The sequence below is a fragment of the Patagioenas fasciata genome, chromosome 2, assembly GCF_037038585.1.
Source record: "Patagioenas fasciata isolate bPatFas1 chromosome 2, bPatFas1.hap1, whole genome shotgun sequence".
Taxonomy (NCBI): domain Eukaryota; kingdom Metazoa; phylum Chordata; class Aves; order Columbiformes; family Columbidae; genus Patagioenas; species Patagioenas fasciata.
The window spans coordinates 72,358,812-72,430,900 of record NC_092521.1 but is presented as its reverse complement, the minus strand read 5'-3'; the positions used below and the strand labels follow the sequence as shown (position 1 = coordinate 72,430,900).

Genomic DNA, 72,089 nt, shown 5'->3' with positions numbered 1-72,089 from the left:
TGTGTGCAGAGTATCTGATGTGTGTTACACTGCAGGAGCAGGAGAAGGACAGGAGCTGCAGCAGTAGCTACAGGAGAGCGGTGAGCCTGTGCAAGAAAGTAATACGTGAGACTGATGTGGGACACTAGGAACTGCCTTGGGGCATTGAAAGACAAGAAAGACAAGAATGAAATGGGGCAGGCGGTAAAGTGTGTGTGTGTGGGGTGGATAGCGGAGAGGTACAGCGGGGCATGTAAAGAGGTACTCTCAACTGGGCAAACATTTAATTTAATTTTTTAATAAATTAGCCAAATACATGAGTTTTAGCAATTACATGTTATTTTAAAAAGTACCTGCAAAAAAGATATTTTATAACCAGCAGCCAGGGTCCCACTCATGAATTCTACACTGTTTTCCAGGGATATGGCCAGCTCTGCCATCCAGCAACAGTGGCCGTGCTTGCTCAGTGACATGCTCCCACTCCTATATGAAGTGGCTGAGACTGCGAGAATATGCCTAACTAGGACGGGTGCATTGGCTCCCTGCAGGACCACCTCCACCCTGCATCATGCAGGATAAGAAAATGGCTCTGGGGCATCAGCAGTAGTTAGGTATAATCCCGCAGTCCTGACCACTTGCTAAAGTTCATGGATCTGGCTAATTTATCAAATGAAAAGTGGCTGCCCAGTTGGGAATACCCCTTTAAGGGGCGATGCCTTGAGCAAATGGGGTAAGAATGAAAGTGCTTGCGGGATTTGTAATGGTGAAATAAAGTGAATGTCTCCACTGGGGGTATGGCGAGGTGGAATAAGGAGAGTGCTTCTCATTGTGGGTGATAAAAGGAGAATAGCAGTAGGCATGTCCACTCCCAAAGAAACATTTTCCTTAATTCAACCATGGAAGAATGAGGAGAACATTCATGCTGGGGAATAGCATTAAGGATAATGTTGCCGTCCAAGAAATTGGCGATGGGGGAATAAAGAGAATGATATTGGGATAGATGGAGAGGGAGAATTGATGGAGAATGACTGCTGTTTATGGGGAAGCGGGTTTGAAGGAAAGATAAGCCTGTGTGAGAGGGCCTGACTATTATTTAACCTGGTCCTAAAGGACATCTTGGTCTTTCTCTTAGGTTGTGCACCATACCATTTTCAGTGGAACAATTTGAATCCCCAAATGTCCAGTAAGAGAGAGATTGATCCAAAAGGAAGACAAGTTAATGAGAGGTGGGAAAGCAAATACATGTTTATGTTTCAGGGAGAAAAAACAGAATGTCTTTTGTGTTATGAGACAGTGTCGTCGATAAAGGTACAATGTATGTCAGCATTTTAAGACCAAACACAGAACTAAGTCTGCTAAATTTAGCCTCCAAGAAAAACGACAAGTGACAAGAATTAAAAGGCAAACTGCAATCACAGAAGAATATGTTCATCCAAGCTATAGCCAAAAATGATGCAGCAGTGAAAGTTAGCTTTATTGTGGCTAAAGAAATTGCTCGAGCTTCCGAGTGTTTTTCAGAGAGTGCATTTTTGAACCAGTGCATGCTAAAAGCTGTGTGAGCAGGTGTGCCCTGATCAAATACAGACTTTTAAAAATGTCAGTTTGTCAAGAAACACCATCACAAACCATGTTAAAGAACTAGCAGGAAACCTGACAACACAGCTGGCTGAAGAGGCACGCAGTTACCTGCCTTTTTCATTAGCTGTTGATGACAGCACGGACAATACGGATACAGCACATCTATCTATTTTTATGAGAGGTGTGAAGGCAGACTTCTCTGTCACTGAGAAGTGGATGCAATTGCCATGCATAGGACGACAACGGGGAAGGACATTTTCGATGTGGTGGAGAAGTCCATAAGGAATCATAAATTACCCTGGCAAAAGCTGGTGGCGCTAACTACCAATGGTGCACCTGCAATGTGTGGATTAAAAACAGTCTTGGTTGGACTAATGAAGGAGAAAATGCAAAAAAGTAACTGTGACACCTCTGATAATGTATCATTGCATTATCCATCAAGAAGCTATATGTGGAAAGGTTCTGGAATTGGATAATATTATGACCACATTCATGAAAACAGTGAACTTCATTTGGGCGCATAGCTTGAATCATCACCAGTTCCAAGTGTTTTTACAGGAAATGGACTCAGAGCATGAAGATGTGCCATACCATACAGAAGTAAGGTGGCTGAGCAGGAACGCAGTCCTGAAACATTTTTTTGAGCTTAGAGAAGAAATTGCACTTTGCATGCAAAGTAAAGGAAAAATGTCGCCTGAGCTGTCAGATCCAAATTGGCTGTGTGATTTTGCTATGTTATGTGGCATAACCAAGCATCTTATCCAACTGAATCAGAAGCTCCAGGGATGCAAACAAGTCATCACGTAAATGTCCGACATGATCACAGCTTCCCAGTATAAACTTCACTTATGGATGTCCCAAGTGGACAAGGACAATCTTGCCCACTTTCCTGTTTGTCAGAGCATGTCAGCCTCAGTTCCCTGTGTTTTTTCACAAATTTACTTGGCTACCAAATTGAGCTGGTTAGTTGATGAATTTGATTTGTGCTTCTCAGACTTTAGAAGACAGCACTCAAACTTCGCCATCTTTGCCAATCCTTTCACTGCTGACATCAACAGTGCACCCCATAACCTTCAGATGGAGTTAAGTGGATTCAAAGTGATAGTGGCCTGAGAGCAAAGTTCAAGGATGTTAAAATTGAGGACTTTTACCACCTACTACTGCCCCCTGCTTTGATGCCACAGTTCCGATTTCATGCTGCCTATATTCTGTCAATGTTTGGAAGCATCTATCTGTGCAAACACATTTTCAATAATGAATCTAAACAAGAGTAAGCACAGATCAAGCATCACCAATGACAACCTCAGTGCTGTTTTACGAATTGCTACAGCAGAAGACCAGAAACCAGACACAGACACACTGACCTCAGAAAAACAGTGTCAGACATCCAGACAGAAAACAAAATAGGTAAGCCTAAAACCTGAATTTTAATACATTTGAATTGCTGTGCTTGTATTTTGCTTTGTGTTTGTTGTTATTTTCAAAACATAATCAATGGATGAGGATGGCATGTGACATACAGGCGTCTCAGGTTATTTAACAATTGTAATATTGTATAAATGTAACTAATCCTTAACATCTCGTTTAACTGTTAAGGAATAGTTACATTTATACAGTCCTAAACTTACATTCAGCCCTTTGAAGGTAACCATGAGGCTGATGTGGCCCCTGGTGAAAATGAGTTTGACACCCCTCCCCTAGGAGCTTCAACCTGCTTTTCTCTACAGACACTTACGATATATAAGGTTACCTGTTTTCAGAATCACTGCCTCAATTGCACACACTGACTGAGGGAACTATCCTTCAATAAAAGAAGGGAAATTTTCCTACTGATAGGAAACAGTTTAAGAAATCTGAATTAAATTCTACTTGTTTAGATAACTGAGGTTCCCTGCTTTTTCCTGGAAGTAGAAGTGTTTCTTTCTGGAATGTTGTTTCCTTCTCACCCCCTCCCCTGCAAAAAAACCTGTTTTGAAATTTCTACATAACTTATAGAAAACCATTGCTATGCAAGCTGTAAAGCAGATACCCAATGAAGTATACAGAACATCTTCATGCTGCAAATGGTACTGTGAGGGTACGATTGCTCTGGTGTGTCTAGCCAAGGTCCAGCAGTCTTTCACAGAAATCAGGGGGACTTTTTCAGCTGTCTAGAATTTTTATAGATTTTATTAATGCTTTCCTGAGTCCTAGTTGATGGTAAACTTGAGGAGAATAATTTTGGGCTCAAAAAACACCCACACTTGTCTACCTGTGAAATCTTGTTGCATCACAGCAATAGCCTTCAAACCAAGTATACGTTTCCGTCTTACAGATGACAGTACTTTGTACTTTTCCTGCAAAAAAGTCATGCTTCAAGTTTCACATAATCCACCATTAAGGAATCAGAACTAGCTGAAGAAAGTAGTGCTTTGAGTAGTCACAAGTGGAAGAAATATCTACATTCAGATATTGTTAACATTGATATAACATATTTAGCTTTTTATAATTCTAATTCCTTTCCATGCTTTTCCAATTTGAGAGCCTAATCTGATCTGTAGTATTGTTATACTTGGACATAAATAACAGCATGAGAATTATTAATGAATTGGACATGACTTTTTGCCACATTAGCTGTATTTCGGTGTTTCACATAGTTACTTTTGGCCTTTGGTGTGCTATGATGTGCAAATCACATCCACTTAAGCCTGTGGCAAAATTTGCGTAAAATTACTACTATTTGTAGTGGAAGTGAAGCTAGTGATCTTCTTTTCTCATATCTGGGGCAGAAAGGTATTTTTCTAGACAGATCTGAAAAGCAGATGAGAGTTTACTTTTGAAGTAGGGCTACCACAATCTACCATGGTAGGAGACTTGTGAGGGAAGGGAAATTAAAAGAACCATGGAGAATGCAGCATTTTTAATACATTGCAACAAATAAACATGCTCCTGATCATGTCTATTTTGTGTCACAGCATTTGTAACCCCTGCAGTTATGAAACTGTTGTGAAAACAAAGGATGAAACACTCATTTGCATGGGTTTTTTTTGGTGGTTTTTGTTTGTTTGTTTTTCACACAAAGGGTTCATGGATACAATCTTAGCTGAGAAATGGTCAGCTTTTAAATGACTCTTGAAGGATGGCTACAAATCCAGAGACTCACCAGGAGAAAGGACGCTCACATCCACAGAGAATTCTTGCCTACTGATGAGACCAGTTGCAGACAGAATGCCACTCCATGGAAGCAAACTTGTCACTTTTTTTCCCTGTAGCAAACAGAAGATACTGAAAAAAGCATAGCTGTATCAAGGGGATTTGTGTAGAGATGTGAACTGACTGCTCAAAAGAAAGTAAAAAAAAAAAGCTTGTTACTTGTTTTAGCATTTAAGGAATCAGTGACTTTTTGAATTTCCCACTGTGATGTTATAAACCTACTGTCTCTAATGCTGCCAAAGCTTATTGAAACCCCTGGTAGGTAACTCCACAGTACTCCACGCATCATGAAATTCAATTACATTTAAGAAAATTAGGGTTGAGTTTAATTACTTCTGTGCACTTAGGATGAGCACATGTTCTGTTTAAGGACGAGGCTTGCAGAGGTCCTGACTTTCAGATCAAATCACTTCACTCCTACATTGTGCATCTCCTTTTGAAAATAATTTAAATGCTGAAGACTCATTGCATTTCTGGAAATAAAGAAATAAATATCACAATGTTCCGGTGAAGCTGCAGAAAAAGAAATAATTATTCTTTTGTACATGCAAGAAAGAATTCTACTAGACTGACGTATTTCTGTTTTGTTTATACAAAATCCCAGAGAAGAGAAAACAAAAACAAAACATGAAACCCATACATCCAACATGTATACAGTTTTCTTCCCTTTTCCTATTTCATATAAGATAACCAAATCAGTTTTATAAAATAACCCAAAAAAACATAACAATAATTGTTACTTCGTTTATATGTAGGCATATCTTTTTCTTTCAATAAATCTATTTAACTCTCTTCTCCCAGAGGAAGGAGCACAACACTAAACAGATCAGTTCTCATGCCCAATCACAGTTCAGGCACCATGTTTCCCGTTAAATATCTTGTTATGCTTGTTGCTAGCTATTGAAATACAGAGTACTCATGTTGAATGTGTACTATAAAATCCTACTATCCCTTCAAATGTAATATTATGATGACTATTCATTATCTATTGGTTCCCAAAGAGAATAATGAAGATCTACATACCTTTTAGTAATATTCATCCCCTAGCTTCCTCAGGGTGTTTTCTTTAAGACACACAGTTTTTTGAAAATTCATGTTTTCCTAGCATTACATTATTCCATTTGAAATATTAACATAGGTTAAGATCCAATGCTCTATTCAGAGGCCTCCTAAGAACAAGGGTATTAGACTGACCAGTGATGTACCTCAGTGGCTTGTAAAACCGGCCATATGTAGAGTTTTGTTGGACCTGTCAGTTATTCCTTAAAGGCACACAAGAGTGAAAAGACAAGTCGCACCAACTGCTCTGAATGATACGCCTCTTCCTTTTAAAGGAATTTGCAAATATGAAAGCATGATATCTCAGGCTACTGTTCTTGCAGGGCCAGCTAAAAAAGGAACTGCCTTTTTAAATTCAAAGTTAGGCTGAAAAAATTCCCAGTCATGAAGAACTGTTGATGATAAATTATTTTCTGCCTAAAATTAAGAAGAAGAAATAATTTAACTTAATGCTGCAGAAGTAACATAATTAAAGTCAGGAAAACATACTCTTCTTTCTGCATTGGTGCAAAACAGGGTCTAACTACTACTGGAGTAAGACAATGAAAAAGAAAAGGGGGACAGTGAGGAAGGAGAGAGGAGGCAGGAGGGAACAACAAAGTAATAACATATCTTAATTGTACAGTGTGGATACTTTCTGCCTTTTGAGAAGTGAGGCATTACATATTGTGTTTATAAACCAAGTTTATAAACCAGTTGTAAGACAGTCTTCGTACAGTTTTTATTGTTTTCATTTGAGAAGCATACAGTAAAAAAACAAAGAAATGAAAAAAAAAAAGTCAGCTCTGCCAGTGATTTTTCGTCTAGCACCTGGTATTGTCATGGCTTAAACTGATCACAGTAATGAAAAGTCACAGAGGATGCTGTGTTTATTTTAAACACAGTAATCTCAATATCCCAGTATAGACTGGAAGGGAAGGGGGGGAGGAAGAATAGGTTAAAATAAAAAAATAAAACAACAAAAAACTAACAGAAAAAAAGAAGACAGGAAAAGAAAGACTAAAGAGGACATTTTAACACTTCCTTTATCATCAAAGGAATAAAGCTTCTGTTGTCTACCTATACACTGATGATAAGTGATACCATTCCAAATCTCTTCACAATGCTGAACAAAGCATTACACTAGAGACGAGCTTCACAATCCTAATAAACTGCATTTTAGACATTCTTTTCCCAACTTAGTGGCCCTAAAGATAATGGAACTCTAATTTAATACCATTTGGGAAAAGAAGTATCAGCACTGAAATGGAAAAGCGAAAGCTCTTTTTGGTTCTAATCTTCCATGCTTCTCTCTAGCGAAGAAGGTGAACATGTAGGAAACACTGTCCCCATGAAGAACAGGTGTTGGCATGACCACAAAGATACAGAGTACATGAGGTTAAAACTTACGGGGGGAGCTGTTATTGGTGATATTGCAGTGACACTATGTAATTAAAAAAAAAAAAAAAAAAAAGATAGTCATTCAATTACCAGGGACAGCTTTCAAGTATCTTCATTTCCAGAGTCATTTGGCTACATTCAATCTTTGATATTTGCAGTTGCAAGGAAAATAGCACATCAACAGGTCTAAAACTGCATTTATTTGTTTGCATAAACTTACAGACCCTTTGAGATCAGGATGCTGTTTCCAAGCAAACTTAACAAGACACACCCTACTTTAGTTCCTTATAACAGCCCAACCTAGGGCATTAATTCTCTAGCACAGAATTTTCCATGACATTTCATCATATGCCTAATAAAACAACATGAGGTCAGGCTGGCTACAGAGGTAATACAGGTTATTTGAGGAAAGATATTCCACCTTCAACCACACCCCAGCAGTGGCCCACTCTCTCTCCCCTGTCAGTCCATCTCTCCCCTTCTGTGAGTGTGACAACCAGGAAAAAAGAACAATTTACCTTGTTTCTTTCCACAGATGCAACACATGCAGCCTTAACTCTTCTAAAAGGTCATATTCCCCAGATGTCACTCTCCCTAACCAGTAGTATCTGTTTGTTGCAAAACCATTGTTCCTTCTCACCAGAGGAGTCCAAATAAGTCTTCCACACACTCACCCCTTTCCCTCCTTGTCTGAGCTCCCTTGTCACCTTTTCTGTAGATTGAACTGTGCAATCATTCAAGGTCTTTAACATTTTCATAATCAGAGTTTTGGGGAAGTCTGCCCCACCTTGAAAAAACAGTGGATCAGTTCGCAAGCCTATCCGATTTTCCTATATTTCATTGTTTAAAAGAGCAACCTTAGGACTGGAGTTACAAAAGGTACTAAAACATGCTAATCTAAAAAGGATTACTCATTTGCCTTCATATCAAAGCAAATTTCAGTTTTTTTTCTTCTTTCTTTTTAATCTCATATTTTACAGAAAGCTATGTCTTAACTCCTGACTTTTCAGTGCAAAAGCTTGATTCCAGAACATGAAGTTATTTTCTTAGTAGGAATGTAAATATTTTTTCATTAAATTGTTTAGTGTTATCACAAGGAAGGAAAACACGGAGACTTAAAGATTTAAATATATTAGTACATCAAAGAACCCTGAATTACCACTAATCATTTTGTAAGATTTCGGTTTTTTGTTTTTTGCACACAATGTTGGAAAACTTTGAAACTGTCAATTAGTGAATTATCTATTAAAGCATCTATAATTTAAAGCACAGAAAGTGAAATGCATGTACCCTCATATGTGGCTGACTTGTATAGCACACCTAATTGGATGAATCAACAACTGCAGGGAAGTGTGCAGGTAATATTAAATAACTATCATATGACAAAATATGTCTTGGAACTGACTCTCCTTGATCAAGCTGAGCCCCAAGCTGAGCAGACTGTGTTTTTCCAAGCCTTCTCCAGACCCATTTCCTGACAGCACCTCTACACTTATAAGCATGATGTGTGTCAGTAAGCCAAAGGGGACTTAACAGTTGTGGTTCAGCCTGTATAATGATGTCACCTTATATGTTCTCTATCTCTCATTGACACTTTCTTTTTGTAATGTAAATGCTAGTAGCTGCACTTCATCTTACTGAATGTGAGTTATTACAGATTTATGGAGAACTGCAAAACTATCTAGCAAATTCCTGTAATGAGGACACACAATGATCTCTTCCTGTGCCCTGTAAAATCCTCTCAACTGGACTTCATATCTTAGAATATGTTATTGTGACTCAACTGAAAAGTACATTTAAGTAATACATTCAGCACACAGATAGCATTTCATTATACTGAGCAATACTAAAAGGCTTTAAAAGCTGTTTCATAGCAATGAAATAGTCCTAATAGGAGCCAATGAAAAGCTTATTTTAGAAGATAGATATTGAAAGATCTCTGTGCCGAAAGCTCTATGCCATTTGGGGCATATAATTCTAGCACTTTGTAAATAAAATATTTATAACATATAAGTCTAATTTTGAGTTTATTAATTCAATTATTCCATAAACATGTTTTATATTTGATATCCTTGCAGAAATTTTACCTTTAGAAAAGTTTAGATGTATTTAAAACACATTTATTGATACCAAAATTGCAAAATAAAATTTGTAATTGTCACTGGAGATATGTGTACATGCCCCTGATGTCAGACTGAAATGTATTTAAGGCCTTGAATGTACAGGAAAAAATGCAATAATAAGCTTAGATTCAGTTGAGGAGAGGTTTTTCAATTTATTGGATCAGTGGTATATATTGGGAATTTTTTATTATATTAGGAATTCTTTGGAAAGGAATAAAAAGAAAAAATACAATTCTGATGAGTAAATACATTATGAGCCCACATCAGTAATTCACTCTGTGGTTCTCATCCCTCCTGCTATTTGGAAAAGAACAAATTAACCAAATCAAGAAAGAGAAAGGGAGGATATTTAGTTATATGAAACAACATTTATTAATATGTAATAGACTGAGATTTTTAGCTTGGAAAATAAAAAAGACCACAGATATGATAGAGGTCTGCAAAAACATGAACTGTATGCAGGAAGTAAAGATGGAACAACTATCATACAAAGATATAATATTTAACCTTCCTTCCAGCACAAGCACTTGTGAGAAGCCAATAAAATTATCAAGCAAAGGACTACTTTTGTAATAATAACACGCTTATGGTAGAACTCACTGCACGAGCAGACTTTGGACGCTGGAAGTGTAAATGGGATTAAAAGGGATTAGAAACTGGATGAAAAACAGTCTATTAAACTTTCTGGCCTGCATGTAATCTCTGGCTCATGAATTCCCTAAATCACTGGCTGTCAAAAACTGGAAATATATAACCAGAGAAAGGATTAATCTACATGTGCCTGGTGTCTTCTACTCTTTCCCTAAACAGATGATACTGGCTTCTACCAGAGATGGCTTGCAGAGCTAGTTGAACTTTAGTTCTCATCTAGTATGGCAGGTCTTGTATATCTCAGTCTCATAGCCCTAAATAGTGACATATGAATTCATTCTACTAATTTAATCTACTTTTGATCTTAAATGAGAGCATTAAAATAGCTTGTGTTCCCACATAATAAAAATTCTAGTTCTCACAGAGTTAAGCCTAGAATCTCACAGATTTAAGCCTAGAATCACACAGAATTAAATCTAGTTAGGGTTATGGTTTAGTGCTTAGGGACATGGTTTGGTGGTAGAGTTGAGTTATGGTTGGTCTTGATGATCTTGAGGGTCTCTTCCAACTAAAGTGATTCTATGATTCTGTGATTCAAGCTTTGACTTTCCAGGAATACCAGGACAATGCTCAAAGTCAGTGCTTGTATGGATGTGCAAGTTAACCAAAATTCAAATCTTGAATTATGAAAACCACAAGCAAACAAACAAAAAAGCTCGTGCCACTTGATGCCACTTGGTTCTTCACAAGTGAAAGTTCAGCACCCAACCTGAGATCTGGGCCCAACTGTGGAGAAAGAAGTTGCTTGCAGATGGCACAAAATTGCCTCAGTTGAATCCAAGTTCTGTAACCTTTTTTTTGTGTGTGATTTTTTGTTTGTTTGTTTGTTTCTTCCCATGAGAACATGGTGTTTTAAAATACACTTCATAGCATCTACTTTTAAGAGACTATTCTGTAATATGCTGCTAAAACAACCAACCAACCAACCAACCAACCAACCAACCAACCAACCAACCAACCAGCCAACAACAACAAAAAACACAAGCAAACAAACAAACAAACAAAAACAACAACAAAAAGAGGAAAGAGAAACAGAATGTTACTATTAAAATACTACCAGCCAATCTGGTCAACTTTGTTATAATGTGTACTAAACCACAAGGCGAGCTACAGATTTGAGGTGTTTTATCTCAACTTGAAGGCATGACTGTGTAGTCTTGACTAAAGCCATTTACTTCTTGCTATCTGGTTTAAATCAGGCTGTAATCTTCTGAGGCAAGTTTAACTTGTAAAAGTCAACTTTGAAGTCTTATAAATTCCCACATTTTATTAATTTAACACTGGTTTATTTTAACCTTAGAGTTGGTCAGTAACATTCAGACAAAATATTCCCCCATAAGAATAAATATATTCATCAAGAGTAAAATTGCTTTCTAACTTATTATGATTGAGTATGACAACTTTCTGATAAACTGTGTGGGTGTCAACATTATCAGTGTTCTCTCAGCAGTAATTACCAACCAGCAGGTGGGTTGTGAGGCATTCAGGATACCTGCATTGGCAGTCTTCAAGGCTGAAGCTTTGGAGCTTGCAAGAGGACTCTTCAACACTTAACCAGCAGGGCTGGGCTGGATGAAGTTTCCATGAGACTTAAGGCTCCCATTATAGGCCAAGTGATGGTCTTGAGTGAAGCCAGGGACTGTTTCCTGCAACACTGTTTTCCTTTTTTCCTTCTATCTTTGAATATTTTTTCCCCAAATTATTTGTGACTCTTCAGTTTTACCTTCAGGTGTGTGAGCTGCACTTGCATTGACCATTAACAAAAAGGCTGAACTTCAGTACTTTGTCAGTTTTACACTTTCTACCTAATGTTTAACTTTCTGCAAAGTTTTTCCCCAAAAGGAGTACTGAAGATTGATTGCTCTATCCAAAGTACTATGCAGTTGTGCTCTAGCAGGGAACAAGAGCTGTTGTTATGTGTTGGTGGTTGAGATGCTGGAACTCATGCAGGTAGTCGGCAAAGACCAATATTTCTGAAGGACACTGTTTAATGAGAGTGATGATGTGTTCCTTACAATGGGCTTCAAAGACTTTTCCTATGCATTTGTGAAAAGTGGGCTCTCAAAAAAAAAGACACATATTCAACATCAACTTAAAGCTCCTGCATTTCGGTACACAAGTGATTAAAAAATAATAAAAGATAAATAAAATACACATATGGAGGCTGACAAGTGCTAAGAGGCATCAAAATAACAGCCTCTCATGAATATACTAGTAAAGTGATTATTTCTTGTTCTCAAGAACATTTGTGCTGATGAACATCCTTCTATACACTAGATAACTACATTTGTTCGCTTGTTTAAACATGCATTTATGGCACCTGTTTTCAACGTTTCTTGGCTTTTTTTTTTTTTTCTAAAAGGGAAGCATAAGGGCCTGACAACTTTCAAATGAACTAAAGTTTAGAATTAAGCTGCTAAAAATGAATATATGACATGGTTACATAAAAAATATGAGGACAAGCTGTTGGTCTTTATCACACAACACAGTTCACACACAATCAGTTCCCAAGATGCTGAAAGAAGTGAAAATTTCAGCCAGCTGTCAGGCTATTAAAATGATTCTGACAGAATCAGAGATCAGGACAGCCACGTAAGCAGAAGTCCAAGTGTTTGCCTACTCCCAGATGCCTGTAAACTTTAACTGCAGTTTCACAGAATCACAGAATGTTAGGCATTGGAGGGGACCTCAAAAGATCATCTAGTCCAATCCCCCTACCGGAGCAGGAACACCTGATGAGGCTACACAGGAATGTGTCCAGGTGAGTTTTGAATGTCTCCAGAGAAGGACACTCTCCAACCTCTCTGGACAGCCTGTTCCAGTGTTCTGTCACCCTCACTGAGAAGAAGTTTCTTCTCATATTTAACTGGAACCTCTTGTGTTCCAGTTTGCACCCATTACCCCTTATCCTACCATTGGTTGTCATCGAGAAAAGTCTGTCTCCATCTTCATGACACTCAACTTTTATATATTTGTAAACATGAATGAGATCACCCCTAAGTCTCCTCTTCTCCAAGCCAAAGAAACCCAGCTCCCTCAGCCTTTCCTCATAAGGGATATGTTCCACTCCCTTAATCATCTTTGTTGCTCTGTGCTGGACTCTCTCAAGCAGTTCCCTGCGTGACTTTGAGTCAAGCTAAGAGTCAGAAAACATTTGTCTAGTCTCTGTAGGCTGGCAGCAGGACGAGACAATGACTGTTTAGTATGGTGTAAACACTGAGTGTTGCTGAACATAAAACAGGAAATAGATGTTTCTGCACTTCCTAAGGAGGGAGACTGAAGATGATACTGCAGATCATGATCTAAAGGTGTGATGGGAAATAACAAAGAGGTTGTAAAATCCTAAGGAATTTTCATTATTTTATTCAGCCCCATTGCTAAATATCATTATTTGCCAAGTTTAAAAACATCACATACTATACTCTGTGTTCATATTAAAGTGACCTTGGAGCTGGACGTGTTCAAATCATCAGCACATCCTTACTGGATGGATTTCTTTAATATTTAGATATGTCTTAAGGAAAAGGATCAGGGAAAGATCATAACAAGAAATTTACTGAATCCATTATGTTTAATTTGCCTCAGAAATATTAACAAGCAGAAATCTTGCTGCCCTGATACTTGCAAAATGGTATCTTTTTTTTTTTTTTCTTTTTTTAAGAAACATGAGACTTGAAAAAACACAAAATATGCTCTGTTAGTGTTGGTCCAGTCTCAAACAAAATACATTCAGCGTTCAAAGTCACATTTGGTTATATTATGGCTTTAAAAATCCTCCTTTTCCTAATGTTTTCTATTTTCCCCATAGCTCCCAGTCTTTACGTATTGCATTACACACTGTATCATGACTGTATTATCCACCAGTTGAACACAAGCTTTTTTTCTTATCTCTTTTGTGTCAGAGAACTCTTGAAAAACATTGTAAATTAATGGTGCTATAACAGTAAGAAAGAGAGTGTGACAGTTATCAGCAGCTCAGGGAGCCAGTCTCTGTCTTTTTAAAAGCATGTTTCTACCTTGTATAGTAATGAACATTTCAGTGCTTGCTGAATCTGGAAGTTAATGTCAAAATTGAAAATATTAACATAGTTTTCTAAGCAGAAAGAAGAGATATAGTAATCAGTTAATTTCCCAAGATCAGGACATACTGACTTTGATTATAGGATCATCGAATCATAGAATGGTTTGGGTTGAAAGGGACCTTAAAGGTCACTTAGTCCAACGCCCCTGCTATGGGCAGGGACACCTTCCACTAGACCAGGTTTTTCAAAGCCCCATCCAACCTGGACTTGAGCACTTCCAGGGATGGGGCATCCACAGCTTCTCTGGGCAGCCTGTTTCAGTGTCTCACCACCCTCATGGTGAAGAATCTATTCCTTATATCTAATCTAAATCTACCCTTTTGCAGTTGAAAGACATTACCCCTTGTATGGTATGTTGATTCTCTAGATTTTATAAATCTTTAAACTCTGAAGGGTAAATCACAACAAATTTTTGAGTCTGTGATAAGCAGAACTTGTCTGGTAAAGCTTGTTTCAGTAAAACTTTTGCTTTAAAATATCTGGAGCTGTTCAGATGTAAGGCATCAATTCAACATATGGTAGATATTAAATAGGATGTCCACTAAGTAACTTAACTGTTCAAAAATTTACTTGTTCACAGAATTTACAATAGGATCTGTTGATTTTAAGGTCATCAGATTAATGGCACCCTGCAAAAAGGGGGGAAATCAACAGCTTTTGGGAGAAGTAATATGAAAATCTCTTTGCATTTGAGTGTCCAAGCCACAAGTGTCATTGCACAGAGAGCACCAGTGGCAGTGATCCTACAAACAGCTGTTGTTGCAGCAAGAGCCTGGGTGATCACCTCTCAAATTCAAAATCTCTATCTGAACTCCTTGATATTAAATAGTTCTTCAGTGCCATGAATAAAGTGAAAAGAAAAGTGCTTGAGTGGAGGATGAAATGTCTTCAGGAACATAGAAGAGTAAGCACATTCCTAAACTCAGCTCCTGCTGTGGTTGAAAATCTTCATCTTTACCTCTTGGTATAAAGAGAGACAGTAATTTATTTATCAAAAAAAAGTTTAATTACATTGTGGTTTCGCAATATTGTGCCCAAAACCAGCTCAGCAAAGGCAAACAATGCCTCCAAGTGAGATTTAGCCTCTTCAGCCAGATCTCACTCTGCTCTTGGATATTCCAAACCTACCACAGTGGTTTATAGCCTAGCAGGGAATGAAGTTAATATGTGATTGGTCTCAGTTTCAAGGTTTATTCTCCAGGGCATCAACCTACCTAACTGTGTAAAAAAATAGATAACAGGTTTATTTACTCTGTCAAATAAAAAATTTTGAATCACTGAGCATCCAATGTCATCACTATATCAGATGTTCAGATTTCAATTATTAAAAAAAAAAAAAAAAAAAAAGCTGATCTATTAATTCTTGACACTGCCTCACTGAGAAACTACAAAGGTCAATTGCTTAACTGACTAGGAGTCTCTCAAACACGATGATCATAGTTACCCAAGTAGGACCTAATTATGAAAGCTCTCCTCAGTAAAAAGTCTTGCCAAGAGAATATGTGACTATTCCCCAAACAAGCATATAGAGTTTAGCTTTAAGACGGTATTTACCACAACATACTTATAAGTACTATGTGCTGTGCAGCATGGTATAAATATTATGTGCTAGGAAGCACATATTATGTGTGGTTTTCAGACAAGCCACTTTCTGATCTGTGGAAATTGGAAGAAACATTTATTATGATAATGGCTGTTTGTGTCTGTCAGTCTGAAGAAACAAGCAGCAAATGTCTAGCTCTTGTTTTTGTTACTCTTAAAGATCTTCATGGTATTGTTGGATTACTTCCGTAGTCTCTTCGGATTTGCAGAGAGAGTTAATGTGGTCGTTTGCAGTGAAAATTATTCATATTCAACTATTGCTCCTTACAGGTTTCTTATCTACTCTCCAGACAAAAAACTGAAGGGATGTTCATGTGACTGAATTATGTCAGAACACACCGAACACTGATAAGGGTAGGCAGAAGTCAAGCTAACACACAGATCTATCATAAACATAGAGTACACAAGCTGCATGTGTATTCTGATCACTATCAGGGAACTGCACACAACAGAGTCCAGCTACCCCAGAAGGACTGCTGCATGTCTGGGAACTCCACGCAGATGAATGACAGTGAGTCTTGCTAATGGTAGTTTATTGCTTCTTTAGTGCTGTGCATCACTCCAGTAGCTCTGGACCTGGTGTCTGAGCCTCACAGGGAAGAAAAACATCGAAGAAAGACAATATTTTTGTTAAATTCTACTGTTCTCTATTCTCTTGCCTTCTTGAACTCTCTTCAACCAGTATGTTTGGAAGCCTGGCTTCTTCTACCAGTAATCATTATGGGATTAAACTAATTTGGGGCATTATTCTTCTGTTTCCTTTTATTCCCTCCCTGAATGCATCATGTTGGGAACATAGTGTCCCAGAACAAACAGAGGAATACCTCCATAATCAAAGTAAGATGTAAAATATCCATAAATTGTCCTGTACAGATCACCTTGCAACTTTTGAGCTGAACTTTATATAGATAATGTTTTGCTTGTATCTTTTCAGCATGTCCTAAAGTATATCAAGGAAATCCTGAATCAATCAGGCATAAAGATTACCCTCTCATAGAGAGTCCCAGTCATCTCAGCTCTTACAGTATTTATTTTTACTTCGCTTTGTTTAGTGTCCCTAGGGTAGAGGAACCTTTTGCTTTAAGAACAATGCCCCTGTGGACAAATTCAACAGATTTTACAGGAACACAGGATACATGCAGTGTAAAACAGTGAGGCAGACAAAAATAGACTCTAAATTGGGACTAATTTCTGATCATTGTACATCCTTCTGGCATAAAGAAGGAATATTTTATGTCATATTCTGCCCTCTCTGAAATATGCAACTTTCCTGTGAACTCAGATGAAAACAGTATGGGATTGGTACTTGGAAATCAGACCATGCTGGCTTGAAGAAGATTTTAAGTAAATGCTTAGCCTTGGGCCTACAGCTGAAATCTCTCTGGATCCAGCTATGTGTTCAAATGCTTTGCTGAATCAGGTTCACTATGAAATGCACTTTCTCCTGCTCTGTCAGAGAAGTCTGAGAGAAGGTATTCTAGACGAAAAGCAGTTCAGCGGAACACTAATTGTTTAAACTTGATAGTATTTCTTTCAGGATTCTCAATATCAAAATCCTGGGATTTTTAAAAACTTGTGCAGAAATGAAGGTATTTTCTCTTTGAAACACAGAGTATAGAGTAACTTTTGACTTTTCTTAGTATTTTGGAAAATTATTTTAAAGTTATTTAAACTTTTATTTCTACAATAGTACATAGGGAACAGTGTTCAATTGCCAGTCAGATTGACCACTAAACTGCTTGTTGAACAGGAAATAGGTTTGTCATGTTGCTTTGCCTTCTTTTTGATTGAGAAATAGTCAGTTATATATGTGGGAAGGAATACATTTTGTCCTTATAATTTTAGTTTCCCTAAAGAGTCTCAAAGTCTTGAGTCAATCTGGTGCAGTTCCAAACCAAATGCTCAAACTCCAAGAGATTTTTTTGTCAGTTTCTATTTTTTTCTTCTTTAACATGTAGTAGTCTGCAGATCTTAAGAGCTAGCACTGAAACTCAGTTTTTTAAAGATTGAAAAAATGAGGTTTGAGGTTTGTAATAGGAGCTCTTTAAAAGAATACTGCAAGAGTCCACTGCAATACTCATTCAGGAGGAGATTGCAATGGCCAAGGGGACAATTCCTCATCCTGACACATGTTCCTGGCCTGATCTCTGACGTGCTTCATTATCCCACACACGAATGGTTGTCCAGGTTCTGGGCTGACCCTGCTGTCCTCTCTTTATGTCCATCATTGCTGTTTGAAATAAACCATCCATCTTGGTTACAGGAGGCCATCACTCTGTGACAGACCTTTCTTCAAAGGAAGTTGTGGTCATTTTCATGTCCATAAAGTATCATGTAAAATGTGCCATTAAGACTGAGGAAATACCTCTATTTTCTCTGTCCACATCGTCTTTTGTATTTCTGCGCATTTGCATGACTGAGGAATTAGCCTGTTTCTAACCTGTATCCTCCCCATGCCACTGGCTTTTGATACACATCAAATAAATTATCTCAGTAGTATCACAGCACTGATTTTGCCAGAAACAGACCCTAGGCTCTTACCTTTCTGTCCCTTTCCCCAGCCCCACGGGTAGTCTGACAGCAGCAAGTGGAGACAATATGCCTGTTTAAGCTCCTTTTGAAAACTTGAGAAAGCAAAGTGTTTATAACTTTCTTCACTCAGCTGAGTTCAGACACTTGCTGTAAAATTAATAGCTGGTGTCAGAGCTAAAAATAACTGCTCTTTTTTTAAATGGGCATGTCCCATTTTGACATTATTCATTTCTACAGTGTATTACATTTTGTCTGAGAGATAACAACCTTTATTAAGATACAATGACAGTAAGGTGGTGTCATTTTTTACACTATTTTTTTCTCTTGGATCTCCCTCCCACCATACAGAGGTTTTGTTATTCTTTAGCCAACATATATATATAAAAGTATACACACAAATATACACACATATTTATATGAAGTTACAATAATAAATGCAGTTTTCATACTTTCAAACAATGTCCCCAATAAATTAAAAAAAAAAAAAAAAAAGAAAAAGGAAAGTGTCACGAAATCCTCTAGCTTCACCCTCAGCAGTAACTTAAAATTAATGTGATTTCACAGCCTCCATGGGAGCATGTGAGAGGTAAGGCACTTGATCCTCTGCTTGCATAAGCTTAGCTGTGGGGACATGTAGTAGAATTAAACTGAGCAAACAGTGCTCCCAGCTGAGAGAAAATGTGACGGGAGGAGATGGGAGAATATAAAATGGAAGGTGTTCTGGCTTTTTTTCTTTGTTGCCACTTATATCGAGGAAGATAAGTAAAGTGTGAAGAAAAGGGTCATAACAAACAGAACCAGTCCTGAAAGGTACTCAGCATCTTAACTTCTCTGAAATCAGTATGAGATGGGTATAACTTCAGTTTAACAGAACTGGTAGTTATCGCCTCCACATCAGAGCAGGTGGAAGCTTTGGCAATCACAGTTCATTTCTGGTCTGTTGCTGTGGTAGTGGGAGTCTGGTCTGGCCACCATGACCTATTCCACTGTAAGCCATTTGGGGGGATATCCCTACTAGCAGGATCTATCCCAGAAGTTACAACTGAACCACACTTTCTTTACTAGTATTTTGTTTCCACAAACATTGCAGTGGATCAGTGCCATCTAATTCACACATACTTATTTTTCTTCCTAGACTGATAATTATATATTGATATAACCATCTTTGTATTAGTTTTCTCTCACCAATACTCTATAAAACTACAGAGGAAACAGTGCCCTAGATCACAAATATGCATAGAAATAATAGAACTACAAAAGAGTTGGGGGAAAAAAAAAAAATATTATAAATGTTGATACAAATATTCTCATCTTCATGACTGCAATAACATCCATTCTAGATGACCTTCCTTTCTCTTTTCAGATTTAATTAGATGGTTCACTGACTTGCAAATATGCATGTCTAAATGTTGCATTTTGATTTTTACCTATCTTCTTTTGTATTAAATGATAACTAAATAACCAATGAGAATACCAAAAAAAAGTTTAAAAATAACAAATATTTAGATAATGATAGAACTGTATAAAAAATAAACATGGAACTACTGAGGTTTTTTCATTTTATATTTGGTGAATAAATATTTTATTTACCTGAATTACTGTAAATGCTCTTAACCATAGATTTATCCAGTTTAAAAAAAAAAAAAAAAAAAGATAACCTGTCAACATACTACGTATTTCTATTCTATTTTAGTGCTTCAATTGACTGTCCTGCAGTATATTAACAGTACTAAGTTATTAACTAAGTGATCTAACTAAGATTTGTCATAAGTGATCCTCTCTTATTCTCTGCATTTCTTTCTTCAAGGTTTTGTTTGTTTGTTTTCATAAATGGATGCATATGGGTATAGCCTCTAAAACACAAATAAGCAGATGCTAAATGTTTAGAGAAAAATAAACAACAGTGTGCTTTGGATAATACCTAAAATTTTTGATGCTTTCCTCTTCTTGTATTTGCTCAGCATGTCATTATTCAAAATAGCCCCTAGAGGACTTATTTGAAGAAGCTCCTTTTCATGATCATAAACTGTATCCCTCTTGGACTCAGTATTAACCTATAATCAGCTAGATACTCTTCATCCAGGAATCAATCATGCCTGAGCAATCAATCATTTTGTCAGTAATACGCAGAAGAGGTCATCCCTACACTCTTCACACCAGAATCCATGTGATATCACTAGTGTTTTGAATCAACAAAGGTCTTCACAGGGCTGGTGTGAGAACAGATACTTTTGAGAATTCTTAAGCAAAGGACCTAGTGGCAGAGAAATAACTTCCCATCATTACTTGTGGATGTATTTCTCTGCAGATAGCTTAAACTATATAGTGTCCACGTCTGAAAATTCTCCACCTTTCCTAAATGGGATCACGATATCATTTGGTTGACAATGTTGAACGTTGTAAAAAAATATCAGAGTTAAGCAAAAGGAAGCTAAACTTCCATTCACTGGCAGTAGGTTACGAGCCTTCAGTGCCTGTAAGCCTGTTACCATGGTATAACCTCGCCAACTTGTGACAGGGCTAGAGTACCGGCCTAAATATTCTGTCACCAAACCCCTTTTTTGTTCCAAATAATCTATAAGCTCTTGTTTTTTGCTCATTATACAGTGGATATGCACAACTGGAAAAAAGACACACTATGTCATTAAACCTGTTGCTCTGCCCAACTTTTAGTTCACACTGGTCTGCTATGTAACTAAGTATCCCAGTTTTACCCCAAACCAAAATAATTCCAGCAGCCAAAAACTGAATAGCATTTGGGCTTGTAACTATTCCAGGAGTCATCTTTATGATCTATTATACCGCAGTGTCTTCTTACTGCTGCAGCTCAGGAATGAAATGAGTGAAGCAGTTGGACCAATGACAAGTATAAAAAAACTTATCCCATCACCCCTCCACATCTTAGAGCAAGGGATCAGTAAGCAAAGAGTGTGCAAATAAGCATACCTGCATTACTATGGGAACATGAGTAAGTGCAGAATGCTAGGAGTCAGTCATTGGCAGGTTCACTTCTGTTTCTCCTACAGGATTTTTACATTCACTCTTTTACTTTTTCAAAACTTTTTTGTCCTTAATTGCTAAAACCAAATGTAGCTGTAAAATCAATTTTGCTGAAACTGTGTACTCATTTGTCTATGGCATTCTGTTGAGTAATGCAGTAATTGTGGTAGAATTTAAAGCAGTTGAAGAAGATAAGATTCTTGTCATATAGAGCCAGATGATTTTTGTGAAAGTGCTGGTGTTGGAAAGACTCATCAAAACTGCCCATTTTTGCTCATATTTCTCTGTAAAACACACTGAAAGAAATGTAGAGGAAGAAGGAAAGAGGAAATGCTGAGGAGAAAAGGAGATCTTGGTTTGTGTTTAGGAAAATCCAAAGATACTATTTCTGGCTATGAAAGTCTACAAACTGCAGATCAGGAACTGAAAAGACAGAATGGAGGATGTTCTTATGTAAGAAACAAGTATTACCCAGTATCATGACACCATTCTTATATTTAGGTACATATATGTAAATTGGGATTTCCCCTTCAATACCTCTTTATTAAAATTTAATGGATAAATATAACTGCCATGCCTCAGTTTTCTGACAATACTACCTTTTGCCTGTTAGATCTCTTTTCTGTCAATGAGTAAATGTGTTAGGACCTGCAGAGTAATATAACACTTAACATGAAAAATCACGATTTGGCTTTAAAGAGGACTAAGGTCTGTTTCCAAGATGTATAAACTTAGATAAAATTGATTCACAATGTAATAAGTTATACGTAAGTTTAAATGTAGGCTGAAGTACTTTTCTAAGTGCACAAGAATAAGATTCGATTCTGTAAAATAGTTTACTGGATTTTCTGGATAACAGCACTGGTAGTGAAATGGAAAATAATAAGTAGACTTGTGTTGCAAGAAGGATGTAAAAATCTGTCCCATTCAATTTTGCATCAACTCAACTGCTGGAAAACATTGTTATTTTGTTCCTTAAACTCTAATGTGTACAACTTTCCTGACTATGATGGTCCTGCTTACCAACACATTCTGTTTACAGAAATCAATCTCAGACTTAAGGCTGTATCAAAAATTTCTTGTCAGTTTTGGTATTCACTATTTTCTTCTGATTTGCAAGATATCTAACCAGATTATCCTTACCTGCTGAAGACTGTTTCATCCTAAAATGAATAATATTCCCTCATTTGTCTGGTTCATGAAGATCTCTAACAGAAGAAGTCTGACATTGTCACCTAACTACAAAATGGCGTTTAGTTCTTTTTTATTAGAAATAAGCATTATTATTAGTCTCATTCTGCCTTGTTTTCTGATGGAGATAGAGTGTCAAAGCCAAATATAAGCCAGAAATACTTCATTGTGGATGTAGACACACATTGGAAATACACTGGGAACCCACAGGAAACAAATGAAAGGGGAATAAATGACAGCAGCTTCTTAACCATCCAGTGCAACATCCTCGCTAACATTTTTTACCACAAGATAGAAGAACATGCTTAGTTTAACCCATATAAAGAACATTCTGCACAGGGAGTAGATGTAGGGTTGATCTGACAGCTAAAGAAAATGTGATTTTATAAAGGAATACAAACATGTTTTGGTGGATTGAACACAATGACGAGATAGAATATATTCTTATTGGAAACATCTTTCTTTTTTTATATGCTGCAAACTTCTTGGTCAGGAACTTTTGATAAAAGTGTGATATACTGTGGATTTCGCTTTCTTTTTTATTAATCCCAAATGCCTTTAATGTGTAAATTCTATTCTATTTTCAGCTGTTGGACAAAATACATCATATTCAGGAAAAGAAATTTGCAACTTGTTGGATTTTTCAGCCATTGTATTGGCTGATGTTTTCTCCCCGTTTGTTTCTCTAAGGAAAACGTTCTGATTTTTCAGTGCTTGGTATACACACTAGTCCGTTCCCAACAGAGCTTTTTATTTTCCAATGAAACATAATCTGGAAATCTACAAGCTAGTTTCTAAGGTCCCAGAGCTGTGCTATGATGACACTGTACCTCCGCAAATGAAAAAGACCTTGTTAGGCAAACAGTATGCAACCTTGTTTCTAATATATTGCTTCTATTTTTGGAGCCTGGAAGTTAGGCATTGCTGTGACAGTGCTGGTAAGATAATGCCCTTCATTGGATCAAGTCTAGTAAGTGTTCAGAAAATTAGACACTTGTGTAATGGAGTTAGGATATTTGACACAACATCGCATCACGCTTTATAAAGGAAGTCTCAAAATTAAAAGCAGGAGATCTCAAGGGAGCTTTACAAACTAGGACAGCCAATTTAATAAGCTATGATTTTTAATGGCATCTAAGATTTTTTTTACTAGAATAAGATGTGTGTCACAAAGATTTTGCTAAGTGTGTTTAATTCTATAGACATTGCTAAACTTATCAATAAATAAGGGATATGACAACTTTACTACCTGTGTGTCCTTAGGTCTCACGGACAAATTAACTCTACTCTCTTGCAAGTAATTTGACACAGTTCTAGTTTGCACCCATCATATAGAAAAAGCAAGGACACTTACTAGTTATGACATCTGATATGCTATGTCATATAAGACTTGCATTAGCAAATTATTCAAGGAATGCTAACTTTAAATACCTTTTCTACTGAATGTCCAAATAAATTTAATGTTATCAAGTTGATTAAATCACTCTCAATAATAACCATAAATGGGCACAAAGGCACTTCTCTCAAATCAGGTAAAATGAGTAGAAGGCCAGAAGAAATGTTGTTAGTAATACCAAATTACTGTATTGGAATCAGCAACAAAATGCAGGATAAAATATTCATCTACTGTTTTTCATATTGTCAGCATGTGACTGACTTGAATTTAGAAAACTTTTGAAGTCCATAATTCTGGAATCTGTCTTCTAAAAATAAATATTATCAATTGCTATTGTTTCAGGTTCTAAATCATCTCAATAATCTTTTAATAGGACCCATGGCTGTATCACAATACAGAACACTGGAAAAGATGATTAACTACAGAGCATTCTGAGTTGTTATTGACTACAGTTTTCACTTTGTCTGATACTTTTGTTTTTAAAAGGTCATTTTTGTTCATAACTTGTGAGATAATTTTTAGTTACTCTGTTGACACTATAAACTGTTGTTTTCAGGATTTTCTGACCCTCTGTATTCCTCTCAGTGTCTCAGATCTGTCACTGAAATCACTGAGCACTGCTCTACACCTAGGATAGAAGATAATTTTAGGGACTAGACCCATTAAGAAGCTCTACAAGCAACCTATACTTACGAACTGTAAAGGACGGATTCAAACATCAGTACACCCAACAGAGGTACTACACAAGGCTGAGAATGTCAGGTAGAGATGTTGGAATTAAAAGCCATAGTCCATGCTCCTTACCCATCATGTGAGTCTAGAACCTGGGCAGTGCTGCCACCGATACTGAAAAGCTAAGGCTTTGTCAGCAACGCTCATGTGTTTCACTCACATAAGTACAGGACACCTTTGTTCAGATACACTAGGCTTTCCACTCAGCTTCCTGATGGTACAGTCAAGACATTTTCTTTTCTGGCTGTGATTCCTGAGGTACCTGTGAAGGGAAACCAAACTGTATCTGTAAGATTTAGAATCACAGAATCACAGAATGTTAGGGACTGGAAGGGACCTCAGAGATCATCTAGTCCAATTCCCCTACCGGAGCAGGAACACTTAGGTGAGGCTACACAGGAAGGTGTCCAGGTGGGTGTTGAATGTCTCCAGAGAAGGACACTCTCCAACCTCTCTGAGAAGCCTGTTACAGTGTTCTGTCATCCTCACTGAGAAGAAGTTTCTTCTCATATTTAAGTGGAACTTCTTTTGTACTCGTTTGAACCCATTACCCCGTGTTCTACCATTATTTGTCATCGAGAAGACCCTGGCTCCATCCTCGTGACACTCACCCATTATATATTTGTAAACATGAATGAGGTCACCCCTCAGTCTCCTCTTCTCCAAGCTAAAGAGACCCAGCTCCCTCAACCTTTCCTCATAAGGGATATGTTCCACTCCCTTAATCATCTTTATTGCTCTGCGCTGGACTCTCTCCAGCAGTTCCCTGTCCTTCTTGAACTGAGGGGCCCAGAACTGGACACAATGTTCCAGGTGTGGTCTCACCAGGACAGAGTAGAGGGGAAGGAGAACCTCTCTTGACCTACTAACCAGCCCCCTTCTAATACACCCCAGGATGCCATTGGCCTTCCTGGCCACAAGGGAACAGTGCTGGCTCATGGTCATCCTGTTGTCCACCAGGACCCCCAGGTCCCTTTCCCCTATGCTGCTCTCTAATAGGTCATTCCCCAACCTACACTGAAACATGGGGTTGTTCCTACCCAGATGCAAGACTCTACACTTTCCCTTGTTATATTTCATTAAATTTTTCCCTGCCCAGTTCTCCAGCCTGTCCAGATCTCGCTGGATGGCAGCGCAGCCTTCTAGCGTGTCAGCCACTCCTCCCAGCTTGGTGTCATCATCAAAGTTGCTGATAGGACACTCTATTCCCTCAATCAAATCATCGATGAATATATTGAATAATACCAGCCCCAGTACTGACCCTTGAGGCACTCCACTAGATACAGACCTCCAACTGGACTCCGCCCCATTGACCACAACTCTCTGGCTTCTTCCCTTCAGCCAGTTTGCAGTCCACCTCACTATCCGATTGTCCAGACTGCACTCCCTCAGTTTAGCTGTAACGATGCTGTGGGAGACTGTGTCAAATGCCTTACTGAAGTCAAGGTAGAATTGTTAGTTATTACAAGAGGCAAACAAATGGATGAAAATAGAAGTTCAAAAACTTTGATTTTTTTGACATTGTGTGGCAGAATTTGAAACGGGCAGTAATATTTAAGTCTATATCAACTATCAATCAGCAACAGTTGCAAGGTAGGGTGGACTGCATTAGAAACAGTGGTTTCTATTTACATTAGTTTTATAGAGAGAGCCTACCACAACAGGACTGTAGTCCATACCTGTGGACAGTAAACACAGGATTCTTTTTAACTGGCCTTATTTTGACATCAGACATCCAGATTAAACGAGTCATACAAGTTCCAAGACAGAAGACGAGCTGTTCCATCATAATGTAAGTTTTCTCTGACTGCCGTAATTATCAGTGTAATCAGGATTTCAATAATTGTCGCTATTGCTATTAATAGTAATACAAGCATTGTATCAAGGATCAAGCTATTTACTATTTTGGTGAAATACATGCAACAGTTTTACATTGTTAAGAAAAGAAAGAGAGAGAAAGAATCTTAGACTTTTTTTAAGTCAGCCATTAGCTCTTCATGATTGTAGTACTTATCTGGATTTAACTTTGTCCATTCACATCTTCTTTTCTAGATATCTTCATATGAAGAGCTACTGCGGCTTCTCAACACCTCTGGCAGGAAGAGAACATGGTATTCCAACGTCCAATATCTTTCCTACCTTCTACCAGATATCATTCAGGCAATACACAGGCATCATTCAATAATTTTGTTATTGACAGAAAAGTGGGACCTTTCTGAGGCGCTACTCTAAGTCCTACTTAAGGTCATATTATCAGTTTTTCACACAATGGGATAAGCCAGTCAGCTTGCTTTGTCTATAAAGCAGTTGTTCATCTAATACTTGGTACGTGGTGTAGGATGCTCCTCAGAATCTACTTTTAATATAGAACAAAAATAAAATAAGAATCAAGACAAAGTAATACTTTTGTAGCTTACCAGTCATTCTTGTTTCTTGTTCTGAAAAATGAACATGATGTGGCAGAATGAGTTAAAAAAAAAAAAGCCTTCCTTCTAATTTTTATACTCCAGCCAACCTAGATAACTGCTGCTCACTTTTTTTTTTTTTTTTTCTGTGTAGATAAGGTGTTGACATAAAAACACACTTTTCATAAAGACAGGGAAAAAAACATGAATATATATACTCTTCCATTGTTTAAATTTCAGTTCTTTGTTGTCATTGTTTTACATAGACTGTTCAAACAGGTTTTAGAAAAGTGTTTGTTTGCCTCACTCATTTAAAGGCAAATGAAGAAACGCAACAAGAAGCAGCCCACTTTTGTAGGCAAGATTTAGTTCAGCATACCGTGGATCTTCTTCTAATGTATAGGGTATGTTAGTTACATGCTTATCATTGTTGCTCTATCTTGCAACACTTACCATTTTCAGAATGTTCCACATCCCTCTATTGCTGCTCCAGAGTGCTTCCTAGCCAGTCCAAAGTGCTGAGGAGTGTATTCACCAAACCTTGACTCATGCTCCATGAAGAGGGAGTTAGGTTTCTTTCTTTAAAGAGTCTGAACATGAAGTTCTTCCTATCACTGATCATGGAGTATGAAGGCCAGGCAAAATTTTATTTACTCTTTTCCATAAAGTGGTCTTAATAGTGTTTGTGAATTGCATAGAGAAGCTGTTCTGCACTCATGCTTGATTTGACTAAGATCAATTTTCTAAGAAGAAAAAAGCATAGTAGTCATTAAACAAAAAGCAAAGAGAACTGAGACAGAGCTACAACCTACCTGGTATACAAAAAACATTGGAATTGGCAATTAAGTAGAAGAATCTGTTTTTCTTTGAAGCTATAAAAAAAATGTCACTGACTTCAGGGACAGCAGGTTCAAAACATGTCTCAGGTAAGACTCCATGGTAAAATGTGTTGATAAAAGAAGCTGGTCATCTCTCACGGGAAGCTAAGCTCTTTCCACTTCTGCAGGATGTTAGGATAGTTTTGTTTCTCACAAGAGACACTTTGCACTCCTGCAGGAGGGGGAGCTAATTTAGAATTACTGGAAACTAGAAATGCCAAATCCTTACAGATTTGTTATTATGTCACTAGGTTTACCTTTTGACCAACACGCGAAACAGGAATTGTTTGTTTTTTAAACAAATATTTTATCAAAGTCATGTCTTTGCAGCAGAAAGCAGACTATTCACTGACATAGTAAGTCTGCCAGCTGAGCAATTAGGTTGTGAATTTTGCTTTTATTAGCTGTGGCCCAAAGTGACAGCTGTACTCAAGTATCAGTAAGAGAAACTCCATTTAATGTTTTGAGTCTTTGTAGTAGGGCATCTACTGAATGTGTTTCTATAGCATAAAAAAAGTTTCTTACTTTAACTTTGAAATGCTAGAAGTCACTAATGGTCTTTACCTTTCTGTTGAATTATAAATGACATGTGCAGAGAGTTTTGTCTGTACTTGTCTCACAAATCTTACAGCAAAGGAACCTTACCTAAACAGGGATGAGAAAGCAAACACATATAGACAATAAAATGGAAGTGTCTTCTTCATTTTGATTGACTTTCTTCCTGTAACCCACTATACCTGTCTACCCAAATAACTGGGATGGGCAGCTTCATCCTCACCACCCCTAAGCTTGTTCCGGGCCTGCTGTAGAAATACAGCACCTTTTTTCTTAGTGCAGCAATCATGGCTTGGAGAACATTTCCCTTAAGTAACCTTCTTTTGGTTTGGCATTTTTATGTCATCTTCAGTCAAACTCTTTAACACAGAACTGAGATAGCGAGACAGTTTTTATCCCCAGAAAACAGTGAATGGTCAAGTGTCCTCTTAGTTTTTTGGGAGCAGTTGAAGATTTTCATGAACCCTGGTTTTTTGAGGTTTGTCTTGGTGTTTTGTTCCTCCACACAAAAGCTGGCTTTATAACAATTACTTTTGCTGATGTGGATCACTGTCCTCTTTCTATGGAAAATGTTAACATTATCTTGAAATCTTAAACCTCCAGATATTCTCTAGTGCTCATTTACTGATTTTATGGGAACCTGCCATCTTTTCTCTGCATTGAATCATTATTTTTCATGACATTCTGTGGCTTTTGAAATTATTGCCTCCTTTCATCAAGAGAGGTGCTACAGTATAGTGCAGAAAATATACTTATGGAAAACCAGGCCTACAGGAGAGAACTGAGCAAGAAGATACAAAGGCTATAGCTCCCAGTGGAATACTATAAAGACACATAAAAATATAAGTGCTTGCAGAGCTGTTTGAAATCTACACCAAAAAAATATCACTTTTGTTTGATTCTACCATGCAAGAAAAATGTTTTCCAATCTGCTTTGTTATTTATATGATTTAATGAGCATCCGAACTCCTTGACACATTGTTGACAAGAGACTACATTCTGACTGGTGTTAGCTGCCAAGTAATATGCAAACATTCTTTTTATTTGTTGTATGTTCTTTATGTAATTAACACTTCCACAGTATATGGTTAGGTATTTCAGTAAAGGGTTACTGGGAAACACATGGAGTCTTAATTAATTTTTTATACTTATCTGTGCTTTTGTACATACCCCAGGCTCAAAGTGCTTGGACAGTTCTTTAAATCCATATTAAAAAAAAAAAAAAAAAAAATTAAACCACAAAGGGAATAGAGATATAATCAGCCTTGTAAAATGTTTTCTTGCACAGAAAAGGCTAAGAAAATGAAACCTTCTCTCTCTAAAGCCAAAAACATTGTGTTAAAACTGCATTAATCCAAATCCTTCATGTTTGCACCATTTTGTAGATTAATTAAGTTTGCATTATGATGGTTTGACGTTTTGTTTTTTTTTTTTCCTTGCTGTAATATTTAAGACCTTTTGGTTTACTTTTTTTTTTTTTTAGCTGAAAAATAACTGTTTTAGAATAAGACAAAAGAAAAAGTTATTTAACTCGAAATACATTTTCCAGTTTATCCATTAAATAGTCTTGCAATAGGAATGGAGTCAATGGCAATTTAATGTTCAGCTGAGTCACCTGAATTAAAGAATGCTGAAATAGTGGGTTTCTATCATACACCATATTGCTGTTCACCATTTTATTGAACACCCATTGGAAGCATTGAGACTCTGTAGAGACAGAATTTTTTTAAAGGACACACATATATAACAAGGACCATAAAGTGACAGCTCTCTGGCATAGTGCCATTTGTGGCTAATACTTTGTGCAGGGTTTAATTTATTGATACCGTAGTTGAAATTTGGTCCTTTAGGATTACATCTCCTTCTAACAGGAATTTGAAGGCATCACTTTCCCATATAAGTAATTCTGTATTGACATTTTAGAAGATAAATGCTACTTCCAGACAATTAATATTCCACTATGATCTAAGCAGATTAAGGATTTAAAAATATTTTCATCTGAATTCCACATATGAGAGCAGATTGGGATGGTTAGGCTGAGCTACCCTACTCCATAGATACTGCACAAATCAGATTCTGAGGAAGAACACAGGTGTTGTCCTACTTCTAGCAAGTATTAGATATTTCTAATCCAGTGCACATCTTTAAAAATAGAGTCAGCAGCAGCTAATACATTTGGAGAGATAAAAATAAAAATACTTTCAAATTTGAGGAATAAGAGTAATTTTGAGTCTAGTGTTGTATTGCCTTCATCTTTTCTGAGACAGTTAAAATTAATCTTATTATTGTGGTGATTTCACAGGCCATCTGTTTTTATATTTGCAATTATTAGACAGTAGTATCTGGGAATTGCTGGTTTGGGAATGCAAAAACTTATTTAGATAACCTGTACATTTATATTTCTTATTAAGTACCTTTCAAAAAAACCAATATGGCAGTTAAAGTAGATGATGGTGTCGTGTTTAGTAATTAGCGAATGATCTTCAGTTGCAAGAAAAATACTAATTCAGTTTCCTTTTTATTAAAGCTCTAGATGGACAAGCCCTGTGCCAGGAATATGAAACCCTCAGGCAAAATTGAAGGATAAGTTGTATTACATCCATTTGAAAAGAAAAGAAACAAACAATTTGTGAGTTGTAATCTATCCAAACACTAGCAAAAGACCTTTTTCACTAGCTTGGTAACTCATGCATGGCAAATTGTTTTACTCCTCTCCAGTAGAAATCATCCACTTGCATTTGTTTGAATTTCAATATTTTTAAAGGTTCTTTTGTTTATTTGCCTTATAATGTTGCCTGAATTCCAGTGGGAAAGGTATATTGACCTCCTCCTCCTCTGGAAAAAAAAAAAACAACAAAAAAAAAACCAGCTGACAAAAGAGAACACAAATGAAGATTTTTTTTCATATTCCAAAGCAGAAAAGTATTAAAGTTAATTAATTATGATTTGCAAACCTACACAGAGTTCAAGCATGTCTGCTTATGATTTCTGTAGGACCTATAAACTTAAATGTATACGTCATTGACTCTTACACAAAGGGATCAGAAGGGTTTGGATTGTCTAAGTTAGCTGGAAAAAAGCTGGAAGAGGAACCATTCCTAACTCTAAATATCTCCCAAGGTGAGTAACAGGGAAGGAAGGGAATTATTGAATCATATGGACATATGTATCCAAAAGGTTACATAACCATGAATAAGAGTGAATGAGATTTAGAACAGAATCGATACTAATTAAACTATTTCCATATCAAGACAAAAATAAGGGAAAATTTCTTTCCCCTCCCACCAAACCAAAAAAATATCCAATGCAACAACTCAAGCCTTTCCTGACCTTAATTTGAGGTTGGTAAGTATATTAAAAGCTCTGTGTGGTTGTCCTGGTTTTGTTCAAAACAAGATCACTTCTCTTTCAGTGAATTTCCTTTCAGTTAAGTTCTTCTAAGTAACTGCACTTTTCTGAACTTACCTGGATGTTTTCCAGACACTGTTTGCTCTGCAGCTGATAACAGTGGCAATGGTATGCAGAAGAGGTCCAGGCTTGTACTTATTGCTATGACCGCCAAGGTTACTGACAGATTTTGCATGTCCCACAAGTGAGAGGGGCATATTTGCAAGGAGGGGCGGACACAATACGTAACGAAAATAGACCAGCTAAGGATTCCATCCCATACACGTCATACACTCTATAAAAGTGAGGGATTATGATGGTCTCACTCTATTCAACCATGGCGGGCATCTGAAGAGGACCCTGCCATTTCCACTTGTGATCCTAGGCCTAATTCCAGACCCTGCATCCCCGAATCCTCTTCCAGTTTACTGCTGAGTCCAGCCCAGGACTTCTGGGTACATGGCTTGCAGCTGTTGGAGCAACACCAGCTCCACCGCAGGAAATTCAGGTTTGGGTTTGTATATTCTATATTATTTTCTCTATTTATTAGTAGCATTAGCAAAGCATTTTTAGCATTTATTGTCACCCTGCAGTAAACGGTGACAGTGGTTCATGCAAAAAACTAAGAGTCTGAAATCAGCAAACAAAATTAAGAACTTGGTTTGTAGCTTTTGGGGAGTTCAAATACAATGTTTGCATCAGGGCAATGTCAAAAGACCAGCACAGACATTACCAGAATGTCTTTGTCTGTGGGAAGTTAATGCATACTGATGAAATGTTATACCTATAAAAAGTGGCTACCATGTGCACTTACAGGTGACTGAAGATTGCCATTCCTGCAGCTGTTGAGCTGTACTACTGCAAAACCTCCCATAGCTTGTGCAGTCTTACAAGAGAATACCTAATAATATCACTGCACCAATAACCAGTTCTGTCACGAGCAGCGTAAAAAGATGGCACTACTTTTTGTGTTTAATGAACAACCAGAGCTGAGAATTAATGCATTCCTTGGCTGAGTCTGTTCTGTTATCTATCCATTTCAAATGAACAATTATATTTCAGGTAGAAATTTCATTTTTTTTTCATTTTACCACATTTCTGTTTCCCCTTTCCTGTTAATCTAATGTAACATGCCTTCATGTTATTGATATGGCACCTAGGATTTATTAAAAATCTCACAATTTCTAAATGCTGAAGTATTTTCATCACTTGTTTCTAAAGCTCTAGCATCTCTCCTTTGCTGCTATTTTATTATCACAAAATCTGGCCAAAGACTGTTTCAATTTCCATCGTTGTTGAGGTTTCAAGTTCTGTATTCACTCCGCTATGGATTAAAAAGAACATATTTTTAAATTAATTCTCAGTCTGGAAGGTCACCTTTAAGTTTTGTGACTTTCTCTCTCTTTCTTCATCAAGCAAGAAAAAGGAAAAGCATGATCTTCAGAAATCTTCTAATTGAAAATGAGGTTGAAATCATTATGAGACCAGAAAAGATTCTGGCTTCAACAATTAGAAAAATCATCATAAAGCTGCTGTTGACCTAGTACTAAGAGGCTATAAACTGTGATAAATCATGAACACAGTGCAGATGATTTTCCCCTCATCCAGTAATGTCAGGTTTTTAAAAAACGTCATGTTAAATATTCTTTCAATATGGAATGCCTGTCCTTAATGTAACTGATTTTAATCGAACATTAATAATTCTAATGTATGTTTTTTATCAAAGCAATGGCAATAGTGGTATATTTGATTAATCTGACTAAAAGTTTAATATTTAAGTGAAATTTTACTTAAAATCAAATCTCCCAATTCCATTTTCCAGTAGTACAATGACTGGAGTTTCTTTATCTTATGAATAATTATAATTATTTCTGTTCTATTCTTCCATGAGTTTCTATTTTCCACACTATTGGCATGAAGTATAATAATGAACACTTCACCTACTGCTGTTCTCCGGTTCTGTCTAATATTGTATACAAGTCCTTATCATCTCTGTGAAATGATCCTTTCTTGACTTTCTCTGTTTCATCAGTTATCTCATCACCAGTTCAGCATAGGCTGAAATAGCTGATCTAACAGATTACCATACTATACAGATGTCACTTGGGGAAACCTAAATGGATCTCTTTCCTTAAATATAAGAAGGCTGTTATCACTGCAGAAACACCACAGTAGCAGTCATGGAGTCTCCCATAAGTATATTTGGACACTAAAGAAAGCAATGTGATGTTGCTGAGATGTTGTATCAGCAGCAGGGGCAGAGCACTTCAAATGCTGTTGCTGTGCTTGACAACATGTAGAATAGCTCTGAAACTTCTGTGACTGTCAGACTGCAGTTGGTCTGCTCAGATCTAACTTATTACTCTTTTGCTACTAACTATAATGGAACTATAATGGTCTTTCTCTTGGGAAATACAGATCTGTGACTTGTATATTGATGCACTGTTATGTACCGATGTTTCTTTATCTCTCCTAGTAAAATAGGTTGGTTCAATTTGAATCTAAAGTCACTTCGTCAAACATTGGATAAACTAGAGTCTGCACAAGCTGTAAAGATGCCTGTTTTTAAACCACCACCAAGGATGTTGCCCATTAGTAAAGATATGCAGCAACAGTCAGCTGATGGGAGCCAGCGCAGCGAGAGCCAGAGCCAGCGAGGTTCAGCTGACCACAAGGTTCAGCCGAGATTAGGAAGCTCAGAGGGAAATGTACAGGGACAGCGTGATTCCCGGTGTGTCCCGATCCCTGAAGCCCTGGGAAGCCATTGCGAGAGAGCGGCTGACGTGGCGGGGAACGTTCCCACGGTGACAGGGACCACGCCCTCTCCCCTTGCCTTGAAAAAGCCTTTGGGAGGGCAACGACCGGTCGCTGCCCACCAGGTGCAGTAAGGAGCAACCAGCTTGCGTATCGGGTGAGTTCCACCCACACCGTGCTGCAGCAGCGGGTGTGGTAGCTCGTGCAGCAGGGTGCAGAGAGCGCTTGTTGCTTGTCAGTCCCCCTAACTTATTGCCAGCGTCCCAGACTGCTGATGACCATGGTCACCTCCAGAAGGAGAGCTTGTCTCAAAAAGACTGTGGCAACGCAGACTGAGGTTCTGTCCCAAACGGTGGCTGTTCAGGTCTCCGGCTGCAGGGAGTGCCAGAGCCTGCTGCTGCTGGGGGATGGAGGCCAGCACTCCACCTGTGTGAGGTGTGAGCAGGTGCAAGATCTCCTCGACATGATTGTGAAACTTAAGGAGGAGGTTGAGACGTTGAGGTCCACCAGGGAGTGTGAAAGGGAGATCGACTGGTGGAGTAACACCCTGATGTGCCAGTCAGAAAGGCCTCAGGGAGGTACCCCCCACAAGGAGATGGACCTCCTGCCCTCTCGGACAGAAGCAGAAGTCCTGAGACAGTCCCACCCTTGTCACTGTCAGGCAGAGGTAGGGGACCTAAAAGATGACGAGGGCTGGAAGCGTATTCCAGTTTGGCATCACAGGCAGCCCCCTCCCTGCCTGCGTTGCCTCCCCAGGTGCCCCTCTGTAACAGGTTTGAGGCCCTGGATCTTGAAGAAGAAGTAGGTGAGGAGGTGGTGCCAAGCCTGCCTACAAGATCACATAAGAAGAGGCAGTTGACTTCACAACTTAAGACTGCCTCTGATAGGAAAGAAAGAAGGGTGATTGTAATAGGAAATTCCCTTCTGAAGGGAACAGAGGGCCCAGTATGCAGGATTGACCCTCATCTTGGGGAAGTTTGTAGTCTACCTGGAGCCCGGATCAAGGATATTGCTAGAGAGCTCCCCAAACTGGTGCACCCAACAGACTACTACCCGCTGCTGGTCTTCCAGACAGATGGGGAGGAAGCTGCCACCTGTAGTCTGAGGGGAATGAAGAACAATTTCAAGGTCTTGGGAAGGATGGTGAAAGACTGAGGGGCTCAAGTGATCTTCTCTTTGCTCATTCCATCTTCAAATGATGATGTGGGGTGGAATAGGAAAATTCAGTCTCTAAATGGTTGGCTCCAAGGCTGGTGCTACAGGCAGGGCTTTGGATTTTTTGATAATGGCTGGTTTTATAAGACTCCAGTCCGGACAGTGTTATGTGGGAAAGGTTTATCTCGCAGGGGCAAAAGGATGCTGGGGCAGGAATTAGCTGGGCTCATTTGGAGAGCTTTAAACTAAGCTCGAAGGGGGATGGGATTGTAGCTGGGCTTGTCCCAGTGGGGCAGCATTCTAAAACTGATGAGGACCAGGTGGCCTCCTATGCCCCTAGGGAGAAATTGGTGTGCTCTGCTCGCTTCCTGAAATGCCTGTACACCAATGCACGCAGCATGCGGAATAAGCAGGAGGAGTTAGAATCCTATGTTTGGTTGGGAGATTATGATCTGGTGGCAATTACAGAAACGTGGTGGGACAGTTCACATGACTGGAATGTGGTCATGGATGGTTACGCTCTTTTCAGGAAACACAGGCCAACCAGGAGTGGTGGTGGAGTTGCTCTCTATGTGAGAGAGCAACTAACAATGTACTAAATTCTGCCCAGGATCGGATGAGGAACAAGTTGAGAGTGTATGGGTCAGGATCAAGGGACAGGGTGGCAGGGGTGATACTGTTGTAGGTGTCTATTACAGGCCACCAGATCAAGCTGAGGAAGTTGATGAGGCCTTCTATGTGCAGCTGAGAGTGGCCTCACAGTCACAGGCCCTGGTTGTTGTGGGTGATTTTAAGTTCCCTGATGTTTGCTGGAAGGACCATTCAGCCAGCCAGCCACAGTTCAGGAGGTTCCTCCAGTGCATTGATGATAACTTCCTCATGCAGATGGTGGAGGAGCCGACCAGGAGAGGTACACTGCTGGATCTCATCCTCACTAACAAAGAGGGTCTGGTCGAAGCAGTAAAAGTTGAGGGCTGCCTGGGTTGCAGTGACCACGAGATGGTGGAGTTCAACATCTTGTGTGGTAGGAACAGAATAGCAAGTAGAATTGCAACCCTGGACTTTAGCAGGGCTAACTTTGGCCTTTTCAAGCTATTGCTAGGGGAAATCCCACGGGCAAGACTGCTTGAAGGAAAAGGGGCCCAAGAGAGCTGGATTGCATTCAGAGATTGCTTCTTCCATGCTCAGGATCAGAGCATCCCCACACGTAGGAAGTCGAGGAAGGGAGCCAGGAGGCCTGTGTGGTTGAATAGGGATCTGTTGGGTATACTCAAGCAGAAGAGACGAGTTTACAGGTCATGGAAGCAGGGGCTGGCCATTTGGGAGGAATGTAAGGCTGCTGTTAGAGGATGTAGGAAGGCAGCTAGGATAGCCAAGGCCTCCTTAGAATTACAGCTGGCGAGAGGGGTCAAGAACAGCAAAAAGAACTTTTTCAAATACATAGCAGATAAAACTAATACCAGAGGCAACGTAGGCCCACTGATGAATGGGTGGGTGCCCTGGTGGCAGAAGATACAGAGATGGCAGAATTACTGAATGCCTTCTTTGTCTCTGTCTACTCTGATGGAGGCTGTCCTGGGGAGCCCCGTATCCCTGAGACCCCGAATGAAGCCAGGTCAATGGAGGAGTTTGCTTTAATCAATGAGGACTGGGTTAGGGAGCAATTAAATAGTCTGGACATCCATAAATCCATGGGTCCAGAGGGGATGCATTCGTGGGTGCTGAGGGAGCTGGCTGAAATCATTGCTAGACCGCTCTCCATCATTTTTGCCAAGTCTTGGGAAACGGGAGAGGTGCCCGAGAATTGGAGGAAAGCAAATGTCACTCCAGTCTTCAAAAAGGGCAAGAAGGAGGACCCGGGTAATTATAGACCAGTCAGCCTCACCTCTGTCCCTGGGAAAGTAATGGAACAGTTTGTCCTTGGCATACCAAGGATAAGAGGGTTATTAGGGGCAGTCAGCATGGCTTTAGGAAGGGTAAGTCATGCTTGACCAACCTCATAGCCTTTTATGAGAATGTAACAAGGTGGATGGATGATGGCAGGGCGGTGGATGTGGTCTACCTTGACTTCAGTAAAGCCTTTGACACAGTCTCCGACAGCATCCTCACAGTTAAGTTGAGGAGGTGTGGTCTAGACAATAGAGTAGTGAGGTGGGTTGCAAACTGGCTTAAGGAAAGAAGCTAGAGAGTGGTGGTCAATGGTGCGGAATCTAGTTGGAGGCCAGTATCTAGTGGAGTGCCTCAGGGGTCAGTACTGGGGCCAAAATTATTCAATATATTCATTAACAATTTGGACGAGGGAATTGAGTGTACTATCAGCAAGTTTGCTGATGACACCAAGCTGGGAGGAGTGGCTGACACGCCAGAAGGCTGTGCTGCCATCCAGCGGGACCTGGACAGGCTGGAGAGTTGGGCAGGGAATAACGTGATGAAATTTAACAAGGGAAAGCGTAGAATCCTGCATCTGGGCAGGAAGAACCCCAGGTTCCAGTATAGGTTTGGAAATTACATATTAGAGAGCAGTGTAGGGGAAAGGGACCTGGGGGTCCTGGTGGACAACAGGATGACCATGAGCCAGCACTGTGCCCTTGTGGCCAGGAAAGCCAATGGCATCCTGGGGTGTATTAGAAGGTGGGTGGTTAGTAGATTGAGAGAGGTCCTCCTTCCCCTTTACTCCACCCTGGTGAGACCCCATCTGGAATATTGTGTCCAGTTCTGGGCCCCTCAGTTCAAGAAGGACAGGGAACTGCTGGAGAGGGTCCAGCGTAGGGCAACAAAGATGATTAAGAGAGTGGAGCACCTCCCTTATGAAGAAAGGCTGAGGGAGCTGCGTCTCTTTAGTTTGGAGAAGAGGAGACTGAGGGGTGACCTCATTAATGTTTATAAATATATAAAGGGTGAGTGCCAGGAGGATGGAGCCAGGCTCTTCTCAGTGGCAAACAATGATAGGACAAGGGGTAATGGGATCAAACTGGAACACAAGAGGTTCCACTTAAATTTGAGAAAAAACTTCTTCTCGGTGAGGGTGACAGAGCACTGGAACAGGCTGCCCAGGGAGGTTGTGGAGTCTCCTTCCCTGGAGACATTCAAAACCCGCCTGGACATGTTCCTGTGCGACCTCACCTAGGCATTCCTTTTCCAGCAGGAGGATTGGACTAGATGATCTTTTGAGGTCCCTTCCAATCCCAAACATACTGTGATACTGTGATACTGTGAACAGAAATTAGAACATTTTTGCAGGTTTTGTAGTTTCAAGAGCTCTATTCAAGGAGAGAATAATGTTGACCAAATGATACTTCAGTACAGAAGAAATTATGTTTTCTATTAAGTAATAATTCCTCTCTGTCTTCTTCCATTTAAGCAATCCCATAAGAGTGCATAATCCACCTCAAAATTAAAGCCAGACACACCTCTTTCCACTCCGCCTCCCACCCCCAATTACTGATAAAAATGTTATTTGGGGAAACTTCAAATATATGTAGCTCTTCTGGGATTTATCATTGCACTTTTTTTTTTTGTCATCCCGCAAAAATAAGACATACACTGTTTATTCTCATCCTGATCAGGCCAAAATGAGGAAACTACTGAAATAAAATAATTCAATAGTAGTACATTTCTTTTTTTTTTTTTTTTTCAAGATAGAAAAAGATATTAAGACAATGAGTCCAGAAAAGCAGCCAATGTAAACATATTTAGTCATTTGGGGAAGTACCTTATACTGATTTTAATTTCCCTGACATCATTATACCTCTAGTCCAGAATCTCCCTTTACTTTAACTTCTACCTCCTTGGATTGTGTTCATGGCTAGGAGGTAAGGGCCAGCTACTTCTATTGGTATGGTGTGTGACCACAGGGAAGAGACATCTTGCCATCTACAGAAAATTAGATTAATTACCCAGGATTAAAACACTTCAGTAAAAAATCCTGTGTTGTGTCCCTAGCTGAATTTAGAGATGTTTGTGAAAAATTAGAAATACATTTAAGTTGAGTCTTGCAGAAAATAAGGAGTAAGGTTACCTCATGGATATCATTTGATCATAGCTCTTTGAGTTATGAACTGATATACACTAATCCTCATGAATAGGAATATTATCTAAAAAACCCCAAAATATTGAAGCTTTTTCCTCAATGTTTTAATAGTGGTGTGGGTGAGAGTAGAATTAGGTCAACCGCAGTACATTTGTGACTAAAAAAGTACTTTATACTGAAATTAACTTTTCAAGTAAAATACAAACAGCTTTGCAATTTATAAAACAGAAGAAACACAATGGAAGACATATTAATGTCTTACTGCAGACTAAATTTTACATGCAGGGGAAAACATGTGACCATAAAACTCATATCTGTCAGCTTAGAGATATCTTACCAACTCTTGTAGAGCTTACCAGCTGCTGTGTAAGTACAAAATGAGTAGCATCATCCAGCTGTATTTTATCAGAGAAACAGAACTGATCCTATTAGTTAAAATCATGCCTTGAACATTACTGTTTCCACCACAACAGTGAGTCAGATTAACAGTGAAAGTTGCTACAGCAGGTATGGAAAATCCTCCTTGATCTTACACAGATCAAAAATAAAATGTTTATGCATGAATATCTTTGTTTAGGTATTTATTGTTGATGACTACCTCTCCAAGTGAAACTTTTCCTGGGTGCAAGAACAGGAAAGACAAACCCTCATTATTGTGATTTATTTCTGGAAAATGTAATGTGACAAGGCTTGTTTATTTTACTATATCTGTTCTTCCTTACTGTACAGTCAAATATATCCTCCATTTAGACTTGTCTTTGAAGTGATGCAATAGACCTGAATGTCACTTCAATGGCAATGTATTTTTGCAATACAATTTTTTAAGTTCACCAAAAGAACAATGCTTTGATACAGACTATCAGAAAATTGTATGTGCACTGCGTATTTCATTGTTTTGCATAACAGTCATATTCAAGCATCATCATCTGACAGATTTCAAATACTACCTCTGTTTTTTAAGGTAGCAAATGTATACCCAAGGCATCTATCTAAAGTACATTCGAATATGATTTTGATCATCCCGAAAAGAGCTCTGAATTTGTATGTTGAGAATCAAGTGGTTAATTCATCAACAGTTTAAATTGTTATCTCGTGTTTGAGGAATCACAATCTCATCTCTCTGATGAGGTAGTGAACCTCAACAGAAATTCAGATTCAGATCAATGCAATATGAATGGCGTTCATATAAAAAAATGTTGGCAACTGGCTAGACAAGAGATTCCTTTCTTTCAGCAAATCATCCTTTTAAATGCAAAAAGACAGATCTCTACCTGTATAGATATAAAAATCATTACATTGGTCATTATGAAATATCTGCAAGATACATTTGGCAAAATTAGGCAAAATAGTAGATGGCTAACCAAATAAATGGAAGAACAGAAGAAAATATATTGCAAAACTTTTGAGTGTAAAATGATGTGTCACAGAAATTTTAGCAAAAGGCTAAACTATGTAGCCCTTTGTATAGCAACGTACCTCATTTATGCCTAACCCATTCAGAGGTTATTAAATAGGAAAACATCATCATCATCTTGTTTTTCTTCCCAGTTCCAAGCTGGTAATGAATCAGATCCACACAGCTTTCTAAAGATGGTGACAGTGACCTCTGAAAGTGCCCTTTACTCCATAGACTTTACTTGTTTCTGCAAGTTCTCAGCTTTCTGATTTTCTGTCTCAGCTCTGTACATTGACAGACACTAATATTCTGTCATTGCCTATTTGTTTTGACTTCTCAAACTTCTTATTGTTTGATTTCAAGGACTAAACAGTAAGATCTGATATCTGAAATGTATGAAAATAAAGCACTTGAGAAGAGTGCCGTTCCAAACATTATTCTTTCCACTAAATATAATTACCTGAAGCTGAGTGGGTAAAATATCTAGATACAGGCTGTGCTTACAGATAAGCCATTTCTGAAAAATCTAAACCACATAATTAGTTCAATAGGAGCTGGAGAGAGTTTTGGTATTTTGACAGTTTGGCAGTTATAAGCAGCTTTGTTTGCAGACAATAATGTGCATTGTTTCTTTGAGGTTCTAATTAGATACGTGTGATGCATCATTCATAGTTTCATTCTCCTGGCTTGGTGAAACTAGAAAATGCCATGACCACCAAAAGCCACCTGTCTTAAATGAGAGTTTAGGAAGCCTGTGGCAACATGGCTGAGCCCAGATGCAGGTCTGTAATACACTGAGTAAGGTCTTGCTGTAACTAGAGTTACAGCCAAATTGGTTAGATTGGAGAGAATAAAGTAACTTCTACTCATTGCATAGCTTCTTCAACTGTTGATCTAAAACGCTGACTGACACACTTTAAATCAAATAAAAATATGTTTTTGGGGCACCGCCCTAGACAGGAGCAGGACAGCTAGGGCCACAAAGGTAGCCCTGGCCCTGGGCCTTGGACACCTCCCTGGGGATGGGGATGGGCCAAAGCCAGGCTGGGATGTGGGTCCATGAGCGGGCCTGGCTCAATGGGGCCCACAGCTGGGCAGGAAAGGACTGTGGGGAGCTGGAGACTGGCCCTGATGTGGCTCCTCTGAATCAGGGATTGCTGGCCCCAGAGGGCTGAAATGGGGTCCTGAGTCCTGGGCTGAGTGTGTGCAGAGCCCTGGGATAAAAGGGATAGGGCCAGTAAATCCTGAAGTGCCCACAGGGCCCAGAAGTATACATTTATGATGCAAACATTGTAATGCTAGGAATAACTCTCTTCATACTATTTCCAAGAGCAATCAAATATACGCACTAGTTTCCCAGGTAATCGGGTCTTCTCTGGGAACATTTTCTTAGTAAGTAGCTTTATAGTGGTTTTCAAAAAGCTTCATCTTCCTGTGGAGTATTTTGTTATCCTTCCTAATACCTGTACTAAAATCTCAGAACTATCAAAGGTGATTTGCAATTCATTAGTTTTATCGCCTCTTCAAAAAAAAAGTTGTTTTAGAGATCAAAGAGAGATCCAAAATCCCAAACATCTGATAAAATTAAACCTAATGCTATGTTAGAAGATAAGGACTGGCTCCAATGCAGGACAACCTGTGAACATCATAAGTAGCTGACAGATAGAGTCTAAAAGTGGTTGTAATGATAATGAGGTGGCAAGGGAAAGCTAACTTAATCCACTCTAAGGCATCAAGCAAAAAGCTTTCTATACTCTTTCCTATTCCAGTTCCTTTGTCAAAGTGTTTTGATGTTGATGAGGAAGATGTAAAGAAAGGGAAATGAGGGCATAATTCCTTTTTCTTTCATGGTATGATGCAAATCAGAAAAAAGTTAATAACTACATGTCAGTATTTCTTACTGATAGACCAATATGAATATGATTTTATACCATGTTATGATCCCAAGATATCATCTTCTAAGACCAGGTAAGGAATCTATACAGATAATGCAGGATACAGATCCCCCAAAAAGGGTGCAGAGGGGTATGTTCTTACCCAGAAAGCTGAAAAACAACTACATATGAATGAAGGGCTTGACAAACTGATTTTCTGTAAACTAGTGAGATGTTAAAATGTCATAAGAAAGCAAAAGAGCATAAACAGCAGTCTTTGGTGCATGAAAGGCTTATAAGACTTCATCAACAGGAGGACCAAGGCATTAATAAACTTCATCAGTAGCAGTATTGCAGTTCTCTAGAATTCTTTGCTGTTTAACAAGTTAAAATGGTCTCCAATTAGTGAATAAATAATAATTGTGAATATGTATAATAAAATCTACCTTTAAAATTAAAGGCTGTCTCTTACTGACTTTGTTGATTCTTGGTGCTAACCCTTCCAATACTTATTTTCTAAATAGATGATGCCTGCAGAACAAAGAGAGGTACACTCACTGAGGTACATGAGCAAGTAGATGAGATATACTTGGATCTCATACTGAGATACTGACACATGCACTGAGACACATGAAGCTAGATTTTCCATAACAACATAAGCTCCCTTCTAGTAGGCAGTTTACTCTTGATGGTCTGATAAGAACCTGAATGAATGCCAGAGAAGGCACTAGAAGATGTCTTCAGATAATATCATTAAAGCTGTCTGGCATACTGAGACAACCTTAGAGGCATGATTATTGATGATCTTCTGAAATTCGCAATGGTCAGAAAATACACATGCACACACTCTTATTGAAAAGAAGACCTATGGAAAAACAATGTGCTCCTTTGGGTTTCTTAGTTGATTGGCACTGTCATACATTTAGACGATGCATTCAGGAGGGTCCAGAAACCTTACATTTTACTGAGAGGGTAAAGAAGTTATTTCTAGCGGAAGAAATAAGTCTCATAACTATATGACTGACATTTCTGAAGAATCATCAGATATGTTATGGCTCACAGCAAAATCAGAAGTCAAGGGCAATGCAGTCATTCTAACAGGAAACACGTGCTATAGGTAGAAAATGCATTATTGGAGGTTAAAGTTACAACACAGCTTGCACAGACCACAGTAAAAGGCTGCACATGAAGGAAGATTAGAAGTTGAAGAACTGAGGTTTTCTTACACCTATTGTAAGCTGTTTCAGTGTTTACTGTTTGCCTAAACGTATGTATGAGCATATATTGTGTCTACTCACAACATGTTCTGCTCTGTGATTCTGTGATTCTGTGATTTTCTCTATATCTTGGGCATCAGTCAACTTAGAAGTATATGTGTGTATGTATGGGTGCACATATCTGTATCCATACATATATATGCATATGAAACTACATGTGTATATATGTGTCTCCATAGAGTGAAGAGAAGAAAACAGAACTGTTCAGAAGTACTTTGGACAGCTCAAACAGGTCTTACTACTACTACTACTACAAAACAAACAAACAAACAACCTAAAGTTCTGTGGCTACAAAACCGTAATACAATTAAAGTCAAAGCAAAAAAATATCAATAGCCAAAATTTTACTACATCAAAATGAAAGAATGCCAGAATCTTTGGGTTATAAATGTCTCACTTCATCACTGGTATTTAAGGACATTTCCTGCAAGTTATCTGAGGTGTTCACGCAGCCATGCCATATTATTTCCTTACTCACTTAGCTTTTTAGGCTTCATAAACTCTTACCTTGAACAACCCAATTGGGATCTCTCATGCTTGTGAAGTTGAAGATATTTTCCTTTCTGTTTCTATTCTTTCATACATTTATATCCAATGAGGATGCATTTACTTCACGCAATGGGCACAGTAATTCAGGCTACATGGTCTAGTGCTCTCATTTTAGACAAGTGAAATGGTTATCAAAAATACAAATTTTCATGACGAGAGCACCTTATTTCCTTGAATTAAATAATTTCCCTTTCCTATAATGGAGTGATCAACTATTGATAAGTGCATCCTTCATTTTCTACTGAAATAATTCACTTCTCTGTTCCTTCAAAACCATTTCAAAGTCAAAGAAAACTTTATACCAATCAGATTGTTGTTTTGGTCCTTAGTGACATGTTTCTGAACTAGAGTGATTATTCGTGTTGTGGAGACATCTTGAGGTCAGCAAACTCTCCTCAAATCTGACCAAGTTAGATTTACCAGTTCTGTCTGTGCTGATATACAAACAGCATTAGTCCTGCCCTACAGTGGATGAACTGCTGATGCAGAAAGTCTGTCTCCTGACAAAGGAGTAGGTCCCTGCAGTACAGCACATGTGCCTTGTCACTGGATATGGATTGAAGTGACCAGCAAACCAGCCTGGTATTCCAATCCTGTTCATAGATCTGAACATTCTACTTGCATGTATGCTGCAGCTGCTTGATGCTCACTCTCACCTACCTTTCACTGATCTGAGTTATTCTCTAGCCTGGACACTGGACAATACCTTCAAATTGTTGCAGTCAGACTTGAATATTTGAAAAATCTAATTAGAGTGGTATACATTTTACAGCCTGCACAGCATGACTCTCTGATAATTTTCTACATAGGTTTACATCACATTGCATTAATGTTGTACTTTCTAGTCAGATGCCTTTTATTTTTGGCACTGTGCTCAACCTTCAGAGCCAAGAATGTGGACAAATGTAGAAGTTCTGAATAAAATTTATCTTCAAAATTATATTGTCAAATCAAATAATTTTCTGTGGCACTTAAATGGTAGTACATTATTTAGGTTGGGCTTTGTCTACAAACAGTGGAGCCTTTTATTAGCTGCCCAGCATTTATCTGATTTAGCCATGAAAGGAGGTTGGACTGTCATGTGTCTGGAACAAATCTGAGGGAAACAAGATAGATTTTTTTTTTTTTTTTTTAAAGTGGGCATACCAGGGTAATTTCTTTGGTTGGTTGGTTGTTGTTGTTGTTTTTTAATTTATTTGTTGCTTTCCTCTGCCCCACCCCACCAACCAGTCTTTTTCTTTTTTTTTTTTCAGCTTAAAGAAAATATGTCTCATATATACCACATCTCCCATTGCATTCTCAAAATTATTCTAGTCTTGGCCTATTCATTGTCCCATAACATTCACTATAGAGAATTCTTCACAGCAGAAATAAAGATTCATGAGACTGAGATGGTAAGAATGGAGCTATTTGTACAAAACTAATGATTCTCAGTGTTTTATGTTTCTTGTGCTTGTAATTGTTTTATAGCTCTCATTTTCATTTTTTTATTACACATTCTGCTCTATGTTTGGGCCTTGGCAAGATCAAAGAATTGAGGAAATATTTCTTAAAACAGTAAAGTCTTTCCATTCAAGAGTAACATTTTAAGTGCAACCACTGTATTATGCAGTTCCCAGCAAACGATTTTATATAATGAGTCTCTTTTTAGTAGAAACAACTCAAAGTATCAATTAGTAGTTTACTCTTATTCTTATCCAGTACAAGGTGACTTTCATTAAGAAAACAGAAAACTACATTTTTATGACTGCAGCATTGTAATTCTGGTACTGTTTTTCACTTAACTTTAAGAAAATATAATTATATTTGCTGATACAATAATCAGCACCAGATGTGTCAAATGTCTTTGATTATAAAATGAAAGCTATAATGCCTGTTGTTTTCTGTGAAGCTTATATTAAACTGCAATCATAACAATTTAAGGTGTAACATCATCCACTTCAGTGGCTTTTCTGAAGCTAAATTATGCCTTGACTTTCATGAGACCATGAACATAAATAAAAATACACAGATACCAAAAGCTGCAAAGCCAGCCTTAAAGGCCTTGAGATTGTTTAGCTAATAAAAAAGAAGAACATTCAGTATAGGCCAAATACACTTGTTATTTTCTGAAGTACTTTTATCACAGCAAAATTTATTAGGCAAAATTAGCCAAGAGATCCATCCACCTCTAGGACTGCAGTGTTAACAACGATATTGAGTGCAGATATTAATTTTCTACACAGTTCACACAGTGTACGATTTTTTTCTTTGTCCCAACAGTTTTCAGTTCCCTTTTTTCACTCCAAGTTCAAAAGTTTCAGCACATTATGTTTCCTTAAAAGAAAATATTATTCTTTCAGATGACCTTCTTTTCTTCCTTCCCTTCATTACAGGCACGCAAAGAATATAATTTAAGCTGTTTTAGATATTTCCCTTATTAATCAGAAACAAAATCTGCACTTAAATTATTTGGGTATTTGGGTATTTGGGTATTAAGCATATGAAGAGAAAGAATAATCTAATGAAGTTGAAATAATCACATTGATTGTTGCAGCTGAGAGTTTTCATTAGACAGTTATTATCCTTCCTTCCTTTCGTCAGCTTTTTGTAAACATGTTAAATATATTAATCAGTCTGTGGATGGATTTCATAAACAGTGCTGCATTACTTGTTCTATTAATAGATGCAATATTTCCTATGCAAAATATTATGAATAAAAAAAAAAAAAACCTTAAGTTGAAAATCTTGTTTCATTCAAGGTTAAATAAAGTATGATTTGAAAAATGCATTCAGCAGAAGGAACAATGAGGTGGATTCAATTGCTTAACATCTAGTGTCTTCTGAGATGCCCTAAAGTATCTGAGCTATTTGTACGGGGCTGACAGATAAGATACAGAACTTGCAGAAGTCTTGTGCATGTTGGAGAAACATCTAGGTCAAATACCCTACATCCCTTAAAACAGGGCTAATCACTTATGTTCACACAATTGAATGTACCCTGGCCACCAACTTTCTACTGTACAGAAACCAAGTTTTCTTTTTATAAGCCATATGTTATTTTATTATTATTGTTTTCTTCAGAGCAAGATTATCTGCTATAGTCACTAAACTGAAAAGTTACTTTTGCTGACAGTGAAGTATTTGATCACAACTGAAATACAACAGCCACACGTATGCAGAGATGAAGGACACAGAGACAGATCTTTACAGCTGGTGCTGTCTGAAGATGCCCTCCCCCCAACATCTTTTCACTTCATTAAAAAGAGGTAGTTACCACAGGGGATGTTGCGCAACTTCCATAATCTGTTTCAGCAGGGTTGATTTACAACAGCTTTAATTGCCTTGTAAATTAATCCAGCAGACATTTCTGCAAAGGGCTGAAGAGCATCCACTTTGGATATGCTATTTCTGCAAAAAGGGTGCAGCAAAGAGCTGATGAAAAATTGCTTCTCAATCAACAGAGCTATTTGGAAAATGTATGTCTGTTATCACTGTGACTTCACTAGTAGCTCATCTTACTTATCCTACATACTGGGTGACAGAGCACTGGAACAGGCTGCCCAGGGGGGTTGTGAAGTCTCCTACTCTGGAGACATTCAAAACCCACCTGGACGTGTTCCTGTGCGACCTGACCTAGGCGTTCCTGCTCCAGCAAGGGGATTGGACTAGATGATCTTTTGAGGTCCCTTCCAATCCCAAACATACTGTTATACTGTGATAATGTCACTAAAATGAGAAATATTAAGTCAGTTTATATGAGGGATGGTATATATTCAGAAATAGATTCTGTTATTTTAGCTCACTTCTCAAACCATAACAGTGTCTTTAGAAAAGGAGTAGTATAGTCCCCTCACATGGAGACCTAGAAGACAGTCTGCTTGGTAAAGACTGAATGTCTCCTTCAATACTTCAATGTACATCTTTGTTCAAGTGCCACTTAATTGTATTTTTGCACGATCACTTATTAAGATTTTACTGATAGAAACACATTTTTTGATTCTCACCTACTTTTTCTGAGCTAGAGGAACACTAAGTGTCCCATAGACGATTTTCACTGCAAGGGCCATTGGCACTGAATGGGGCAGGTTTGCTTTCATGAAGTCTTTGAGTAAAATCAGAGTCTATCCTTTCTGTACATCTGTAAAAAAACAAGGAAACTGGACTCCTCTACCAGAATGGTGAAGAAATCCTTAGGATAAATCAAATCAAATCAGATTGTTAATATGGGCAAAGAAAATGTGACAGCATTTACCTTGTTCAACACAACAACCTAAAAGCTATTTAAAATACCAGGTATGCTATATATATCTGCATTTGGCCATTGATCCATATGTACCTGAACCTGACAACACGGCTAACTGTTCAGATACTACACTGAAAAACTGTCCTATTAATGTCAATTTTGCAAACAACTGGAATCTATTCATATTTTTCTTCAAAAGTTTACATAATGTTATCCATTTTGATTAATTTGCATGGTTTCCACAGAAAAGGCAGAGATGAAAACTAAGTAAAAAATGGTTTTACAAACCTTCACAGTTTTTTAACTCAGAAGGGCACTGAAACAGACAATCTTCTCAGTATTTCCTCTAGAAACAATACTAGTATATTTTTGATACCTGATTGCAACTTCCACAGTTTTATATCTAATGTATTTTTAAAGTCAAATAAAATCTTGTTTCCATGGGTTTCTATGCTATGGCTCTGCTTAAAATCAATGTCCATTCGTACCATCAGCTGTGTATTTTTAACTTCTTCTGGGAATCCTTTCACTGTCCTTGAAAAGCAAATCTAATCTACTGTATACAAAAATTTTGAATTGTCCCTTGCATATCCCCCCCTTTTAGATTTGAACGCTTCTTCAGTAACCTCTTAAGGTTGGCAGCAGATCCTTTCAACATATTCCAGTAAACGTGTGCTAATGAGGCAAACCTCTGTGACAAGCTCTGGGAATTACTTAAAATTTATGATGAAACACCAAAAGTCTTGAGGCAAAACAGTAGATCTTTAGTTAACTATCAACATCATCAGAGTGATTGCGGAATGTTTAAAAAGAGAGAAACTAATGAACTTCAATAAGTAAACTTTCATTCCTCATAGACTTTCTACTATTAAAAAAAAAGGTCATAAACCTTTCTAATTTAAATTCTGATACTCTATTGATTATTACCATTGAATATATGCAAATTTTTGTTCCCTGTTACTGAAGTCTGGCAGTGATTTAAAGCACTGTTCCTTGTATGTTACAGGTTATGTTTAAGTTCTCTTATATATATATATATATATTAATAGCTGACTGAAATCTAACTTGAATATATCACTTAAGTGACATCTGATTTCTTATCTCACATCATGATGCAATAGAAGCTATAAACTAAGAAACATCTAAAAAAGAAAAAAAACATATCTGAGTTATGTTGTCATTTGAAACAAAATTCCCACACATATTTACAGATGAATCTGACAATTTATTTCTGGAAGGCTGTATCAGTAGAATTAACACTATATTTTTGTCTGCAGTTTTCTATTTTTGAGGTACAGAAATAAATGTTGTCCTCTTATGTTGTCCTCTTATTAAAAATGGTTTTCATCTGATTTGGCTTAGATTACTTCTAAGCTTGGAAAAGCAATGTCTGAATTACATCCACTGTCCAAAGACCTCTCTGTTTCTTTCTGGCCTGATCCTAACCATGGATACCACATACTGAACAGGAAGTACAAATGAAACTCAAGAGATGTGTTTGTTTACTATAGTAAAATAGCTATAAAATAGCTCAGACATTCCTAGAAACCTAGCATACCACTTCAATTAAACTACTGTCAATGGATGATTCTGAAAATAGCCAGAGGAAAGTGGTTGAGATCACTTTATTTCTAGTTTTAGTAACTTAATTGATGATGCATGTCCTAGGTGTCTCTCAGATATCAGTGATGCAGTAAGAAACTCTTGTAAAAGAACATTCCTAGTCCATACCTTTCTGACTTAGGCATTTTGGCATGATAGAGTTCTCATTTCTCTTTACTACTCCTTTTATTGCTTTGCTGAGACAGAAAACAATTATTTTAGTAGGCTGCAGCACCTGCAAATCAAGCCCTGTGAGGTACTGAAACACATGAAGACTATGTGAAAAAACAGTAAAAGATTGATTTGATTTAAAAAAAAGTATTTTAATAAACTCAAGTTTTCACTAATGCTTTCAAAGACAATTATTTTTAAAATATTTTTTCAATAAAGTCAAACACTTCCTTCACATTTCAAGCAACATAGCTTATAACTGTGTCAAAAATCATAGATTTTTCTAGTAATTGATACAATGTATTGAAATTACTATAACAAAATTAAATTTTTTAACTACCTATTTTGAATGCAACTTTAAATGTCTGTGTTCCTAAAGGCCTCTGTGTAGTGACTATATGGTCTGAAGGAAAACCAATGAAAGTGACATTTGGATCAACAAGGCAGAAAAATGGAGAAAAAGCTCTTTGAAATAACTGTGCAGGGGAACTGAATTATACCATAATGTAAAAATCTCAGTTTTCTATATATTTTTTTCTCTCCTTCCTGACATGTTGGGCAAGGCAACATTCAGAAATTTCACTTTCAGTTTCATGTATCATGTTGTTTTTCATTTGTTCTATTACATGGCTAATGGCTCAGTTATTCTTCAAGCGGTCCTGGCTCACTGTGATACTAGATAAGCAGACAATTAGCAGCAATGTTCCCCAGTGTGTTTCGTGCTATTCTCATTGTTTGTGTCCTGAATTGATTCAGGAGTTCACTTTTTGCTTTTAATAAACACATTCAGAGTTCTTGTTATCCTGGTCTCTCTCTCACACAGGTTCTTTGAAGAGGTATCCAAGTGATATCTAAGAAAGCAGTTTGAAAAGAAAAGATTCCAAAGTCTTTTTTCTAATTAGGAAAACTTGCAGTAATCTAATTAATTGATTTAAGTGTGAACACATAAATTTCTAAATGAAGTTAAGTAAGTCTCAAGAGCTAATGGTTCCTTGGTAATGCAAATAAGGGTCAGCACGCTTTCATGGCAACTACCTAATTATGTGATTGGGAACATGCTTTGAGTGTTGTTCACATAGAAAGTACAGAGTCTTTATCTCTCTGTGCTACAAAACTACGATTGTCTTTTTCAAATGTGGTTGGTTTTTGGTTTGTGTTTTTTTTTTTTCAGAAGATATTCTGATATTTTGGAAAAAAATAAGCTGTTTTTTTTTCATATCAAAAAAAGGACTCCTCTGTCAAATACAGTTGTAATTGCTAAAACTTCTTGTCTTAGTCCTTCCAAATGCAGACATTTTCAAGCAATTTCAAAAAACAGAACAATTAAATATATAATTAGAATATAATCTATATCTATTTAGAATCTAATCTAATTAGGTTCTGTCTCTGTTTTCACATACATTAAGGAAGCCTTGACTGTTTCCAGTCACTTCTAGTTTATATTAGTTATAGTCCAATATAGTCTAGTTATACAACTTCTTAATATGTATGTAAATATAACAGAAGACAAACTCTACGTTGCCAAAATACTGTAAATATTTTAGAACTTTGAAAGTGTCGCTTTCAGAGAAATAAGTAAGGAAATGGACCTCAGTAAAAAAAAAAAATATATGCCAGATATCTCCATGGTCCCTTAGTGCTATTACATAGACACAGATGTAAGAATCATTCACTGTTAGGACTTACCTGCTTACATTTTATTTTGACTTACTTAAGGTAGATCTTGAAAGATTTAATGGCCTTCTGTAAAACAAACAGTCCAGTAGTGGATTTTATTGCTCTGTCTTGATTTCCACTTTCATCATCTAGACCCATTTTTTGCCATAACTGGATGAGAAAAGGCAGAAGTTACAGAACTAAAAGATTAAGTCTCTATTTTTTCCTTACTTATTGATATAACTCAGGATAAATCAGCTCTCTGATGCTCATTGATTGTAACTTTAAATCTAATTTATACATTAAATAAGTTATTTAAATATTTAATATTTTAATGTAATATTGATAGTCAACATGGTTGTGTATGTGTTTGTTTCATACAGAGAAACACATAAACTATCAAGTAAAAGCAATAACAGTATTTCATGTTACCACTAAACAGTATTTTCCTGTGTTCCTAGTAACAGTTAAAGATCCTGTCATCTTGAGAAAAATATCTATTTTTCACAAAGATTCAGAAAATAATTTAATGTAACTATTAAACATGTTCTTTCATTAAAAACAAATCAAAACAAACAAAACTTTTTAAAAAAACGAAACAACAATGAAAAACCACAAAAACAACAACAACAACAAAACAAACCCACACACAAACAAAAACCAGAAGAAACAACTGCCTACACTAATTCAATAAGATCAAAACAAATGGAAGGCTTTTTTTTTTTTCTCTTTCTCTCTCTTCTTTATTTTTCCAGTGAAATTATTTCATCTTATTTTTAAGGGAAAGGGTTCCACTAGAAAACAACCAAACTGAAGTCTTATAACTATTCTCTTTTGTAAAATGTTCTAAGACCTATACCCGCTAATTGCTGCACAAGAGCTCAGGAAAATTTGTACTGTCACTTTATAACTAAAGGACAGGTCCATTCAGTTATTTTCAAACTCTGAGCCATTGACCACATTCCTAATTGTCTACCAAATCACAAAGCAAACATGATATTTGTCCTGTTGACTGTTAGCTTCTCTGACTTTTTATAGTTTAATTAGGTTACTTAGTCGCATTGGGAGATACATAATAAGACAAGCAACCATGACAGACACTTTTTTCTCACTGGATCACATTCACTTGTTCCTTCTATTAAAAGAAAGGAAGCTTATCATCCTGCTGTTGTACACTTAAACTCCTTGAGTGCTACTAGAAGTATGATATTCCGCCAAGGTTAAGTAGACTGCAAACAGAGCATTCAGTAAACAGCACTTTCAAAAACTGTTTCCTTCAGACATGAATTGCTGTCCAACATCAGGTGCTCAGACCCCATTTCCACTGCTTTCAAAAGTCTTCCTTAACTTTTTGATAGAGGAAAAAAAAACAGGAACTCCAATTTTTGAGGTTTGTTTGACAGACTCTCAACCACTGCAAAGAGCAAATAACTATGCCTGTGGAAGGTGGAAAGACTAGCGGTCAATGAATAAAAAATAATCACTGTAGTCACCTTCATTTCAACATGTACCTCATTTACAAGTTCTGTACAAATTCAATAGCAGCTATTTTAAGTCAGGCCTGTATCAGGTCTGAAGCATGTTATTTTAGCTCTGGGAGAGTACTTAGCTCCACACGTCAGGTCCCAATAAATGTTCAAAATCTTCACAAGTAAAGGTAAGTAAGGATTTCTTCTTATTCAGTGTTTCTGTTCTGATCACTGTATTCCCCCAAAACATAAGATTAATTTCTCTTATCTAAGCATCCTTTGAAAGATGTTGAGCTGCTCTCTAGAATAATTTGTCACCTTATATGAGCTTTCTACTACAGTATACATAAGCAAAACAATAACTAAAAAAATATTTGTTTTAATTTTGACTGTGAATATTGTACCAATATTATTTCCACCAAATATACAATGAGTATATTGACTTATCACAGAGCCAAAATGCTACAATTTATTTGAAATTTTTTTAGTGAGAATTTTACTACATGATTACAAATCAATGGAGTATATGTTTTGTCATTTACTAAATTTGTTAAATTTTAATTATACTATACATATATTCATACCCTCTTTAGGTTCATATTTTGTATTTATCATCATGCTGTCTGGGTACTTGTCAACTACTGTAAGCAAGGGAAGTTCTCTATCTCCTATGAGATCTGTTATCATTGCATTCTACTTTCCGTATTGCTTAGTTATTTCCAGGACTAACCACCATGGCTCTTCTGCATTCTGGGAAGATTTATTTACTCAAGACAAAAGAAGTACCTTTTCCCTTTTATGGCCTGGTGGCGGTTGAAAGATGAAGTGGGACTTTAACAATTGTATAAATGTGAACTTACTGTAACCAACTATTTTATGTAGCCCTGTGTTACAACTGAAAAGTCTGCTCAGGTGTTTTAAGTGATAGAAAAATTCTGAATCAGGACTTTGTTGCAAGTCTGAACAGAGTATATCCCATTCACATATGCCTATTAGCTTCTTATATTTGCATTCAAATATCTGATTCACCTTGAGAAGCTGCTGGCTTGTGAGTGCTTCTACTGCAAATAGGACATTCTTTGATGGAAGCAACTATTTACATGCATTTAATTTCCCTTCTTCTCTGTTGCCTTTCATTGCCACTTCTGCTACAGAACATAATGACCAATTTTTTCTAATTTTGTTAGAAACTGGGTTTCTAGGAAGAAAAAATAAAAATCTTGACAAGATTAATTTGGTAGAAAGTGATGTGCTTTTTTTTTCTAAAGTTCAATTAGATGACAAGAATCTTTTCTATTAATAAATCCTGAATTTAATGGGAAAAAAATGTGCCATGTTTATCAGATCAAGGCTTCCTATTTAGATGAACTCCAAACATGCTGCATTCTGCCCTGGGAGTTGTTAAAAATATCTTTTTTAATAAATGTAATTGAAACACACTCTTGAAATTATCCAGATTGTAAAATATTTCCCATTTTTCTCTAATTTCCAATAAAGGGGTTTTAGAAAAGGATCAAAGGATGAAAGAATAAATCTAATGAATCAGTACTTAGTTGATAAACTGTTCGTTCTTCACATTAAAACAAATTTTCTTAAATTTTGGGAAAGTTACATCAGTAAGGGTGCCATCAGTATTTCTCTGAAGATATCCAAATCTCAAAGAATACAGAGCACAAAGCAGAATTTTATTAAACAAAGTAGAAGTTGCACGATACTACGGCTTTTCATCCATGAACTGTGTTACGTTGTTGACATTAATTTGGAATTACATACCCCATCCTGGTTTGCCTCTTGTTCTTATTGAACTGAGTCTGGTTTTGGCAGTGTTTTCAGTGCACATGTATGTATGTTTAGGAGTGCTTTCAGGAGAAACAGAGTAAAGCTTTATACAAATAGTCAAAAAATGACCCAAGAAGTGGGAGAGATCAAATGGAAAGCAATGCTGGTGGTTTTTGGCTGTGGGAGAACATGGCTGTGCACACACACACACACAATGTTTAAGAAGTATAATAAGGAAAAGGTTTTGGCATTAGAATACAGGAAAGACTAAATTATTTCAGCTAAAATTGAAAGAAATATGAAGCTTTGTCAAATTTGGGGATGAACTAGAACCTACTTGAATATATATATTTCAGTTTATGAAGCAACCCATCAAATTTCTAGTTTTAGGGTTGACCTGGAGCTCAAAATACTGAAATTAGATAATAAAAAAACCCAGCTGATGTACTTCTGGTCAGTACCACATGCACTGGCTAACAGCCCATCAAGTATCTATCCAACACAGAATAAGCCCTGCCAAAATGAGATGTAGACTGAGCTGTTCTTTGACATCTTGAAGGCAAAGGCAGAAACAACCTGGTAGAGCAGAAGAGACTGGTAGCCGAAGTAGATTACAAATCCTCCCCTCAAGGAAATGTAAGCATTGGAATAAAAATGTTGGAACTGCAAAGCTTGAGAAACACAAAATGGGGAAAATACTGCCATGTGAAGGTCTTCATCAAAAGATGTGTTTTTTTGAATCAGTAGTAAATCAGAGTATGAAGGTGGAAAAAGTATTTGTCTTCACCATTTAGAATTTCATTACCTGATACTGACTGGCTTCAGGGCAAAAATAGATTATCATTGTGAGATCTGAGGCAGCATCTAGTTTTGGTGTACACAAAGGTATGGGAAGTCTACCCTGCCTCCATCTTAAAAAGATGTCTGAAGAGGATGTGGAAGTCGATTATGCACTGAACATCCAAGACATATGCAAACCTTTTGTGCACTCAAGTTTAAGCTGCTCTCATCTAAGTGTAAGGATTTAATTGAGATGCTTGGCTTCCACAGGGTCTCTCTAGAGTCAGTGGAGAGAAGAAAGCACTTCCTCCAGGTATTTCAGGCCATTACATTCATCATGTAGAAGCGCACTGATTAGAGGGATAGCCTAGGGTGATAAGCGTCCTTTTTGAAGTACTTCACTTAATACATAAAGTTAGATTGACAGCATCTGAGACCTAAGTTTTAAACAGAGTTTATATTAAAGCTTGAAGCAACTTGGACTGTTTTTAATTCACTGAACAACTTATATAATATACCCTGTATATTTAAGAAATATGCAACAAATCTGGACTAGGATTAGAATATTGCACTACCAATGCATAATGTTGAAGGAGTTTGTTGAAATGTGCCATGTGCTTTGCATAGCAGATTCTGTTCATTGCAATGCTTATGTCTAGCCATCCATTCTTTCAGTCCTAGGCATCTCACTTACAGCTCCAGGAGACAGAAATAATTCAACTTTTCTTTCAAGAAAACCTCTAGGTTTTGCACTGTTGTTCAATCTCTTTATTGACTCATCTTGCAGTCTCTCACAGGTAAATATGCTAACAGCTCTGTAAAACCACAAAAATTAAGACAGAGACATTGATGAAAACCTTACAGAAGAATTATATATGTTTTCAATCTATTGCTAGCTGCTACAACTGCTTTTGATCAAATACTGAGAGACATACCAGCCTACTTTTCATATGAAAATAAGGAGTAAAAGTCAGAATTAGTATCCAGATGCTCCAAATAGGAAATATGATGGTACAAGAACTGTTGGGGTTGGTTTGTTCCATTGGTTGGTTTGTTGTTGTTGTTGTTGTTGTTGTTGTTGTTGTTGTTGTTGTTGTTGTTGTATTTTGACTGCAGGCACAAATTTTAGGGACAGGAAAGTCTGTAAAATAAGCAGTATGAGAGGATAGCATGCACTTCCACCTAACTGTGTACCCATCCTAGGCAAAAGGATGCTGCAGCTGGGCTAGTTCTGCCAGGTAATGAGTGCAAGTGGTTAGAAACCAGAAATCTTCATTTCAGTACATGACTACTTTGTCCTACACCCACCAGAAAATTCCCTTTTCACTTCCATCACCATCTATTTCTGGAGGACAGGATCCTAATTATGTACTGAATCACAAGGTAGTATTTCCTAATGGTCTGTATCCTCTTTTAAGTCTTTCTATGTAAACATATTTGTTACTTTTGTATGTTTCTCTCTTTAGAACAATGGTAAAAATTAATGGAAAAAAAAAAATTGATAGTTTTCACAGTGGAAAAAAATCTCAAAGTTAGATCTTTATATCAGCCTGTGAGAGAACATCTCACTGTGGATCTCTGGAAAAATGTATAATATAAACAGAAACAAGATAATTCCTCCTATCAAAATAATTAGCATATCCTCCATAATCAGTTTGCCGGACATAAGTCTTCATAGTAAGAGCTAAAGAAAAACACAAATGTCCATTCATCCATGTGCTTCTATTTGTATCTCAATGAATTTCTTGTTGAAACTGGAATAATAGTTATTCTCATATAGCTTCAGACTTGATTGAAATATTCTTAAAACCAAAAGAAAAGTACCTTTTCACCATTATGATCCAGATCTCAACGAGAAAAAATTACATGTAGCGAGAAACACAACAAAACGATCCAAAAAGTGTCTTGCATCTATGCTTACGCAGCACAATTTCAATTTTTGACTTAGTGCCAGTATATTTAGCACTAGTGAATTGAGGTGTCTTTAGAATATTGTGCATGGTGATCCCTAAATACAAAAGGGAAGGAAGTAAATTTTACTAGTAAACCACAAAACTTTGTTGTAGTCTTGCTGCAGTTCACTGTAGCCTGGTGGGAGTTACAGAAGGACACAGCTTCTGGGTCTTCCCAGAGCAGGAGGTCTAAGAGCTGGAGCACAGCCCCTAAAGGTCCATTTTCTCTGCAGTTCAAGGAATGACTTCTTCCTATGTAGACAAACATGCAGTAGTTTTTGTCAAATCCTCACCTTTCTGGCTGTGTACACACCACAGGATAAAGCTCAACACCATCTATAAACCTGCTCAGCATCTGCATAGTCAGCCATACTGAGCTCCTTGTTGCCATGACTATACTGCTGTTTAGTGTCCCAGATGGATGATTCAAATTTACATCTGCAAATGCAAGTTTCAGTCATTCCACTACCTGCAGTGTAAACATACACTGAATTCATGGATACCAGGCTGCAGTCTACCAACCACCTGTGGTTTACAGATACCCATTAAGGACTGCAGACAAAAACACATTCTCTGTCAATACTGAACTCAACTGATGCATAAATTGCTATCTTCATACACACAGAGGAAGTATATCTAACTGTGCTCCTCATACTTGCATAAAAGTAGCTCATTGTTTAATCTTGGGCAAGTTGCTAAATCCTACTGTACATCTATTTACCAGTCTGCTAAATGCTTCAAAATGACAACGGTTATCTATGCCAGAAAAATGCCATGAAGTAGCATTCATTAATACATTCATTAGTACTTAGAAAATATTTTGAGATTATTGGATGAAAGCTGTTAACATTTTGATATTGTTCTTTCTTAAATTCTACTAAAATGGCAGTCATCTATAACTGAAACAGAAAAACAAAATATGGAAAACATTTAAATGCATGAAAATATAAACATGGAATCCAAAAAAAGAACTATCAAAATGTCATTTAGAAGAATTTATGATGTCATGAAAGGCACAATATGCCTGTAAAACTATCTTTAAAACAACAAGCATTTCATTTGGCTGCACTTCTACAGTAGCACTTGTTGGTATCTTGGTAGGAAAAAGACATTTTCCTTAAAAAAAATAATAATAATAATAATAAACAATTAAAAGCAAAGAGCCCTCAAATGTGGACTTCAGACAAAGACGAAAGTGCAGCATCTGTAATATGTGGAGCTGCATCCAAAATTAGATAAGAAAAACAATCTCTTACAGAAGTATTAACAAAGCATTATACTGTTAAAGCAGGTTTATAATACAACCTGAATGGTTTTTAAAATAAGTGTCAAGGTTTCCAGGTGGTGGATGATTCTATAAAGTTCTTAGCCACTTGGCCTAAGCACAAGGTTGGTGATTCTAATTTTAGTTTGAGGATGTAGAAAAAAACCAAACTGTGATGTTTTAGTATAAAGGCTAGAGATGAAAAATTTATTAGAAATGTCAAGAAAATACTTAATGCTTTTTTTTAGAAAAAGAAGTTTTGAACAGTATGCACAAATAAACCTATGCATAAATATTTTGGAGAGGTCAGCAGTCGCTAATAAGCAATAAACTCTCTCCAGACTTTACTTTTTTAAGATTAATGTCAGAAAAGTATTTTTATCCCAAAATATGCTATCAATCTGTGTATGTACTCCACATTAGAGGGATTATATGTAATTTTATAATATTGATAAATCCTACTGAAAAATTTTAGACATTATAAAGAGCAAAACAATGCTACAACTCAGTTTCAGTTTGTGACTATTTGTGAGTGAGTCTGTATATGTGAACTGGATGATTCAAACTGAGTGTTTTAAGTGGTATCATATTCATAAAGTTGATCTAGCAATTATTACAAATCTCTGCTCATCCAGCAAAAGAAGAGATCCGTGTCCTTCCCTACCATGAAACTGCTTTATAAATTCTAAATACTGATTATCAACACCTATAGATTAACACAGGAGTAACATGGAGTTGTTGAGACATTTTAAATAATGAATATTTTGAAACATAAAGAAAGAACAGGATTTTTTTTTTTTTTAGTATCTCAGAAGGAGAAATAGCAGTAGCTGTTTACCCAGCTTAGTACTGTGAACAATTACTTTTTACATGAGTACCTCTAGATTTACAGATTTCAATTTGAAACTGTAGGCTGTTTCAGCCAATGCAAAGTTTGAAGATATGAGAACACTGCAGGTAGGCATGTCACCTTTAAAGCAGTTGGCAAGAATAATCCACTGCAGGGGTAGTGTGCTTGCTCAACTAAAATCTATACTAAATCTATTGTACACTAAATCAATAGCCAGGCAATTAATAAAAATTAACATCTTTCAGAAGGGCTGAACATTAACATATCTTTCAGTAAATATATAGCTGAAGATAACCAAGCATGAATGTCTTAATTTTTATACTGTGTATGGTCTCTAGTTCAGGCTTCTACAGTGAGAACTGGGTAGAAGATTTATATATCCATGAAGAAGTGGTGATTTCTGTGATTGAAACTAACTATTCAGAGGTACTTAATTTGCTAAGAGGAGATCTGTGGTTACTAAATCACAGAGGCTGATAAAGACATAATGAAGATAAGAAAAAGCTCTTGCATTTCATGAAAAATTCTTTGGATCAATCACTTATTGTTATTCAAGATAAGGGAAGTTTTATAACAGTGATGAGAACAAAAATAATATTAATTAGACGGAAAACAGGTTTGGGAAATAATTTAGCGGTCTTACTAGCAGATTGTACACAAACTGAAAAAGTGACAAGTGAATAATTTGGATTTATACCCAATCTCCACCTCAAACATTGTTGAGCTAAATGATAGGATGTGAACCTAAATAATTATTTCTATAAAGCATTAGTGAATTTTTTTGTCCTTAATACACTTTTTAGCAACATAACTATAGTAATATACTACAGTAATATAGTCCATGGTATTCCTCAGATAGCCATATCCGCTATTATTCTGAGTGCTAGAGGTGAACACAAGTTCCCTCATCCCTTTAAATTACTGTTTGAAATATTCTTTGAATTAAGTTTAAACATTCACTCTCATTTTGTTGATTCTGAGATTGTGGCAATCATATATATTCCCTGGAACACAGTACTTGTATTTTCAAAATATAACACAGACTAATGTTAGGCTATCAGGCACAGTTAAAAAGTATACACAAAAGCACAGATGCACAAAAAGCACAGAGTAATCTGAGATGATGTTTTGACATGTTTTCTCTTCAATGGCCATAGTTATGGCTTTTGTCATGTAGGAAAATGGAGGAAAAGATGTGGGAAGCTCTTACACAATTTCACAGGCTAGATCACATACTGCGATCATTATTTTTCCACTACTCTTGAATCTCTGTTCAATTATATAAAATATAAATCCAGCTGCAATGAAGTTAAATAAACACTGTCTTTTTTTGTTTGTTTGTTTTTGTTTTTTTTTAATTCCAGTACAAAATGTGAAGATGGGCTAGGTTCTCCCACCACACTGGTCAGCTCGATATCTTGCTGAATTCAAAATTACATGCAGTTCACTTCTCAGTAGGAGACTGATGGACCTGCTGTGTCATTTTTTTTATAACATATCTACATTGTGCAGTGTACTAATCCGAGTTCAAGATTCTTTATCACCTTCTCAGCCTTCTATCTGACAGGGAGATATATAGAGGTAAGCACTGGGTAGCTAAGGTAAAATATGAAGATATTGATTTTTCAGGTTGTAACAGATTAAGTAACCCGTAAAAACCAAAAATCATCAGGAAGAGAAAAGGTCTGAGTCAAGTGCCTTCATGTCTTCAATTCGAGTTGTTATTTTTAGATGATTAAGAGGAAAATGTTTTATTTCTTCAGAAACTAGTGTATTTATTGCCTTTCTTTAAAAGATAAAATGCTAGTAGTTGGTAAAGCATATTTTCCTGGACTCTACCGAACACATACAAAAAGATTCACTGAATCTAAAACTAAAGTTACTTGTTTCTATGTAAGGAAAGGTGACTGCCTGCCACCTTCTCCTTTGTGTGAAAATGGTACTCATATGTTCAACACATAATTCAAGTCACCATTCAAAAAGTGGTTCTTGAGAAAAATCATTAGGTCTGATGTATCTGAGATTGCTTAGGTGTGCTTAGTGCTCCCTTTTTCCTTCCAAAACAGAGAGAAACTAAATTCTCAGTAATCACAAGGACCAAGATGTTTTGCCATTGTTCTTGCACTTTCATACCAAAATGTTTTCTGTTAGCTTGCAATAGAAGGTAATGAGGCCAGATGATTCAGAAAGTCACCTCCAGGATGCTGTGCTTGTGGCATGTGGCTTTTCATTTTAAAGGTCAACCTTGAGTAGAGATGATTTAGAAGTATCCAGAAGGTGATTATCATTGGAACTAAGGAAGAAAACAAACAAATGAAACAACACGAACTTTTCTTCCAGTTTTATGATGAACTTGGAAAAATTTATTAAGCCTCCAAACTGGCATAACATTGCTCAATAATTTTGACAGTAATAGTAGAGAAGACACTTGAAATTTTTTAGTGTGTTGTTATGGTTTGATTGCAGGGCAACAATAAACCGTGGCAGATGCTTTGTTAACTCCCTTCTCTTTCCCTCCCCTCAGCCCCTTCCCCCACCCCACCAGCCCCCTAAGGAAAGGCAATAGGATGGCAAAGACAGGCAAAAAGAGAGAGGACTTGCAAGTTGGAAAGAATTGAAAATGTTTCACTAATGCTACTAATAAAATAGGAAAAGATAATATAAAATATACAAAACCAATCTTGAAATTCTCGGCACATCTCAGCATCGGCTCAGCACTGCTCCAGCAGCTGCAGAGCAGGCACCCAGAAGTCCTGTGTTGGACTCTGCCGCAAACTGGAACTGGATTCAAGGATGGAGGGTCTGTCACTAGGCTTCAGATTTGCAGGAACGGCAGGCAGGGTCCTTCCCAGATGTTGGCCACAGTCAAAGAAGGATGAGACCCTTGTGACTGCCCACTTTTATGTGCTGTATGTCGTGGATGGGGTGGAATACTTAGTTGGTCAGTTTTAGTCACCTGTTCAGTTCACTCCTCCTTGCTTACGGGACATGCATTCTTACCAGTGACCTTGCATATCATTGTTTTATCTACCAAAACATGTATCTAACTTCAGAAAACTGCAGTTACTAAGAAGAACTTAGCTGAAAAGAAAATTCACTAAAAGAGAAACTGGTCTTGTTTTTAACAAAACCAGGACATGTGTATAACTGGTGTTCTTTGGATGCCCTCACCTTTACTTCTTATAGCTATGTAATTCTAAATTCATTTACAAGGAAAACAAAAGATATTTCTTATATGAAAACTTAAATTGTTTCCAGGATTTTCCTGAAACCTTGTTGCAATTTTCAAATCTTGGAAGGATTAACACATTATAGAGCTCTCTGAAGTCAGCAGATCAGTTTTTCAGAGATGTATCCGTATTATGTGACCATAAAAGGTAAATTCAAAGGGATAAATGTGAAGGGTGACGACATCAGGTTAGAATCGGACTCAGTTCATGATGAAAGCAAAGAAGCTGAGGATTGTACTAGCTGCAAAGTCAAAGTAACAATGAAATTGGAGTTGGACTGATGGTCAAGAATCCTGCATCATGCAAAAGGATCTAAGATCAGGAGGAGGTAAAGTTAATTATCTGAGGGAGGAGGGAGGCAGAAGTGAGAATCAGAACACAAAGCCAGGGTCAAACACATGGATTCAAGGAAATGACTGATGCACAACATAGAATCTTGTTGAGTAGCAAGAATAATCAGTAAGACAATCTCATGCAATAAAAATCCAGGCTCACTAGGGTCAAATATCTGTACTCATCCAGATTGTGGTACCAATCTTACCAAAGAGATTATTGGCAGTGTTGCTGGGCTAGCAGCACAAGTGAACTGCCACTTCCAAGGAAAGGACCATCAGACTGTCATGCTGCAGACCTATACACAAACACTCTCAGAAAACAGCCTGCTGGTAAGTATGCCACCAGGCTAAAGACATAACAAAATGTTCAGCTCTAGATCTTGTTTAGAATATCAAGTCAGTCTTTCTTTGCAATACACAACCTATATTGCTTCTCTATCGATGTCATCTTGTCCCAATGGGACCAGGTCCTGTGACCTTGTCCAAATAGCACAAGAGCTGTGCTGGATGTCTCTTGGAGGATTCTTATAGCACTTTTACCATGGCAAACATATTTTAATTTGGATATATTCTAGGGAGACAATTAAAGAACTGCATAACTTTCGGTGTATTTTAATTTGTTCTTCAAAACAGCACTTGCTGATGTGGACTAATCAGTTTTTATGTGCCAGTGAAAGCAAATAACATGATGACAGATGGTAAGAAAGAAAAATTCTTTTAGCTAAATACCCACTGTCATTGTTAACCCAGACAGTGACAACTTCAGTGTCAATTTGTACAGGATGTGAGAGTTTTAGCTATAGCTTAGTGCTCAAAATATCATGGACTACCTGTAGCATGGTGTATTTGGACATGAAAACATCTAATTGACATATCAATGAGATAGTCCTGAAGAACGTTGCAAGTTCAGCAAGGCGAGACATAAGTTTGTGGCGATGTCACCGTGTAATGTCTAACTTCCTAATGAGTGCATCTGTCTTTTCCTATCCTTTCATAATGTCCACCAGTAGCAAGTTATTCAGATTAAACTTGCAGGGAGCTATCTCAGCTGTCTAATTAACAGTGTAGAGGAGGCTAGACCTGAACAAACAAGTTCTGCTGAAATTTCTGCTCAGTATTTTAATGGATCTATCGTAGATAGGCTGTGTTTCATTTCAACTAAGAAATATGTGCCTAAGAATAATTTCAAAAAATGAAGTTCTTGATATCAGGAATACCAAAAGAGAAATGCATTTCTAATTAATGTGCTTACACAAAAATAAAATTTAATGCAACTGCACATGTTGTAAATTGAGATGTCTGCAGTACAAAAAGATTGCTGCTCTAAGAATTAAAATGTTTAAATTTAATTTTTAAAATACTAATTTTTATTGTGACATTCTAATTGTATTTTAGTTTATAAATTATAGCATTTATTACATAAGCAATGGGGCAACACTGATGTTTCAATATTTTCTAGAAAGAACATGAAGATTTAACATAGAAGGTTGAGAAAGAGGAAGGTAATACCATTTCGAAACAGAACCAGTCTGAACAACCAACTTCTACTCAAACTAACAGTTATATTCCATATTCAAATACATGGTACCTAAAAACATGTGATCACATTTAGCACACTGGAACCATCTGACAGCACTTCCTGGTAACTTTGATGATAAAGTTTATTTTGATGGTGAAGTTTTTTTTCGCCTTGCAAGTGTAAACATTTCATAGGCCGATGTAGAGAACACCTTAGCTTCAAGGAATGTGTTGTGTTTTTATATTATGATTTTTTATTATTAGAGAACATTTGATCTTATTGAAACTTTCCAACCAGCTCTTTCTCTCAGGAACTGTTTTCCTAAATGTTTCCTTACCTCCACCCACAAGAGACAAAAACATCTCAAAGAAATCACATATATATAAAAGCTTCTTAAATAAATTAACACCTTGACATGGTTATGAGGCAAAAAAGTTTCAATGAAAAATATTTTTATGTATTCTAACATCTTTGAAATAAAAAAAATGAAATCCAAGCTTGATACAAAAAACATTGATTAAGTTCATATTGAGGAAAACAGAACTCCGACAACACAATTATCTTTTCACCTTATTCTGTGCACCTGAACAATATCAGAACAATATCAGATAAAACACACCGCCATTAATTCCAAGTGGTTTTCTGATTTTCTCATTAACTGATTTCTGTGCAGCAGGGTAGTGGAAGTAAACTTTATAAGTGCTTCTTAATTGAAGAACTGATGTTAAATGGGAAAAGAGAAAAGCAGCGTGTTGCAGTCTTTGCCTTTAAATTGTGCTCTTGGTGCTTTGGTCTCCAAAACAAGGTGTCCCTCATTTTCATATATAAAACATCTTAATGCATTCTTTATGGAGACACTATTGACTTTCAATATGCCTTGGATTGCCTCATCCCTTTCATAAGGCTCAGATGGAAACCCTATTTTCAACGATTTCAGGTCACAAAATTCCCTGTCTGGAAGTTTTCCATCACTTGCATGTTGACCTAAGAACATCTGACATATTCCTTACCACCTAGGTTACAGTATGTCTTTTTATTAAACTCCAGCTGAGTGCTGTACTTCTGCATGTTCAGTTGTTTCTGAAAAACACATATTAGCAGCTCAAATTCTCACATTCAGGACTGGCTGCCTAGATTCTTCTGATCCCTGGATATAACTGGATTGCAACAGCACTTTTTGTGCTTTGCTTAATGTATGCTTTGTTTGCTTGTTTTAAAATACGTGCAATTGCCTAGAGGGTTCTTTTTTACTGTTCACAGTACAGTTCACACACAGTTCACCTGCACAAATCCAATGCAGCCAGCTGACAATAAAAAAAGAGATAAACTACAAGATACTAGGTAATTGCAAAGTAAAATATAACAAGAGATTCCAAACATTTCAAGCAGATAGCCTAAATGTGTAAAATACTCTCCTCTATCTTCTTCACTCTGTAACGTGTTACAGGTCCATCCAACAGGAAAGAAAAGCCAACCAAAGATGTGTACGAATGTCACATGGAGGAATTTCCTCTACCCCTTTAAAAGTCTTCATGCTTTCCTCATAAAATGATAAACCAGTCCCAAATAATGCCCTGCTTTAATATGTGGATCATTTGGTATCTCAAAATGACCAGGTTTGCATGAAGGAGGAAGCTACAGAGATCTTAGCAAAAGAGAGGAAGTCTGTGGAGCAGAGCTGGAGGGAGAAGTTTGCCCACCTATGTCTTTATTGGTTCTATGATGTTCTGGCAATCATGTAATAGCAGAAATACTTCCATTCCTCCAAACCACAAAGATAAAATATTTTAAGAGCAGGGCTCTCAGCACTTAGCAACATCATACCTGATCTGCAACTGCAACACAATAAGCAGGCATTTGCTCTATACAGATACTTAGTATTGTACCCTGGCTGTCTACAAAATACTTGATTGAATGTCAAGATGTCTTTACCTAATTTTCCAGTCCTTTAGAGTATAATTTTTTACTATATTCCAGATCTTCTCTTTGAACAATGTTTTGACATCTATCTGTGCATATAAATAACACTTGGGTAGAATATTGTGCCCATGCAATTTAGGTGTCAGGCACTCCTAATTTTTTGAAGCAGCTTCAAGGGTGTGGAATTTACTTGGCTTTAGTGTGTACACCAATTAATTCTTCCTTTCCTCTCTCTTTCTTTTCCTCCTTTCCTTCATTATTCCTTTCTGTATGTGTGTCCAGGTTTTTAAGTATTCATCTAAGAAGTATGATGTTAGCTGATTTCATTCCATTTGGCCTTTGCATTTGAGTCTCAATGGGAGGCTATATGCAAGATGCAAATGTCGTGAGGGCTTCCAGAATGTATTAGAAACAGATTTTTTATTACGCTGCAGTGGTCCTGATATGGGTGAGCAAATGTGAAGCATTATACAAACAAAAGTCTTACGGCAATGTTTATTATAGCAAGACCTTCTACTGGTTGAACTCTCCTAGCTCTTTTTTGTTTTTAAGACACAGTGTGGACTTGACATTCCATTGGTTCATATCTACCACTTCAAATTAATTTCTGTGTCAATAACGTACTTTAATTTTTAAAAATGCAATTAACTCTTCATTGAAAATGAGAAATATGATTTTCCTATTTGGTCTGTTGCAGATTACTGCTAGCCCAATTCAGATTAATTCTCATTATTAGCTGGGCTGTGAAAGATGCTCATTTAGCACCATATGTTCAAGAGGACGTAAGTCTTAAGATTAAATTCTCCTGCCTCCTCTTGGCCAGCAGCTAATTAAAACAGACCTCGTTTGCATGCATCATCAAGGGCTCTTGCCAGAAATGGTGCAGTAACATTCTGTGGTTTGTCTGCCAGGAACCCAAAATAAATAATTACATTTCTCTTCATAAAGACAAGGCATTCATCTGCACAGCAGCCACAGTAGTTCTGCCTGCACTTCATTTTAAGAGCTCTTTGCATACTGTCTGTGTACTGTGTTATGCAGGGAGGCAGCTCAAGGACTCGGGCATCTATTATCAAGCCAACTTTATAAGTTTCCCTTCAGCTGAACGTTTTTGAATTCTGTGAGCTTAAAGATCTACTTTAATTAATGAAAAGATTATTATTATTATTATCCTGGAAACTACCTCTGGTATTTCTGGGGATGAGGTGACTATAGGCTTTATGTTCCATCTTCCACACTCTGTGCATCTTTTTCTTAAGAAGATATGAGAGATCATCTGAATTACCCAAATGATAACACAAATAGAAAGAGAATTACAATATCTGTCAGTTTCTCAAAAGTTCATAAGTATGCCAGTTTTTAATTCAATCCTAAAGACTACAAGAAATATGAAGAAGATGCACTTTGTGATACCTCACCTTTTTAGAAACATTTAACATTTTGCAGTAACAAAAATGGATTTACATAAATGCAAGAAGAAATGTGAGAGTTTTCAGTCAGTTAGTATGTTCAGCATATCTGTTTAAAGAGTCATCTGGCCCTCTGATTTTATTGCAATATTGCATCAAGACTGGTCACTTGGAAGCTCTGTTGATCACATAGTACATTATGTTGGCCAGTTCTTGAACCTACAAAATGATGCATGGAAAAAAAGAAAATTAAAGCCATAATATGGTAATCTTATGGTGCCACTGTCAGGAGGTAATCTGCACTGAATAGAGAGCTTGTACTAACATAGTTTTTTGACATGATATTCTACCTTTTCTATGATGATGCAAATTACAGTGTGATGGGCACAAGCTGGCATACGTTAACCTGTAAAGTGACTGAAGCTATAAAAAAAGATCATACCTATTTCTCCAACTATCTATTTTCTCTCTGTGAAGTCCTATTAAGTTTTCCACATGCAGTTACTTTATCACAGGACATATCTCTCTTGCAGAGTTCTGCACAATTCCCTTCTCACATCTTACTTGTTTAGGGCATTTGTAGGATCCAGGTAAGATGATCTATGGGGCACGAAATGCTACAGTACACTTGCAATGTGCACGGAGTTCCCTGATCTGTGTTGCCATTACATCTGATCCCTTTTGAATTCCCTAACCACTCAGTTGTATGTGAATATATTGAAGAGCAGCCCACGTCTGACTCATGTAATTTGGATACGTTAAGGGATGTCTTGAAAATAAATGTCAGAAAATAACTTCATGGCAAAGTAAGGGGACATGCTTGTCAGTATCTAGAGGGCAGTTAGATGGGGTATCTGTCTCACGGAGGGCAAGGCAGTGGGTCTGCATTCTGTGCAATGCTTTTCCTCCACCTAAAGCCAAATCAAGAGTACTCTACTGACAATAAGAAAATATTCCACTCATACAACATCACCTCAGGTGATCCACAGCATTGTCATGCTGCAATAAAACAATACATTTTTCTTACAAATCACTATGCATGCAGTTGTAATATCTTTGCTTCAGAGGCTTAAACCCTACCGGTACACAGAGACCAAAGGTTTGCTTATCTCACTGAATCTAACCAAAGCAAAAAACAAGTAGTTATAACCACCAGATTAAATTTATTTTAATGGGACTTATTCAACAGGAAATCTGGATTCCACTTGGAAACTCTGTGTCAAGAATATTTTCTTTTCTTATTAGCCCTTTTCTGATGTTCAATAAAGTTTGTGAATAAATTCAGTTTTTCACAGAATGGCTCCCACTATTTAAATAAATGCACAGTTACTCATCTATTTGTCTATTTTAGTATTCCTTTTTCTTCGCTTTTCCTCTTGACACACTGTACCATTCAATACACCATTATTATTACTGATTTGGCTGAACAGATTTATGATTATCTAAAATGAATCTTTGTTATCAGCCCAATAATAACTTTAAATTGTTTAATTTTGATTTACTTAAAAAAAAAAATCAAGAAAGTATTAACGTGCATTAGTCAGCTAGATGGTTTTTTAATATAGTGTCAGTGTGACTCAAAGCTGTAAGTAATAATATGACCATATGTTCACATATTCTTATTGATAAATTAACTTGCAAAAACTGCTTCTTGCACAGTTAGTGCTTGGCTGAAAACATTAGATAGAATCTTTTCCTCAAGAAAAGTCTTCTCATTGATACTGAAACAATTGAATACTTTGAATTAAGTTATGGTTTTGTATCTGAAAGACTTTAAAAATGTAGATTTTTTTCCTTTCAATAAAATTTTATTTATTCCCTCCCAGCCCAAAATTTCCTTTGGACCAAAAACTGAAATTATTGGCAAGTCCTACTTAAAATTAAGAAATTAGGTGCTATAAAGGGGATATGAAAAACACATTTAAATATTCCAAAAGATTACTGAGCCTCAAGGAAAGTCAGGTTGTACTCTTACCTCAATATAACCCAGGACTGCACCAGGACAAATCAGTTTAAGAACTCTTAGCAATACAGCTGATAGAAGATATTCAGAGAATACTAAAAAAAAAAAAAAAAAATACACAGAGAATGTAAATCATTATAAATAATTAGATAAAAGTAATCATATAAATAAATGCAACTGTTGATCATGTAAGTCATCATGAGAAGAGAACCTATAAATGTAGGATGCTATTGAAATCTTTCTCCTTATTATCTGCCTAATACTAGTCCTCTGAAATTATTATACTGAATCAGATTTCATGTCTACAAACAGAGCAGTTATTTGTTTGTCACTTGTTTAGGCAGAGCTGTGCACATCATTGTGAACTATTAGGTAGTTTGTATATTGTGGACTGTTAGGTAGTTCATCTGAAATTCTTTTGATGTTGGACTGTAAGACTGAGCTTGTGCTAAGCATTTATCCGGGGAAGCTAGACAAGATATTGGTGGACGGAAGAAATAATCTGCACATGTTAATAGACTATAGGTTTCTCAGAGTGCTTCTAGATTAGTCCCATGTAATTTCTACAGAAATGCAGTACTTCCCAGTGACATTCAGTAAACATTTCTTCTCATCCTTAGGACAGATACCTAATGACTCTACACAGCTGAGCCCAAGGTCTGAGTCACACAATTCAGATATGACAGCTCTTATTTCCAGGACTTCCACTCCTTTTTTGCTTTGCTGATATGGAAAAGCCCCAAATCCCTGAAGCAATGACCAACACTGGAAAGCTTGGAGCTTAGCTCCAGGTTTCCAGCACAAATGCAGTGAAAAAAAAGAAAAAACTCTCTGAAAACCTTGCAGGGATCAATGGCAACAGGACTTTCAAGTTGTGTAGTAGTAGGAAGCAAGCTCCCAGAACAACAGAAAAATCTCCAAGTAATATATTTTCTGCTCGTTTACCCCAAACTAGATCTATTAGATAAATCAATATTTTCAAACCGAAACCTTAAATTACCTTCAACCTCCTGTATTTCATATGCATAAATTTTGGGATATTTTTCGATAGTGAACTACACACCTTTAAAATTCTCTCTTACAGATAGGGCCAGTTTTCTTATGGATTTAGATAGCTGGATGTTAATTTGGCACATTTCAGATGAAGCTGAAGTAGATAAATGAGGTATTAGAAACAGTGATCATGTTCTGTCCAAGCTAATAAACCC

The 72,089-nt window shown here is 37.1% G+C and overlaps 1 long non-coding RNA gene across 1 annotated transcript; it reads left to right on the top strand.

Moving 5' to 3' along the window:
- The first annotated feature begins 32,077 nt into the window (after positions 1–32,077).
- LOC139827385 (uncharacterized) lies at positions 32,078–47,394 on the top strand. Its single transcript, XR_011737914.1, has 3 exons — positions 32,078–32,230; positions 34,199–34,633; positions 46,011–47,394. It is a non-coding gene; the product is annotated as an uncharacterized lncRNA (long non-coding RNA).
- Positions 47,395–72,089: the final 24,695 nt, after the last annotated feature.